General features: G+C 37.2%; 1 protein-coding gene and 1 pseudogene across 1 annotated transcript; both read left to right on the forward strand.

The window, feature by feature from the left end:
• The first annotated feature begins 35,087 nt into the window (after positions 1 to 35,087).
• On the forward strand, positions 35,088 to 35,708 carry LOC141371930 (lymphocyte function-associated antigen 3 pseudogene; annotated as a pseudogene).
• Positions 35,709 to 44,734: 9,026 nt separating this feature from the next.
• On the forward strand, positions 44,735 to 60,558 carry LOC112813404 (zinc finger X-linked protein ZXDB). Its single transcript, XM_073890153.1, has one exon. It carries the CDS (start codon positions 45,402 to 45,404, stop codon positions 47,829 to 47,831), a length of 2,430 nt encoding a protein of 809 aa, XP_073746254.1. The 5' UTR covers positions 44,735 to 45,401; the 3' UTR covers positions 47,832 to 60,558.
• Positions 60,559 to 72,089: the final 11,531 nt, after the last annotated feature.

Below are 72,089 nucleotides of genomic sequence, written 5' to 3' on the forward strand. Positions count from 1 at the left end.
CTGATGATCCTCTGCCCCCGTGGAGATCCAGACGTATAATCTTGCATCTCAGGCTGGTTTTGTGAGTGTTCAGAGTGGCTTGGTAGATATCTACCTGAATTCAGGGAACCAGTTGAAATGGAGCCCCCACTCTTCTGCCATCTTGCCCAATCTCCCAGAAACTTCTTTCAAGACATGTCTCCAAAGTCAAGGGAAACAAAAGCAAAAATGAACTTTTGGGACTTCATCAAGATAAAAAGCTTCTGCACAACAAAGGAAACAGTCAACTAAACTACAAGGCAACCTATAGAATGGGAGAAGATTTTTGCAAATGACACTACAGACAACGGGCTGATATCCAAGATCTATAAAGAACTTCTCAAACTCAACACCCAAAAAACAAATAACCAAGTCAAAAAATGGGCAGAAGACATGAACAGACACTTCTCCAAAGAAGACAGACAAATGGCTAACAGACACATGAAAGAATGCTCAACATCACTAACCATCAGGGAAATAAAAATCAAAAGCACAATAAGATACCACCTTACACCAGTTAGAATGGCAAAAATTAACAAAACAAGAAACAACAAATGTTGGCAAGGATGTGGAGAAAGGGGAACCATTTTACAGTGTTGGTGGGAATGCAAGCTGGTACAACCACTCTGGAAAACAGTATGGAGGTTCCTCAAGATGTTAAGAATAGAGCTACCCTATGCCCCAGCAATTGCACTACTAGGTATTTACCCCAAAAATACAGATGTAGTGAAAAGAAGGGGCTCATTGACATGGATGGAACTGGAAGGGATTATACTAAGTGAAGTAAGTCAAGCAGAGAAAGACAATTACCATATGGTTTCATTCATATGTGGAATATAAGCAATAGCATGGAGGACCGTAGGTAAAGGGAGGGAAATCCAAAGGGGGAGAAATCAAAGAGGGAGATGAACCAGGACAGACTATGGACCCCTGGAAACAAATTCAGATTTTCAGAGGGAAGAGGGTGGGGGGAGGGGGTAACATGGTGATGGGTATTAAGGAGGGCACATGCTGTGATGAGCATTGGGTATTATATGTAACAAATGAATCACTGAACACTACATCAAAAACTAATGATGTACTATACAGTGGCTAACTGAACATAATAAATAAATAAATAAACAAACAAACATAAAAACAAAGCGAGTACAATGCTATTTCAGTTAAATCACTTTTGCTTCTATACAATATAATTGTTATGTCAAAGTTATTGTATTATTATGGAAGTTAGTAAATATAAATAAAATGCATTTTCAAAATAAAAATAAAAAATAATTAAAAAAATGAATGAGTAGAGGGCTTTGGATAGTATAAACATTTTAACAATATTTGTTCTCCCACTCCATGAGCATGAAATACCTTTCCATTTCTTTTCTTTTTTTTTTAAAGATTTTTATTTTTGTATTTATATAATTGAAAAAGAGAGAGAGAGCATGGGCACGCATGTTCAGGGGATGGGGCAGAAGAGAAGTGAGAGGGACAAGCAGAGTCCATGCTGAGTGCAGAGCCCAACACAGAACTCAATCCCATAACCCTGATATCACGACCTATGCCAAAACCAAGAGTTGGACGCTCAACCAACTGAGCCACCCAGCCCAGGCACCACTACCTTTTTATTTCTTTAGTGTCATCTTCAATTTCAATCATCAGTGTTTTATAGTTTTCAGAGTACAGGTGTTCATCTCTTTGGTTTGGTTTATTACTAGATACCTTATGGGTTTTGGAACTTCTCTTTCTGCTGCTTCATTATTGGTGTATAGAAATGTAGCAGATTTTTGTACATTGATTTTGTTTCTTGTGACTACTGAATTTGTGTACCACTTCTAGCAGTTTTTGGTGGAAGCCTTTGGGTTTTCTATATAGAGTATCTTGTCATCTGCAAATAGTTAAAATCTGACTTCTTCCTTGCCAATTTGGATGCCTGTATATATTTTTGTTGTCTTACTGCTGTGGCTAGAATTTGTAGCAGATTTTATTTATTTTTTAATTTTATTTTATTATATTATGTTAATCACCATAAATTACATCATTAGTTTTTGATGTAGTGTTCCATGATTTATTGTTTGCATATAACACCCAGTGTTCCACTCAGTATGTGCCCTTTTTAATCCCCATCACCAGGCTAACCCACTCCCCACCCCCTCCCCTCTAGAACCCTCAGTTTGTTTCTCAGAATCAATAGTCTCTTACGGTTCATCTCCCCCTCTGATTTCCCCCCTTCATTTCTCCCTTCCTGCTATCTTCTTTTTTTTTTTTTAACATATAATGTATTATTTGTTTCAGAGGTACAGGTCTGTGATTCAACAGTCTTACACAATTCACAATGCTCACTATAGCACACACCCTCCACAATGTCTATCACCCAGCCACCCCATCCCTCCCACTCCCCACCACTCCAGCAACACTCAGTTTGTTTCCTGAGATTAAGAATTCCTCACATCAGTGAGATCATTTGATACATGTCTTTCTCTGATTCACTTATTTCGCTCTGCATAATACCCTCCACTTGATTGCAAATGGCAAGATTTCATTCCTTTTGATGGCTGCATAATATTCCATTGTATATATATACCCCATCTTCTTTAACCATTCGTCTGTCGATGGACATCTTGGCTCTCTCCATAGTTTGGCTATTGTGGAAATTGCTGTTATAAACATTGGGGTGCACGTATCACTTTGGATCCTTACATTTGTATCATTGGGGTAAATACCCAGTAGAGAAATTGCTGGGTCATAGGGTAGCTCTATTTTCAACTTTTTGAGGAACGTCCATATTGTTTTCCAGGGTGGCTACAGAAGCTTGCATTCCCACCAACAGTGTAGGAGGTTTCCCCTTTCTCTGCATCCCCACCAACATCAGTCATTTCCTGACTTGTTAATTTTAGCCATTCTGACTGGTGTGAGATAATATCTCATTGAGGTTTTGATTTGGATTTCCCTGATGCTGAGCAATGTTCAGTGCTGTTTCAATTGTCTGTTGGCCATTTGGATGTCTTCTCTGGAAAAATGTCCGTTCATGTCTTCTGCCCATTTCTTGATTGGATCTTTTGTTCTTTGGGTGTTGAGTGTGATAAGAATTTATAGATTTTTGATACTAGCCTTTTATCTGATATGTCTTTTGCAAATATCTTCTCCCATTCTATTGGTTGACTTTTGGTTTTGTTGACTGTTTCTTTGCTGCACAAAAGCTTTTTATCTTGATGAAGTCCCAACAGTTTATTTTTGCCTTTGCTTCCCTTGCCATTGGTGATGTTTCTAGGAAGAATTTGCTGTGACTGAGGTCGAAGAGGTTGCTCCCTGTGTTCTCCTTTAGGATTTTGATGGACTCCTCTCTCACATTTAGGTCTTTCAACCATATTGAGTCTATTTTTCGTGTGGTGTAAGGAAATGGTCCAGTTTCATTCTTCTGCATGTGGCTGTCCAATTTTCCCAACACCATTTGTTGTAGAGACTGTCTTTTTTCCATTGGACATTCCTGCTTTGTCGTAGCTGAGTTGACCATAGAGTTGAGAGTCCACTTCTGGGCCCTCTATTCTGTTCCATTGATCTATGTGTCTGTTTTTGTGCCAGTACCATACTGTCTTGATGATGACAACTTTGTAATAGATCTTGAAGTCCGGAATTGTGATGCCGCCAGCTTTGCTTTTCTTTTTCAATATTCCTCTGGCTGTTCGGGGTCTTTTCTGGTTCCTTATAAATTTTAGGAATATTTGTTCCATTTCTTTGAAAAAAGTGGGTGGTATTTTGATAGGGATTACATTAAATGTGTAGATTGCTCTAGGTAGAATTGACATCTTCACAATATTAGTTCTTCCAATCCATGAGCATGGAACGTTTTTCCATTTCTTTGTGTCTTCCTCAATTTCTTTCATGAGTATTTTATAGTTTCCTGAGTACAGATTCTTTGCCTCTTTGGTTAGATTTATTCCTAGGTATCTTATGGGTTTGGATGCAACTGTAAATGGGATCAACTCCTTAATTTCTCTTTCTTCTGTCTTGTTGTTGGTGATAGGAATGCCACTGATTTCTGTGCATTGATTTTATATCCTGCTACTTTACTGAATTCCTGTATGAGTTCAAGCAGTTTTAGGGTGGAGTCTTTTGTGTTTTCCACATAAAGTGTCATATCATCTGCAAATAGTGTGAGTTTGACTTCTTCTTTGCTGATTTGGATGCCTTTGATTTCTTTTTGTTGTCTGATTGCTGTGGCTAGGACTTCTAATACTATGTTGAATACCAGCGGTGATAGCGGACATCCTTGCCATGTCCCTGACCTTAGGGGGAAAGCTCTCAGTTTTTCATTGAGAATGATATTTGCTGTGGGTTTTTCATAGATGGCTTTTATGATATTGAGGTATGTACCCTCTATCCCTATACTCTGCAGAATTTTGATCAAGAAAGGAAGCTGTACTTTGTCAAATGCTTTTTCTGCATCTACTGAGAGGATCATATGGTTCTTGTTCTTTTTTATTAATGTATTGTATCACATTGAATGATTTGTGGATGTTGAACCAATCTTGCAGCTCAAGGATAAATCCCACTTGGTCATGGTGAATAATCCTTTTAATGTACTGTTGGATCCTATTGACAAGTATTTTGGTGAGAATTTTTACATCCATGTTCATTAGGGATTTTGGTCTGTAATTCTCTATTTTGATGGGGTCTTTGTCTCATTTTAGGATCAAGTTAATGGTGGCCTCCTAAGATGAATTTGGAAGTTTTCCTTCCATTTCTATTTTTTGGAATAGTTTCAGAAGAATAGTTATTAATTCTTCTTTCAATGTTTGGTAGAATTCCCCTGGGAAGCCATCTGGCCCTGGGCTTTTGTTTGTGGGGAGATTTTTGATGACTGCTTCAATTTCCTTACTGGTTATAGGTCTGTTCAGGTTTTCTCTTTCTTCCTGGTTCAGTTTTGTAGTTAATACATCTCTAGGAATGCGTCCATTTCTTCCAGATTGTCTAATTTGCTGGCATATAGTTGCTCCTAATATGTTCTTATAATTTTTTGTATTTCTTTGGTGTTCGTTGTGATCTCTCCTCTTTCATTCATGGTTTTATTTATTTAGGTCATTTCTCTTTTCTTTTTGATAAGTCTGGCCAGGGGATTATCAATCTTGTTAATTCTTTCAAAGAACAACCTCCTCATTTGTTTGATCTTTTCTACTGATCTTTTGGTTTCTATTTCATTGATTTCTGCTCTAATCTTTATTATTTCTCTTCTCCTGCTGGGTTTAGGCTTTATTTGCTGTTCTTTCTCCAGCTCCTATGGGTGTAGGGTTAGGTTGTGTATTTGAGACCTTTCTTGTTTCTTGAGAAAGGCTTGTATTGCTATATACTTTCCTCTTATGACTGCCTTTGCTGCATCCCAAAGTTTTTGAATGATTGTGTTTTCATTTTCATTGGTTTCCATGAATTTTTTAAATTCTTCTTTAATTTTCTGGTTGACCCATTCATTCTTTAGTAGGATATTCTTTAGCCTCCATGTATTTGAGTTCTCTCCGACTTTCCTCTTGTGATTGATTTCTAGTTTCAAAGCATTGTGGTCTGGAAACATGCAGGGAATGATCCCAATCTTTTGGTACTGGTTGAGACCTGATTTGTGATCTAGGATGTGATCTATTGTGGAGAATGTTCCATGGGCACTAGAGAAGAATGTGTATTCTGTTGCTTTGGGATGGAATGTTCTGAATATATATGTGAAGTCCATTTGGTCCAGTGTGTCATTTACAGACTTTATTTCCTTGTTGATCTTTTGCTTAGATGATCTGTCCATTTCAGTGGGGGGCTGTTAAAATCCCCCACTACTGTTGTATTGTTGTCGATGTGTTTCTTTGCTTTTATTATTAATGGCTTATATAATTGGCTGTTCCCATGTTAGGGGAATAGATATTTACAATTGTTAGATCTTCTTGTTGGATAGACCCTTTAAGTAAAATATAGTGTCCTTCCTCATCTCTTATTATAGTCTTTGGTTTAAAATCTAATTTGTCTGATATCAGGATTGCCACCCCGGCTTTCTTTTGGTGTCCATTAGCATGGTAAATAGTTTTCCACCCCTTCACTTTCAATCTGGAGGTGTCTTTGGGTCTAAATGACTGTCTTGCAGACAGCATATCGATGGGTCTTGTTTTTTAATCCAATCTGATACGCTGTGTCTTTTGATTGGGTATTTAGTCCATTTACATTCAGGGTAACTATTGAAAGATATGAATTTAGTGCCATTGTATTGCCTGTACAGTGACTGTTACTGTATATTGTCTGTGTTCCTTTCTGGTCTATGTTACTTTTAGGCTCTCTCTCCTTGCTTAGAGGAGCCCTTTCAGTATTTCTTGTAGGGCTGGTTTCATGTTTGCAAATTCCTTTAGTTTTTGTTTTTCCTGGAAGCTTTATATCTCTCCATTTTCAGTGTCAGCCTAGCTGGATATAGCATTCTTGGCTGCATATTTTTCTTGTTTAGTGCTCTGAATATATCATGCCAGTTCTTTTTGGCCTGCCAGCTGTCTGTGGATAGGTCTGTTACCAATCTAATGTTTTTACCATTGTAGGTTACAGATCTCTTGTCCCGAGCTGCTTTCAGGATTTTCTCTTTGTCTTTGAGACTTGTACGTTTTACTATTAGATGTCGGGGTATTGATCTATTTTTATTGATTTTGAGGGGGATTCTCTGTGCCTCTGGATTTTGATGCTTGTTTCATTTCCCAAATTAGGGAAGTTCTCTTCTATAATTTGCTCCAATATACCTTCTGCCCCCCTCTCCCTTTCTTCTTCTTCTTCTGGGATTCCAGTTATTCTAAATATTGTTTCGTCTTATGGTATTACCTGTCTCTCGAATTCTGCCCTCGTGATCCAGTAGTTGTTTATCTCTCTTTTTCTCAGCTTCTTTATTTTCCATCCTTTGGTCTTCTATATCACTAATTCTCTCTTCTGCCTCATTTATCCTAGCAGTTAGAGCTTCCATTTTTGATTGCACCTCATTAATAGCCTTTTTGATTTCGACTTGGTTAGATTTTAGTTCTTTTATTTCTCCAGAAAGGGTTTCTCTAATATCTTCCATGCTTTTTTAAGGCCCAGCTAGTATCTTTAAAATTGTCATTCTGAACTCCAGTTCTGACATCTTACTAATGTCTGAATTGAATAGGTCCCTGGCATTCGGTACTGCCTTTTGTTCTTTTTATTGAGGTGATTTTTTCAGTCTTTTCATTTTGTCCAGAGAAGAATAGATGAATGAGAGAACAAAGTGCTAACAGGGTAGCAATGACCTCAGGAAAATATACACTAAACAAATCAGAAGAGACCTGAAACCGGGGGAAAAGAAAGGAGAAAGAAAAGGATAAAAAATAAAGAAACAAAAAAAAAACAGAATATGATCACATATGATCAGGCTTGTGCATATATCAGTGCCACACACTAGATTTTGGGCATATTTTGGTCTGTTAGAAGAAAGTGTTTTCCAAAATTTTAAAGAAAGAAAAACTTATAAATGTACAAAAATAATGGTAAATTTGATGAAGCGTTGGAATATGAATGTAAAGATGAAAATTATAAAGGATTTTGTAAAAGGAATTGATAAGAATTTGGTTGAAAAAGGAAACAAGTTGATTTAAAAAAAAAAGGAAAAGAAGAGAATGTGATCAGGCAGGAGACTAAAACAAAGCCATACACTAGAGATTTAGGGTATATTTTGGTCTGGTAGAAGAAACTGTATCTCAAAATTTTAAAGAGAGAACAACATATATATATATATATATATATATATATATATATATATATATATATAACCAAAATATATAACCAATATATATATATATAACCAAAATATAACCAAAAATAAGGTTAACTACTGTGAAGGGATATAATATAACTCTAAAAATGAAAAATACAAAAGATTTTTTCTTAAAAAAGGGATTGATAAGATGTTGGTTAAAAAAAAAGGGAAAAGAAAAATTCAAAAAAAAGAAAAAAGAAAATTAAAAAAATTAACTTTGAAAGACTAAAGAATTGGGAAAAAAACCATGAATTCTATGTGCAGTATTCCCCTAGTGCTGGAGTTCTGCCGTTCTCATTCATCGGTAAACTTGGTCTTGGATGGCTGTTCTTGCTGTTCTTCTGGGGGAGGGGCCTGTTGCAGTGGTTCTCAAGTGTCTTTGCCGGAGTTGGAATTGCCCTGCCCTTGCTGGGGCTGAGCTAATTAATCTGCTCAGGTTTGCTCTCAGGAGCTTTTATTCTCTGCAAACTTTCTGTACAGCTTTGGAGGACGAGAGTGAAAATGGCGACCTCCCAATCTCTGCCCCAGAGGAGCCGAGAACTCGGGGCCCCACTCCACAGTGAGCACCCAGAGAAAAGCAGTCAATCACTCCCGTCTCCCCGGTCTCCAGCCACACTCTGTCCTCACCCGGCCTGTGACTGAACATTTCTATCTCTGGCACATGACCCCATGTGTAGTCTCCAAACCCAGCAGATTTCTGCAGTGCACTCCCACGCCTCTCCTCCCAGGGCAGGAAGGGAAGTCTCCCGAGATCTGCCACTTGTTGGGTCCCTGCCTGAGGAGCAGTAGCCTGACTGTACCACAGATCACGGTTTATGGCAACCCTGAGCTGAGAGCCCAGTCCTCGGCTCCGTCTTTGCAACCGGCTTCCCTGCTCGATACCTGGGAGCTCTGCCACACTGAGGCACCTCCAGTCTTTCTGTGACTGCGAGGGTCCTGAGACCACACTGTCCCTGCGAGGGTTCCACCCCCAGCTTAGCCACTGGGGCAATGTCCCTCAGACCCGGAGCAGATTTCTAAATTTCTGATTTTGTGCTCTGCTGCTCTATCACTTGCTGGTAGCTAACTGATGGAGGCCCCTCCCCTGCTCTCTATCTTCCCCAATATCGCCTCGGATTCACTTCTCTGCAGGTCCTACCTTCCAGAAAGTGGTCGCTTTTCTGTTCAGAGAGTTGGTGCTATTCTTTTCTTTGATCTCCTGTTGAGTTTGTAGGTGTTCAGAATGGTTTGTCCTTATCTAGCTGAATTCCTGGGACCAGGCGAAATGTAGGTCTTCTACTCCTCTGTTGTCTTGCTCCCTCTACCAATATTTTAAATAATAGTGGTAAGGGTGGCCATCCCTGAATTGCTCCTGACTACATACAGTTGAAGAGATCTCAGTGTTTCCCCATTGAGGATGATATTAGATGTGGGTGTTTCATATATGGCCTTTGTTACATTGAGGTCTGTTCCCTCTAACCCTACTTTTTTGAGGGTTTTTCTCATGAAATGTAGTTGTAGTTTGTCAAATGCTTTTTCTGCATCTATTGAAAGGATCATATGGTTATTTTTCTTAACTTTTTTATTGTTATGTTAATCACCATACATTACATCATTAGTTTTTAATGTAGTGTTCCATGATTCATTGTTTGTGCATAATACCCAGTGCTCCATGAAGAACATGCCCTCTTTAATACCGATCACCAGACTAACTCAACCCCTCAGACCCCTCCCCTCTAGAATCCTCCGTTTGTTTTTCAGAGTCCATCATCTCTCATGGTTCATCTCCGCCTCCGATTTCCCACCCTTCATTCTTCCCCTCCTGCTATCTTTTTCTTCTTTTTTTTTCTTAACATATATTGCATTATTTGTTTCAGAGGTACAGATCTGTGATTCAAGACTCTTGCACAATTCACAGTGCTCACTATAGCACATACACTCCCCATTGTCTATCACCCAGCCACCCCATCCCTCCCACCCCCCACCAGTCCAGCATCCCTCAGTTTGTTCCTGAGATTAAGAATTCCTCATATCAGCGAAGTCATATGATATATGTCTTTCTTTGATTGACTTATTTCACTCAACATAATACCCTCCAGTTCCATCCATGTTGTTGCAAATGGCAAGATCTCATTCCTTTTGATGGCTGTATAATATTCCATTGTGTATATATACCACTTCTTTATCCATTCATCTGTCGATGGACATCTTGGCTCTTTCCACAGTTTGGCAATTGTGGACATTGCTGCTATAAACATCGGGGTGCACATACCCCTTTGGATCCTTACATTTGTATCTTTGGGGTAAATACCCAGTACTGCAATTGCTGGATCGTATGGTACCTCTATTTTCAATTTTTTGAGGAACCTCCATACTGTTTTCCAGAGTGGTTGCACCAGCTTGCATTCCCACCAAAACTGTAGGAGGGTACCCCTTTCTCCACATCCCCGCCAACATCTGTCATTTCCTGACTTGTTAATTTTAGCCATTCTGACTGGTGTGAGATGGTATCTCATCGAGGTTTTGATTTGGATTTCCCTGATGCTGAGCGATGTTGAGCACTTTTTCATGTGTCTGTTGGCCATTTGGATGTCTTCTTTGGAAAAATGTCTGTTCATGTCTTCTGCCCATTTCTTGATTGGATTATTTGTTCTTTGGATGTTGAGTTTCCTAAGTTCTTTATAGATTTTGGATACTAGCCCTTTATCTGATATGTCATTTGCAAATATCTTCTCCCATTCTGTCAGTTGTCTTTTGGTTTTGTTGACTGTTTCTTTTGCTGTGCAAAAGCGTTTTGTCTTGATGAAATCCCAATAGTTCATTTTTGCCCTTGTTTCCCTTGCCTTTGGTGATGGTTTTAGGAAGAAGTTGTTGCAGATGAGGTCGAAGAGGTTGCTGCCTGTGTTCTCCTTTAGGATTTTGATGGAATCCTATCTTACATCTAGGTCTTTCAACAATTTGGAGTCTATTTTTGTGTGTGGTGTAAGGAAATGGTCCAGTTTCATTCTTCTGCATGTGGCTGTCCAATTTTCCCAACACCATTTGTTGAAGAGACTATCTTTTATCCATTGGACATTCTTTCTTGCTTTGTCAAAGATGAGTTGACCATAGAGTTGAGGGTCCATTTCTGGTCTCTCTATTCTGTTCCATTGATCTATGTGTCTGTTTTTGTGCCGGTACCATACTGTCTTGATGATGACAGCTTTGTAATAGTTCTGGAAGTCCGGAATTGTGATGCCACCAGCTTTGCTTTTCTTTTTCAACATTCCTCTGGCTATTCGGGTTCTTTCCTGGTTTCATACAAATTTTAGGATTATTTCTTCCATTTCTTTGAAAAAAGTGGATGGTATTTTGATGGGGATTGCATTGAATGGGTAGATTGCTCTAGGTAGCATTGACATCTTCACAATATTTGTTCTTCCAATCCATGAGCATGGAAAGTTTTTCCATTTCTTTGTGTGTTCCTCAATTTTTTTCATGAATATTTTATAGTTTTCTGAGTACAGATCCTTTGCCTCTTTGGTTAGATCTATTCCTAGGTATCTTATGGTTTTGGGTGCAATTGTAAATGGGATTGACTCCTTAATTTCTCTCTCTTCTGTCTTGTTGTTGGTGTATAGGAATGCCACGGATTTCTGTGCACTGATTTTATATCCTGCCACTTTATTGAATTCCTGTATGAATTCTAGGAGTTTTGGGGTGGAGTCTTTTGGATTTTCCACATAAAGTATCATATCATCTGCAAATAGTGTGAGTTTGACTTCTTCTTTGCTGATTTGGATGCCTTTGATTTCTGTTTTTGTCTGATTGCTGTGGCTAGGACCTCTAATACTATGTTGAATAGCAGTGGTGATTGTGGCCATCCCTGCTGCTTTCTTGACCTCAGGGGGAAAGCTCTCAGGTTTTCCCCATTGAGAATGATATTCGCTGTAAGTTTTTCATAGATGCTTTTATGATATTGAGGTAGGTACGCTCTATCCCTACACTCTGAAGAGTTTTGATCAAGAAAGGATGCTGTACTTTGTCAAATGCTTTCCCTGCATCTATTGAGAGGATCATATGATTCTTGTTCTTTCCTTTGTTAATATATTATATCACGTTGATTGATTTGCGGATGTTGAACCAACCTTGCAGCCCAGGAATAAATCCCACATGGTCATGGTGAATAATCCTTTTAATGTACTGTTGGATCCTATTGGCTAGTATTTTGGTGAGAATTTTTGCATCCATGTTCATCAAGGATATTGGTCTGTAATTCTCCTTTTTGATGGGGTCTTTGTACGGTTTAGGGATCAAGGTAATGTTGGCCTCATAAAACGAGTTTGGAATTTTTCCTTCCATTTCTATTTTTTGGAACAGTTTCAGGAGAATAGCTATTAATTCTTCTTGAAATGTTTGGTAGAATTCCCCTGGGAAGCCATCTGGCCTTGGGCTTTTGTTTTTGGGAGATTTTTGATGACTGCTTCAATTTCCTTAGTGGTTATAGGTCTGTTCAGTTTTTCTATTTCTTCCTGGTTCAATTTTGGTAGTTGATACATCTCTAGGAATGCCTCCATTTCTTCCAGGTTATCTAATTTGTTGGCATAGAGTTGCTCATAATATGTTATTATAATTGTTTGTATTTCTTTAGTGTTGGTTGTGATCTCTCCTCTTTCATTCATGATTTTGTTGATTTGGGTCATTTCTCTTTTCTTTTTGATAAGTCTGGCCAGCGGTTTATCAATCCTGTTAATTCTTTCAAAGAACAAGCACCTAGTTTTGTTGATCTGTTCTGCTGTTCTTTTGGTTTCTAGTTCATTGATTTCTGCTCTGATCTTTATTATTTCTCTTCTCCTGCTGGGTTTAGGCTTTATTTGCTGTTTTTTTCTCTAGCTCCTTTAGGTGTACTTTCAGGTTGTGTATTTGAGACCTTTCTTGTTTCTTGAGAAAGGCCTGTATTGCTATATACTTTCCTCTCAGGACTGCCTTTGCTGCATCCCAAAGATTTTGAACAGTTGTGTTTTCATTTTCATTGGTTTTCATGAATTTTTTTAATTCTTCTTTAATTTTCTGGTTGACCCATTCATTCTTTAGTAGGATGCTTTTTAGCCTCCATGTATTTGAGTTCTTTCCGACTTTCCTCTTGTGATTGAGTTCTAGTTTCAAAGCATTGTGGTTTGAAAATATGCAGGGAATAATCCCAATCTTTGATACCGTTTGAGACCTGATTTGTGACCTAGGATGTGATCTATTCTCGAGAATGTTCCATGGGCACTAGAGAAGAATGTGTATTCCGTTGCTTTGGGATGGAATGTTCCTAATATGTCTGTGAAATCCATTTGGTCCAGTGTGTCATTTAAAGTCTTTATTTCCTTGTTGATCTTTTTCTTAGATGATCTGTCCATTTCAGTAAGGGGGGTATTAAAGTCACCCACTATTATTGTATTGTTGTCAATGTGTTTGTTTGCTTTTGTTATTAATTGCCTTATATAATTGGCTGCTCCCATGTTAGGGGCATAGATATTTACAATTGTTAGATCTTCTTGTTGGATAGACCCTTTAAGTAGGATGTAGTGTCCTTCCTCATCTCTTATTACAGTCTTTGTTTTAAAATCTAATTTGTCTGATATAAGGATTGCCACCCCAGCTTTCTTTTGTTGTCCATTAGCATGGTAAATTGTTTTCCACCCCTTCACTTTCAATGTGGGGGTGTCTTTGGGTCTAAAATGAGTCTCTTGCAGACAGCATATTGATGGTTCTTGTTTTTTAATCCAATCTGATAGCCTGTGTCTTTTGATTGTGGCATTTGGCCCACTTACATTCCTGGTAACTATTGAAAGATATGAATTTAGTGCCATTGTATTGCCTGTAAAGTGACTGATACTGTATATTTTCTGTATTCCTTTCTGGTCCATGCTGCTTTTAGGCTCTCTCTTTGCTTAGAGGACCCCTTCAATTTTTCTTGTTGGGTTGGTTTCATGTTTGCAAATTCCTTTAGTTTTTGTTTGTCCTGAAAGATTTTTATCTCCTCTTCTATTTTCAGTGACAGCCTAGCTGGATATAGTATTCTTGGCTGCATATTTTTCTCGTTTAGTTCTCTGAAGATATCATGCCAGTCTTTTCTGGCCTGCCAGGTCTCTGTGGATAGGTCTGTTGCCAATCTAATATTTTTACCATTATAGGTTACATATCTCTTCTCCTGAGCTGCTTTAAGGATTTTCTCTTTGTCTCTGAGACTCGTAATTTTTACTATTAGATGTCGGGGTGTTGACCTATTTTTATTGATTTTGAGAGGGGTTCTCTGTGCCTCCTGGATTTTGATGCCTGTTTCCTTCCCCATATTAGGGAAGTTCTCTGCTATAATTTGCTCCAGTATACCTTCTGCCCCTCTCTCTCTTGTTCTTCTGGGATCCCAATTATTCTAATGTTGTTTCGTCTTATCATATCACTTATCTCTCGATTTCTGCTCTCGTGATCCAGTTGTTTTGCATCTTTCTTTTTCTCAGCTTCTTTATTTTCCATTATTTGGTCTTCTATATCGCTGATTCTCTCTTCTGCCTCATTTATCCTAGCAGTTAGTGCCCCCATTTTTTATTGCACCTCATTAATAGCCTTTTTGATTTCGACTTGGTTAGATTTTAGTTCTTTTATTTCTCCAGAAAGAGTTTCTCTAATAACTTTTATGCTTTTTTCAAGCCCAGCTAGTGTCTTTTAAGTCATGATTCTGAACTCTAGGCCCGACATTGCACTAATGTCCGTATTGCGTAGTTCCCTGGCAGATGGTACTACCTCTTGTTCTTTTTGTTGAGGTGATTTTTTTCGTCTTGTCATTTTGTCCAGAGGAGAATAGATGAATGGGAGAACAAAATGCTAACTGGTTAACAACGTCCCCAGAAAATATACTCTAATCAAATCAGAAAAGACCTGAAACCAGGGGAAAAGAAAGGGAAAGAAGGAAAAAAGAAAGAGAAAAAAAAGATAAAAACAAACAAACACAGAACAAAAGTAAGAAAACAGAATATGATCAAATATGATCATTTTGGGGCATAGATCAGTGACACACGCTAGATTTTGGGTGTATTTTAGTCTGTTAGAAGAAACTGCCTCCTAAAATTTTAAAGAAAGAAAGACTTATATATGTACAAATTAAGGGTTGATACCATGAAGGGATGGAATATGACTGTAAAGATGGAAATTATAAAATACTTTAAAAAAGGAATCGATAAGAAGATGTTTGAAAAAAGAAAGAAGAGGATTAAAAAAAGTGGGGGAGAGAATGTGATCAGGCAGGAGACTAGACCAAAGCCATACACTAGAGATTTAGGGTATGTTTTGATCTGTTAGAAGGAACTGTATCTCAAAATTTTTAAGAGAGAACAACTTATATATATATATATATATATATATATATATATATATATATATATATATCTGCCAAAAATAGGGGTAAGTACTATGAAGGGATAGAATATGACTAAAAATGAAAAATAAATATGTTTATTTTTAAATGGGATTGATAAGATGTTGGTTGAAAAAGGGAAAAAGAAAAATTCAAAAAAAAACAGTTAAAAAAATTAACTTTGAAAGACTAATGAATCATGGTAAATAAGCCATGAATTCTATATGCAGTATTCTCCTAGCACTGAAGTTCTGCCATTCTCATTGATCGGTAAACTTGGTCTTGGCTGGCTGTTCCTGCTGATCTGGTGGAGGGGCCTGTTGCCGTTCTTCCTAAATGTCTTTGCTGGAGGTGGAATTGCCCCACCCTTGTCGGTCTGGGCTAAGCAGTCTGCTCTGGTTTGCTCTCGGGCACTTTTGTTCCCTGGAATCTTTCCGTACAGCGTTGGAAGACGACAGTGAAGATGGCGGCCTCCCAATCTCTGCTCCGGAGGAGCCGAGAACTTGGGGCCCCGCTCCTCAGTGTGCCCCCAGAGAAAATCAGTCAGTCACTCCCGTTTCCCCAGTCTCTGGCTGCACCTCGTGCTCACACGGCCTGTGACCGAGTGTTTCTTTCTCTGGTACCCAACTCCGTGTGGAGTCTCCAATCCCAGCAGATCCCTGCAGTGCGCTCCTGCGCTGCTCCTCCTGGGGGAGGAAGGGGAGTCTCCCCAGATCTGCCGCTTTTTGGATCCCTGTGGGAGGAGCCGTGGCCTGACTGTTTCGCCGATCACAGTTTATGGCAACCCCAAGCCAAGAGCCCGTGCCTCGGCTCCGTCTCTGCAGCTGGCTTCCCCGCTCCGATACCTGGGAGCTCTGCCACACTCAGGCACCCCCGGTCTTTCTGTGACCCCAAGGGTCCTGAGACCACACTGTCCTGCGTGGGTTCCACCCCCAGCTTAGCCACTGGAGTGACGTCCCTCAGCGGAGCCGACTTCTAAAAGTTCTGATTTTGTGCTCCGTGGCTCTATCACTTGCCAGAAGTGGGCGATGGAGGCCCCCTCCTCCACCGTCTAACCTCCCGAATATCGCCATGGATTCACTTCTCTGCACGTCCTACCTTCCAGAAAGTGGTCGCTTTTCTGTTCAGAGAGTTGTTGCTATTCTTTTCTTCTATCTCCTGTTGAGTTCGTACATGTTCAGAATGGTTTGATCCCTTTCCAGCTGAATTCCTGAGACCAGATGAAATCCAGGTCTCCTACCAAGGATCATATGGTTCTTATCCTTTCTTTCATTAATGTGGTGTATCAAGCTGATTGATTTACAAATATTGAACCAACCTTGAAACCCAGGAATAAATCCCACTTATTACAGTGAATGATTCTTTTAAGGTACTGTTGCATTCAGTTTGCTAGTTTTGAGTTGAGAATTTTTGCATCCATGCTCCTTAGGGATATTGGCCCGTAGTTCTCTTTTTTAGTGGAGTGTTTATCTCATTTTGGTATCAGCTTAATGCTGGCCTCATGGAATGAACTTGGAAATTTTCCTTCCTTTTTTAGTTTTTGTAATAGTTTGAGAATTCTGTGAAATCATCTGGTCCTGGACACTTTTTGTTGGTAGTTTTTGATTACTGATTCAATTTTTTTGCTGGGTATCAGTCTATATAAGTTTTCTATTCCTTCCTCTTTCAGTTTTGATAGCTTATATGTTTCTAGTCATTTATCCGTTTCTTCAGGTTGTCCGTATATTTGACATATAGTTTTTTCATAATATTCTCTTATAATTATTTGTATTTTTGTGGTGTTGGTTGTTATTTCTCCTCTCTCATTTGTGATTTTATTTATTTGCTTCCGTTCTTTTTTCTTTTTGATAAGTCTGGCTAGTGGTTTATCACTTTTTTCAGTGAACTGCTCCAGGGTTCATTGATCTTTTCTTTTGTTCTTTTATTTTCTAATATCATTTCTTTCTGCTCTAATTTCCATTTTTCTGTTGGCTTTAGGCTTCATTTGTTGTTCTTTTTCGAGCTCTTTTTGGGTGTGAGTTTAGGTTGCTTATTTGAGAGTTTTCTTGCTTCTTAAGTTAGGCCTGTATTGCTCTATACTTCTCTCTTAGGGCTAATTTTGTTGTATCCCAGGGGTTTTGGATCATCCTATTTTCATTTTGGATTATTTCCATGTATTTTTTCAATTTTCAATTTTTTTCTTTGAAATCTTGGTTGACCCATTCATTGTTTAGTAGCATATTATTTAACCTCCATGTATTTGTGATCTTTCCAATTTTTTTCTTGTGGTTGACTTGAAGCTTATAGCATTTTGTTCAGAAATGTTGCATTGTATGCTTTCAGGCTTTTTATATTTGTTGAGGCCTGTTTTTTGACCTAATGTGATCTATTCTGGAGAATGTTCCATGTGCACCTTAAAAGAATATGCATTCCTTAATACACATGCTGTGATGAGCACTGGGTGTTATATGTAACTAATGAATCATTGAGCACTACATCAAAAACTAATAATGTACTATACAGTGGCTAACTGACCATAATAAAAAAAAGAATATCCATTCTGCTGGTTTAGGATGGAACGTTCTGATTACATCTGTTAGGTCCATCTTGTCCAGTGTGTCATTCAAAACCATTGGTTCCTTGTTTGTTTTCTATTTAGATGTTATGTCTATTGATGTAAGTGGAATATTAAAGTCCCCTACTTGTATTGTATAATTGTTTAGTTCATTTATTCTTGTTATTAATTGTTTTATATGGATCTCCCATGTTGGGTGCATAAAGATTTACAATCGTTTGATCTTCTTCTTGGATTGTCCCCTTTATTATGATATAGTGCCCTTATTTGTCTCTTGTTACAATCTTTGTTCTAAAGTTTAGTTTGTCTAATATACACATTGGTACCCTGGCTTTCTTTTGATGTCCATTTGCATGATAAATGGTTCTCCATCCCCTCACTTTCAATCTGCAGTTGTCCTTAGGTCTAAACTGAGTCTTTTGTAGGCAGCATATAAGTGAGTCTTGCTTTTTATCCAGTGTAACACCTTATGTCTTTTGATTGGAGCATTTAGTCCATTTACATTCATAGTAACTATTGATAGATGTGTATTTTTGCCATTTTATTACTTGTTTTTTCACTGTTTGTGGATATTTTCTCTGATCCTTTCTAATCTTTTTCACTTTTGGATTTTCCTTTCCTCTCAAATCATCCCCTTTAATATTTTTTTCAAGGCTGATTTAGTTGTCTCTAAATTCCTTTGTTTTTGTTCTTCTGTGAACTGTTTATCTCACTTTCTATTCTGAATTATAACCTTGCTGGATAAAGTATTCTTGGCTGCAGATTTTTTTTCCCATTCAGCACATTGAATATATCATGCCACTTCCTTCTGACTTGTTGTTTCTCTGGAGAAATCTCCAGCTAGCCTATGGGTTTCTTGTTATAAATTTTGGATTTCTTTTTTCTTGCCACTTTTAAGATTTTTTTTCTTTATCACTATATTTTGCAAAATTAATTACAATGTATCTTGGTGTTGACATGCTTTTGTCAATTTTTGTGGGAATTCTCTGTGCCTCCTGGATTTAATGTCTGTTTCCTTCCCTAGCTATTATTTCATCAAAATGTTTGCCTTGTTTTCTGTCTTCTTCTTCTAGGACTCCTATAATACAAATATTAATATGTTTAATGGAGTCACTGAGTTCCCCTAATCTATTGTGTTGCATAATTCTTGTTTCTCTCTTTTGTTCAGCTTCATTACTTACCATTACTTTGTCTTCTACATCACTCATTCCTGTGCTTCTTCAAGCCAGCTGTTGATTGCACGAAGCCTTTTTTCAATTTAATTTATTCAACCCCTCATCTCTGATTGATTCTTTTTTATCTCTTTTACCTTTGTGGTGAGGACCTTGGTTATATCTTCTGTTCTCAAGTCCAGTGAGTATCCTTATGACTTTTGCTTTAAATTCTCCAGCAGGCATGTTACATTATCTGTTTTGCTTATATCTCTGGCTGTGGCCTTATCTTGTTCTTTCATTTGAGATAAATTCCTCTGTCTTCACATTTGTCTAAGTCTCTACCTTCTTTGTTTAGAAAAGCCAGTTATGTGTCCTACTCCTTCTTTCATCTGGCCTCTTCTCTCCCTTTAGTTGTGGTGTTTGTTCTTCCAGTCTTCAGGACAATTTCTGGGGTATTTGGGATGATTTAATAGTAATCTATTTGTGTTTGTGGGACGATGTGTGCCTAGTGTCTTCCAAGTTCACTGTCATCTTCCTCCACCTGAAACTATACCCATATTTAATACTTTTGTCCTTTAACATTTATATTAGAGAATAAGTATACCATATAACTGTATTTGAATATGCTTAATTAACCGAATGTTGTATATTTGCATATATTTTTGCATAACTTATTAGTGTATTTTTGTTTCAATTGGGAGAAATCCTTTCAGCATTTCATGTAAGGCAGGTTTAATGGTGATGAGTTTCCTCAGCTTTTGCTTGTTAGAGAAAGTCTTTATCTCCTCTTCATTTCTGAAGTACAAGATGGCTGAGTAAATGATTCTTGTTTAGCCATTTCTTTCTTTGAACACTTTGATTGTATTATTCTATTCCCTTTTGGCCTGTAAGGTCTCTGTGGAGAAATCTACTGATACTCTTATGGATCTTTCCTTGTGTGAGAGAATTATTTTTCTGTGGCTTCTTTTTAAATTCTCTTTGCATTTGGAGGTTTATTTGAGGAAATTATAGCTGAAAACTTCCCTAGTCTGTGGAAGAAAACAGACATCCAGATCCAGGAGGTGCAGAGAACTCCCTTCAAAATCAAGAAAAAGCAGGCCAACACCAAGTTTTATTGTAGTTAAATTTGCAAAATGTGATAGAGACATAAAGAAAAAAATCACAAAAGCAGTAAGACAAAAGAAGTCCCTAACTTACCAGAGAGGACAAATAAGGGTATTTAGCAGATTTCTCTGCAGAAACTTTGCAGGCCAGAAAAAAGTGACAGAATGGGAATAATCTGCAGCCAAGAATAATCTATCCACAAAGTCTATCATTCAGAATAAAAGGAGAAATAAAGACTTCCCAAGACAAACAAAACCTAAAGGAGTTCATGACCAATAGACCAGCCCTGTAAGAAATATTAAAAGGGAAGATTTTAGTGGAAAACAAAATCCAAAAGTGACAAACACTAGAAAGGGACAGAGAAAATCTCCAGAAACAATGACAAACAAGTAATAAAGTGGCATTAAATTCATATCTATCAATAATTTCTCTGAATATAAATGGACAAAATGCCCCAATCAAAAGACATACAGTATCAGAATTAAAACAAAAACAAAAACAAGATCCATGTATATGTTGCCTACAAGAGACTCATTGTAGACCTAAGGATGACTACGGATTGACAGTAAGGGGATGGTGAACCAACCATTTATCATCCTAATGGACATCAAAAGAAAGGCAGTAGTAGCAATATGTATATCAGACAAACTAGATTTTAAAACAAGCCTGTAACAAGAGATGAAGAAGGCTACTATAAGGGTATATCTTACAAGTAGATCTAACAACTTAAATATTTATGCCCCCAACATGGGAGCACCAAAAATATAAAACAATTAAGAACAAAGATAAAGAAACTCATTAACAATAATATAATAATAGTAGGGATCTTTCACACACCACTTACATCAGTGGACAGATGACCTAAGCAGAAAATCAAAAGGAAACAATGGTTTTGAATAACACACTGGACCAGATGGACTTAACAGATATATTTAGAACATTTCATCCTAAAGCAGCAGAATACACATTCTTTTCAAGTGCATGTGGGATGTTTTCCAGACTGATCACATACTAGGTCATAAATCAGTACTCCACAAGTAAAAGACTGAGATCATACCATACATATTTTATGATCACAATGCTATGAAACTTGAAGTCAACCACAAGAAAAAAATTTGGAAATACCACAGTAAACATGGAGGCAAAAGAACATTGTACTAAAGTATGAATGGAAATCAAAGAAGATACCAAAAAATACATGGAAATAAATGAAAATGAAAACATAATGGTCCAAAACCTCTGAGATGTAGCAAAAGAGGTCATAAGAGGGAGTTATATAGCAATACAGGCCTACCGCAAGAAGGAAGAAAAATCTCAAATACCAAACATAACCTCACACCGAAAGGAGCTAGAAAAAGAACAGCAAATGAAGCCTAACCAGTAGAAGAAAGGAAATAATAAACATTAAAGCAGAAATAAATGATATAGACACTAAAAATAATAGAACAGATCAATGAAACCAGTTTGTTCTTTTAAAAAATTAATAAAATTGATAAACCCCTTGCCAGACTTATCAAAATGCAAACAGAAAGTACCCAAATAAATAAAATCACAAATGAAAGAGGAGCAATCCAAACCAACATCACAGAAATACAATTATAAAAGAATATTATGAAAAATTACATGCCAACAAGTTGGACAATCTGGAAGAAATGGATAAATTCCTAGAAATATATAAACTACCAAAACTGAAACAGGAAGAAAAAGAATATTTGAACAAACTGATAACCAGCAAGAAATTGAATCAGTAATCAAAAATCTCCCAAAAAACAAAAGTCCAGGGCCAGATGGCTTCCCAGGGGAATTCTCTCAGACATTTAAAGGTCACTTTGCAACAGTGGTGAGAGTAGGAATCCCTGTCATGTCCCTGAACTTAAGAACAAAGTTCCCAGGGTAACACAAATCAAAACCACAATGAGATGGTATCTTACACTAGTTAGAATGTCTAAAATTAACAAGACAGGAAACAACAAGTGTTGGTGAGCATGTGGACAAAGGGCATATGGAGAACCCTTTTACACTGTTGGTGGGAATGAAAGCTAGCACAGCCACTCTGAAAAATAGTATGGAGTTTCCTCAATAACTTAAAAATACAGCTACCTTATGACCCAGCAATTGCACTACTGGGTATTTACCCCAAAGATACAGATGGAGTAAAAGGAAGGGGCACCTGCACCCCAATGGTCATAGCAGCAATGTTCATGATATCCAAACTATGGAAGGAGCCAAGATGCCCTTCAACAGACAAATGGATAAAGAAGATGTGGTTTATATATACAATGGAATATTACTCAGCTACAGAAAGGATGAATTTACCATTTACACTGATATGGATGGAACTGGAGGGTAACTGGGAAACAAACTGAAAGTTGCAGAAGGGGAGGTAGGTGGGGGGATAGGATGACTGGGTGATGGGCATTAAGGAGGGCACATGATGTGGTGAGCACTGTGTGTTATACACAACTGACGAATCATTGAACACCGCATCTGAAACTAATGATGTGCTATAGCACATATAACATATATGTTGGCTAATTGAATTTAAATTAAAAAAGAAAGAGTGGAGATGTCCTTCAACAGATGAATGGATAAAGAAGATGTGGTTCATATATACAATGGAATATTACTCAGCCATCAGAAAAGATGAATATCTACCACTTACATCAACATGGATGGAACTGGAGGGTATTATGTTAAGTGAAATAAGTCAATCAGAGAAAGCCAATTATCATATGGTTTTACTCATATGTGGAACATGAGGAACAGTGCAGAGGACCACAGGGAAGGGAAGGAAAACTGAATGGTAAGAAATCAGAGAAGGAGACAAACCATATGAGACTCTTGACTCCAGGAAACAAACTGAGGGTTGCAGAGGGGAGGTGGGTGGGGGAATGGGGTAACTGGGTGATGGGCATTAAGGAGGGCACGTGATGTGATGAGCACTGGGGGTTATATGCAACTAATGAATCATTGAACATTATATCAAAAACTAATGATGTACTTACTATACGTTGGCTAATTGAATTTAAATTAAAAAAACAGAAGAGCTAAATTAGGAAATTTTAAAAATATATCATTGACTAAACATTGATGGAAGAAAAATACATCTGAATGTATTTTGATATGAATAAGAAAAATCAGGGACTTGAAAGAAAGAAAGGCTGTAAATACTTTCCAGGTGAGAGGAACTTTTTCTAGCTAGGAAGTTTCTTCTTGATGCTAAACAATACTTACTTGGGGGGGTGGCGATGATACAGGCAAAATGAAGTTGTCTTCCTTCTCTTCTTGTGTGGTTGTTGTCAGGATTTTGTTGTTGTTGTTGTTCTGCTGTATTGCTATACCTTCCTAACTGCATTTTAGAAGTCTCCTGAGGCTGTTTTGGTTAGTGGAGAGCTACCCAATTGTTGATTTTTGTTGGGAGATGGGTAGACTTGGTTCTACATCACTATTTCCCTCTTATCTATGTTTTGTTCCAATCATTTTATAGTTCCAGCACTAACAGGTCTTTGATCCATTTTAAGTTGATTTTTGTACATTATTGTAAGGAAAATGTTTAACTTCATTCTTTGTACGTATTCAATTTTCCAAGCATAATTTGTTGAAAAGACTTTGTTCCCATTAAACAATCTTGATACTCTTATAAAAATTTATTTGACTGCATATGTGAAGTTTTTTTTTTTCTGTTCTTTCTATTCCACTCTATTGGCCTGTCCTTATGCCAGTACCACAGGTTTTGATTATTGTGGCTTTGTAGTAAGTTTTTATATCTGGAAGCATGAATCCTCAAACTTTCTTTTCTTTTTGAAGTGTGTTTTGGCTATTTGGGATAGCTTGAAGATCCATGAATTTTAGAATGGATTTTTCTATTACACACACATGCACACACGCACACACATACACACACATCATTGGAATTTGTTAGGGATATCATTGAATCTTAAGATGGATTTGGGTTGAATTGACATCTTAACAATATTAAATCTTCCAATCCATGAACACAGGTTGTCTTTCCATTGATTTATGTCTTCTTTGTTTTCCTTCAGCAATGTTTTGTAGTTTTCAGTATTCAACTCTTCACCCAATTGGTTAAGTGTAATACCACCTCTTCTTTATCCATTCATCTGTTGATGGACATCTAGGCTCTTTCCATAGTTTGGATATTGTGGACATTGCTGCTATTAACTCTGGGGTACACGTGCCCCTTTGGATCACTACATTTGTATCTTTGGGGTAAATACCCAGTAGTACAAATGCTGGGTCATACAGTAGCTCTATTTTCAACTTTTTGAGGAACCTCCATACTGTTTTCCAGAGTGGCTGCAAAAGCTTCCATTCCCACCAACAGTGTAGGAGGGTTCCCTTTTCTCTGCATTCTCGCCAACATCTGTCATTTCCTGACTTGTTAATTTTAGCCGTTCTGACTGGTGTGAAGTGGTATCTCATTGAGGTTTTGATTTGGATTTCCCTGATGCCGAGCGATGTTGAGCACTTTTTCATGTGTCTATTGGCCATTTGGATTTCTTCTTTGCAGAAATATCTGTTCATGTCTTTTGCCCATTTCTTGATTGAATTATTTGTTTTTGGATGTTGAGTTTGATAAGTTCTGTATAGATTTTGGATACTAGCCTTTATCTGATATGTCATTTGCAAATATCTTTGCCCATTCTGTTGGGTGTCTTTTGGTTTTGTTGACTATTTCCTTTGCTGTGCAAAAGCTTTTTATCTTGATGAAGTCCCAATAGTTCATTTTTACCCTTGTTTTCCTTGCCTTTGGCAATGTTTCTAGGAAGAAGTTGCTGCAGCTGAGGTCGAAGAGGTTGCTCCCTGTGTTCTCCTTTAGGATTTTGATGGATTCCTGTCTCAATTGAGGTCTTTCATCCATTTTGAGACTATTTTTGTGTGTGGTGTAAGGAAATGGTCCAGTTTCATTCTTCTGCATGTGGCTGTCCAATTTTCCCAACACCATTTCTTGAAGAGACTGTCTTTTTTCCATTGGACATTCTTTCCTGCTTTGTCAAGGATTAGGTGACCATAGAGTTGAGGGTCCATTTCTGGGCTCTCTATTTTGTTCCATTGATCTATGTGTCTGTTTTTGTGCCAGTATCTCACTGTCTTGATGATTACAGCTTTGTAATAGAGCTTGAAGTCCAGAATTGTGATGCCACCAGCTTTGCTTTTCTTTCTCAAAATTTATCTGGCTATTTGGGGTCTTTTCTGGTTCCATACAAATTTTAGGATTATTTGTTCCATTTCTTTGAAAAAAAGTTGGTGATATTTTGATAGGGATTGCATTAAATGTGTAGATTGCCTTAGATAGCATAGACATTTTCGCAGTATTTGTTCTTCCAATCCATGAGCATGGAAAGTTTTCCATTTCTTTGTGTCTTCCTCAATTTCTTTCATGAGTATTCCTAGTTTTCTGAGTACAGATTATTTGCCTCTTTGGTTAGATTTATTCCTAGGTATCTTACGGTTTTGTGTGCAGTTGTATCACTAGTTTTTGATATAATGTGTAATGATTCATTAGTTGAATATAACATCCAATGCTTAACGTATCACGTGCCCTCCTTGATGCTGACCACCCAATTACCCCATCCCCCCACCCACATCCCTTTCCCCAACCCTCAGTTTGTTTCCTGGAGTCAAGAGTCTCATGGTTTGTTTCCCTCTCTGATATCTTTCCATTCAGTTTTCCCTCCCTTCCCCTATTGTCCCCTGCACTATTCCTTATGTTCCACATATGAGTGAAACCAGAAGAGAATTATCTTTCTATGATTGACTTATTTAACTTAGCATAATACCCTCCAGTCCCATCCATGTTGATGTAAATGGTAGATATTCATCTTTTCTGATGGCTGCGTAATATTCCATTGTATATATGAACCACATCTTCTTTATCCATTCATCTGTTGAAGGACTTCTTGGCTCCTTCCACAGTTTGCCTATTGTGGACATTGCTGCTATGAACATTGGAGTGAAGGTGCCCCTTCTTTTCACTACACCTCTATCTTTGGTGTAAATACCCAGTAATGCAGTTTCTGGGTCATAAGGTAGCTCTATTTTTAATATCCTGAGGAATCTCCACACTGTTTTCCAGGGTGGCTGTACTAGCTTGCATTCCCACCAACAGTGTAAGTGGGTTCCCCTGTCTCCACATCCTCACCAACTTTTGTTGTTCATATCTTGTTAATTTGGGCCATTCTAACTGGTGTAAGGTTGTATCTCATTATGGTTTTGATTTGTATTTCCCTGATGGGAAGTGATGTTGAGCATTTTTTCATGTGTCTATTGGCCATTTGTATGTCTTCTTTGGAGAAGTGTCTGTTCATGTCTTCTGCCCATTTCTTTTCTGGGTTATTTGTTCTTTGGGTGTTGTGTTTGATAAGTTCTTTATAGATTTGGATACCAACCCTTTATTTTATATGTCATTTGCAAATATCTTCTCCCATTCTGTGGGTTGGCCTTTTAGTTTTGTTGACTGTATCCTTTGCTGTGTAGAAGCTTTCTATCTTGATGAAGTCCCAAAAGTTCATTTTTGCTTTTGTTTCCTTTGCCTTTACAACGTGTCTTGCTAAAAGTTGCTTTGTCCAAGGTCGAAGAGATTGCTGCCTGTGTTCTCCTCTAAGATTTTGATGGTTTCCTGTCTCACATTTAGATCTTTCGTCCATTTTGAGTTTATCTTTGTGTATGGTGTAAGAGAATTGTCCAGTTTCATTCTTCTGCATGTGGCTTTCCAATTTCCCCAGCACCATTTATTGAAGAGACTGCCCTTTTTCTATTGGATATTCTTTCTTGCTTTGTTGAAGATTAGTTGACCATAGAGTTGAGGGTCTATTTCTGGTCTCTCTATTCTGTTCCATTGACCTATGTGTCTGTTTTTGTGCCACTACCATACTGTCTTGATGATCACAGCTTTATAATGTAGCTTGAATCAGGTATAGAATTCTCTTATAACTGTATTTGTTGGTGTTGGTTGTGATCTCTTTCATTCATGATTTTATCTACTTGGGTCCTTTCTCTTTTCTTTTTGATAAGTCTGGCTAGGGATTTATCAATTTTATTGTTTCAAAGATCCAGCTCTTAGTTTCATTCATCTGTTCTACTGGGCTTGTTTGTTTCTATATTGTTTCTTTCTTCTCAAATCTTTATTAATCCCCTTCTTCTACTGGCCTTAGGCTTTACTGTTCCATTTCTAGCTTTTTTAGGTGTTAGGTTGTATATTTGAGACTTCTTGCTTCTTGCGGTAGAACTGTATTGTAATTATGCTTCCTTCTTACATCTGCCTTTGCTGCATTCCAAAGATTTTGGACTTTTTTGGTTTCATTTTCATTTGATTCAGTATATTTGTTTCTATTTCTTCTTTAATTCCTGGTTAAACCATTCATTCTTTAATAAGATGGTCTTTAACCTCCATGTATTTTTATTCTTTCCAAATTTTTTCTCGTGTTTGACTTCAAGTTTCATAGCATTGTTATCTGAAATTATGCATAGTATGATCCTAATCTTTTTGTACTGCTTGAGCCCTGATTAGTGACACAGGATGTGGTCTATTCTGGGGAATCTTCCAAATGTACTGAAGAAGAATTTGTATTCTGCTGCTTTAGGATGAAATGTTCTGAATATATCTGTTAAGTCCATCTGGCCCATTGTGTCACACAAAGACATTGTTTCCTTGTTGATTTTCTGCTTAGATGATGGGTCCTTAATGTAAGCGGCATGTTAAAGTCCCCTACTATTACGATATTATGATCAATATGTTCTTTTAATATCATTATTAATCGATTTATACATTTGGGTGATCCCACACTAGGTGCCTAAATATTTACAATTGGTAGATCTTTTTAATGGAGAGACCCCTTAATTATGATATAATGCCCTTTTTCATCTCTTGTTACAATCTTTAATTTATTTTTATTTTTTTAATTTTTATTGTATTATATTATGTTAGTCACCATACAATACATCATTAGTTTTTGATGTAGTGTTCCATGATTCATTGTTTTCATATAACATCCAGTGCTCCATGCCATATGTGCCCTTCTTAATACCCATCACCAGGCTAACCCGTCCCCACAATCCCCTCCCCCTCAAACCCTCAGTGTGTTTCTCAGAGTCCATAGTCTCTCATGGTTCATCTCTCCCTCTGATTTTCCCCCTTCATTTTCCCCTTCTTTCTTCTAATGTCCTCCATGCTATTTCTTTATGTTCCATAAATAAGTGAAACCGTATGATAATTTACTTTCTCTGCTTGACTTATTTCACTTAGCATAATCTCCTCCAGTCCCATCCATGTTGATGTAAAAGTTGGGTATTCATCCTTTCTGATGGCTAAGTAATATTCCATGGTATATATGGACCACATCTTCTTTATCCATTCATCTGTTGAATATTATCATCAATGGGGATAAGCTGAGAGCCTTTCCCTTAAGATCAGGAACACTTCAAGAATGCCCACTCACACCACTATTGTTCAACATAGTACTAGAAATCCTAGCAACAGCAATCAGACAACAGAAATAAATAAATGGTATTCAAATTGGCAAAGAAGTCAAACTCTCTTTTCGCAGATGACATGATACTTTATGTGGAAAACCCAAAAGACTCCACCCCCAGATTTCTAGAACTCATACAGCAATTCAGTAATGTGGCAGGATACAAAATCAATGCACAGAAATCAGTTGCTTTCTTATACACTAACAATGTAACTGTAGAAAGAGAAATTAGAGAAACGATTCCATTTACAATAGCACCAAAAACCATAAGATACCTTGGAATAAACTTAACCAAAGAGGTAAAGGATCTATACTCTAGGAACTACAGAACAGTCATGAAAGAAATTGAAGAAGACACAAAAAGATGGAAAAACATTCCACACTCATGGATCAGAAGAATAAATATTGTGAAAATGTCTATGCTACCCAGAGCAATCTATACCTTCAATGCCATCCTGAACAGTCTTTGTTTTAAAATGTAGTTTGTCTGATATAAGTATGTGTACTCTGGCTTTCTTTTGACATCTATTAGCATAAGAGGTGGTTCTGCATCCTTTCACTTTTTATCTGCATGTATCTTTAGGTCTAAAATGAATCTTTTATAGGCAGTATGTAGATGCATCTTGGGGTTTTTTGCTATTCTGATACCCTATGTCCTTTGATTGGAGCATTTAGTTCATTTACATTTAGAGTGATTATTGGAGGATATGAATCTAGTGCCATTGTGTTACTTGTAGTTTTGGTGTTTCTGGTGATGTTCTCTGGTCCTTTCTAGTCTTTGTTGCTTTTGTTCATTTTTTCTCCACTCAAAGTGTCCTCCTTAAAATATCTTGCAGGGGTGGCTTAGTGTTTCACAAACACCTTTAGTTTTTGTTTGTCTGGAAAACTCTTTATCTCTCCTTATTTTCTGAATGGTATCCTTGCTAGATAAAGAAGTCGTGGCTGCATATTTTTTTTCATTTAATACATTGAATAAATCATGTTACTGTCTTCTGGCCCGCCAAGTTTCTGTGGAGAGCTCTGCTGCAAACTTGATTTGTCTTCCCTTTGTAGGTTAAGGACTTTCCCCCCTCCCCTTGCTGCTTTGGGATTCTTTCCTTGTCTTTGTATTTAGTGAGTTTGATTTTTATATGCTTTGTCAATGGTTGGCCTTTGTTAAATTTAATGGGAGTTCTCTGTATTTCTTGGATTTTGATGTCTGTGTCCTTCCCCAGATTAGGATTGTTTTCAGCTATAATTTGTTTGAATAAACCTTCGGCATCTTTTTCTCTCTCTTCATCTTCTGGGGCTCCTATGTTATGAATGTTATTCCATTTTAATAAGTGCTTAAGTTCCTTAAGTCGTCTTTCATGATCTATTACCTTTCTTTCACTCTTTAGCTTCATTATTTTCCATAATTTTATCTTCTGTATCACTGATTCACTCCTCTGCTTCGTCCATCCTCATTTTTATGGCATCCACATTGGATTGTATCTCAGTTATAGCCTTTTTAATTTTGGCCAGATATATTTTAGTTCTTTTATCTCTGTAGTAAGCGGTTCTCCCATTACCCAGTTACCCCATCCCCCCCACCTCTCTTCTGTAACCCTCAATCTGTTTCCTGGAGTCCAGAGTCTCCCATGGTTTTTCTCCCTCTTTGATTTCTTCCCAGTTTTCCCTTCCTTCCCCTGTGGTCCTCTGCACTATTCTTTCCATACCACTTATGAGTGAAAGCATATGATAATTGTCTTTCCCTGCTTGACTTATTTCACTTAGCATAATCTCCTCCAGTTCCATCCATGTTGAAGCAAATGGTGGGTATTCATCCTTTCTGATGGGTGAGTAATATTCAATTGTATATGTACCACATCTTCTTTTTTAAAAAGATTTTATTTATTTTACAGACAGAGAGACAGCGAGAGAAGGAACACAAGCAGGGGGATTAGGAGAGGGAGAAGCAGGCTTCCCACGGAGCAGAGAGCCTGGTGTGGGGCTCGATCCCAGGACACCAGGATCGTGACCTGAGCCAAAGGCAGACGCTTAACGACTGAGCCACCCAGGTGTCCCTGTACCACATCTTCTTTATCCATTTGTCTGTTGTAGGGCATCGTGTTTCCTTCCATAGTTTGGCTATTGTGGACATTGTTACTATGAACATTGGGGTGCATGTGCCCCTTCTTTTTACTCTATCTATATCTTTGCCTTATACGTTATGTTTACTAGAGAGATTATATAACAACCTCCTATTTTTTTTTAAAAAAGAAAAGAAAAACAGGGGCGCCTGAGTGGCTCAGTCGTTAAGTGTCTGCCTTTGGCTCAGGTCATGATCCCGGGGTCCTGGGATTGAGCCCTGCATTGGGCTCCCTGCTCCATGGGAAGCCTGCTTCTCCCTCTCCCACTCCCCCTGCTTGTGTTCCCTCTTTCGCTGTTTCTTTCTTTGTCAAATAAATAAATATAATCTTTAAAAAAAAGAAAGAAAAACATTCTATTTTTAATTAAGCCCAACTTAACTTCAGTTGCAAAACAAACCTCTACTACTTTATAGCTCAATCCTCCCCCACTTATACTATTAATATTTTATGACATTAGCATAGATTTATACTTTTTTTACGCATTTGTCTTTTAAATCTTGCAGATGATAAAAATTGGATATATATCAATTTCTTCCTCTTTCAGTATTGGGAGTTTATAGGTTTCTAGGAAGGCATTCATTTCATCAGGGTTGCTCAATTTATTGGCATATAGTTGTTGATAATAATTTCTAATAATTGTTTCTATTTCCTTGGTGTTAGTCGTGATCTTTCCCCTTTCATTCATAATTTTATTAATTTGGGTCTTTTCTCCTTTCTTTTGGATAAGTCTGGCCAGTGGTTTTTCCATCTTATCAATTCATTCAGAGAACTAGCTTCTAGTTTTCTTGATCTGATCTACTGGGTTTCTGGTTTCTAATTCATTGATCTCTGCTCTAATTTTAATTATTTCTCTTCTAATGCATGGCTTAGGAATCATTTGTTGCTTTTTCTCTAGTTCTTTAAGGTGGAAAGTTAGTTGGTGAATTCGGGATTTTTCTATTTTTTTGAGTGAGGCTTGGATGACTATGTATTTCCCCCTTACGACCACTTTTGCAGGATCCCATAGGTTTTGGACTGATGTGTTTCAGTTCTCATTGGTTTCCATGAATTGTTTAAGTTCTTTGATTTCCTGGTTGACCCAAACGTTCTTGAGCAGAGTGGTCTTTAACTTCAAGTGTTTGAATTTCTGCCAAATTTTTTCTTTTGCTTGAGTTCCAGTTGTAAAGCATTATGGTCTGAGAATATGCAGGAATAATCTCAATTTTTTGGTATCAGCTGAGACCTGATTTGTGACCCAGTATGTGGTCTATTCTAGAGAAAGTTCCATGTGCACTTGAAAAGAATTAGTATTCTGTTGTTTTAGGGTGGAATGTTCTTTTTATATCTATGAGGTCCATCTGGTCCAGTGTGTTATTCAAAGCTCTTGTTTCTTTGTTGATTTTCTGCTTAGATGATCTGTCTATTGCTGTGAGTGGAGTACTGAGGTCTCCTACAATTAATGTATTGTTATCAATATGACTCTTTGTTTTGGTAAACAATTGGCTTATGTAGATGGTTGCTCCCATGTTGGGGGTGTAGATATTTACAATTGTTAGATCTTCTTTTTGGATAGACACTTTAAGAATGATATAGTGTCCTTCTGTGTAGCCATCAGGGAAATCCAAATCAAAACCACATTGAGGTACCACCTACACCAGTTAGAATGGCAAAAATTGACAAGGCAAGAAACAACGAATGTTGGAGAGGTTGTGAAGAAAGTGGAACCCTCTTACACTGTTGATAAGAATGCAAGTTGTTATAGCCACTTTGGAAAACAGTGCGGAGGTACCTCAAAAAATTAAAAATAGAGCTACCCTATGACACAGCAATTGCACTCCTGGGTATTTACCCCAAAGACACAGATGTAGTGAAAAGAAGAGCCATATGCACCCCAATGTTCATAGCAGCAATGTCCACAATAGCTAAACTGTGGAAAGAGCTAAGATGCTCTTCAACAGATGAATGGATAAAGAATATGTGGTCCATATATAGAATAAAATATTACTCAGCCATCAGAAAGGATGAATACCCAACTTTTACATCAACATGGATGGGACTGGAGGAGATTATGCTAAGTGAAATAAGTCAAGCTGAGAAAGTCAATTATCATATTGTGTTACTTCTTTGTGGAACATAAGGAATAACATGGAGGATATTAGGAGAAGGAAGGGAAAAATGAAGGGGGGGGGGAATCAGTGGGAGAGATGAACCATGAGAGACTATGGACTCTGAGAAACACACTGAGGGTTTTGGAGGGGAGGGTGGTGGGGGGCTGGGTTAGCCTGGTGATGGGTATTAAGGAGGGCACATGCTGCATGGAGCACTGGGTGTTATACGAAAACAATGAATCGTGGATCACTACATCAAAAACTAATGATGTATTGCATGGTGACTAACATAACATAATAAAATAAAATAAAATTTAAAAAATTGGATATATAAACCAAAATTACAAATTACTGTGTTTTTTTCAACCTTTACCAGAGATCTTTTTATCTTCACATAGTCATGAGCTATTCTCTAAAATCCCTTGATTTCAATCTAAAGGACTCCATTTAGCATTATTATGGAGCAGTTCTAGTGGTAGTAAAATCCCTTAGGTTTTGGTTATTTGGGAGTATCTATTTCTCCCACATTTTTTTAAAAAAGCTTTTATTTATTTATTTTAGAGAGAGAGAGAGAGCATGTGGAGGGACAGAGGGAGGAAGAGACAATCTCACGCAGACTCTGCACAAATTGCCGAGCCCAATGCAGGCCTTGATCACATGACCTTGAAATCACAACCCCAGCCAAAACCAAGAGTTTGATGCTCAGCCAACTGAGACACCCTGGCACCCCTCTCCCACACTTTTGAAGGACGGTTTTACTGAATACAGTTGACATTTTTTTTACAGTATTTTAATATATCATTCTACTGCCTTCTGGCCACCAAGTTTTATGCTGAAAAAGACACTGGCATTTTGGGGGGCTCCTGGTTGATTCAGTCAGTTAGGCATCTGACTCTCGATTATGGCTCAGGTCATGATCTAAGGGTCGTGAGATGGAGCCCTGGATCAGGCTCCACACTCAGCTTGGAGTCTGCTTGAGATTCTCTCTCTCCATCTCCCTCTGCCTTTCCCCCTATGATCTCTCTCTTTCTTAAATAAATAAATAAATTTTAAATACACTGACATATTTTTATTAAAAATACCTCGTACATGATGAATTGCTTATGTATAGCTGTTTATGGGAATCTCTGCCTTTGGCTTTCAACAGTTTTTCAACATTTATTAATATTTCAACATTTATTATTATTACGAATACAGTTTATCTTACTTGGAATTCAATGGTCTTCTTGGTATGTAGATGTCTTTCACACAAATTTGGGAATCTTTCAGCTACCACCCAGAAGGGGAAGAGGGAAAGGCAACTCTTGGGAGAGAGGGAATAGAAGAGGGGTTTACATATTTAAGTCATATGGCTCAACAGCTAGAGTTGGAGTCTCTGGGTCAGACAGGTCTGAAGGCAAGCGCTTTTTCATAGCCCCAGGATTTGTCTTAATTATGGATAACATATGTTGGATATATCCATCACCTTGGGATGGGGCAATTAATTCCCTGAATGAGCTGGTATTTTTGATTTTTGTGTTATGTTGCAGTCAACATCAGTAGTGGGACAGTTTGGTTTAAAGGACCACAAATTATAGGCCCTATGCTCTGCTTTCAATGAACAAATGGCATCTTTCTTACACCATTTCACTTAGTATTTTGCGTATTTAATCTAAGAAATTAAAATTTCATAAAACATGGCAGCCCAGTTTTGGAGAATTTATTTTTTAGTGTAAATTGGTTTGTTTAAAGCAAACATTTATGCCTCTTAAATTTTCCTTAAGTTTTTAAATAAAATTGTTCTAGACTCTCTGAAAACTCCACTTCATTGTAGGTGTTTTAAATTTATTGTTGTTTAAGGATGGAACATGTGATGAGCACTGGGTGTTACACACAACTAATGAATCGTTGAACACTACATCAAAAACTAATGATGTATTATATGTTGGTTAACTGAACATAATAAAAAATAAAATAAAAATAAATAAAAAATAAATTTATTGTTATTATTGTAAAGACTAAATAAAGTCTTCATGACCATTATTTGTCAAAAAGCAGGACCATTATTTGTCAAAAAGTCCACCAGCATGTAGGAAAACTTTTTTTGAAGCATTTCTGAAATATAGAGATGACATCATGGGAGAGCTATTAGAAGTAATAGAAATGATGTTAAATGAAGCAATTGGCTTATAAAAATTAGTGGAAGTACATGTGAAAAATAATACAAGTTTATCTATGTTTATTGTGGATTCATATGTATTTGTTAGAACAACTCTGGTGTTCTGGTTCATATTTGAAGCTGTGTAGTATAACTATCTTAAGTATATTAATAAATACCTTCAAAACTACACATATTGAGAGACCAAGATAGGGAATTATTGAATGATGGTAAAACAATTTTTATCCAGTATAATAATTTGTCATTTGCCTTTCAAATTTGACTTACAGGGACCCTTTAAGAAGATTATGTGGGAAAAAAAAATAAAGGTGAACGTCATAGAATGGGAAGAAAATTCTAAGGCCAAAACTTTCCCATCTTTTGTAGATAAGGTTCATTTAGATGACATCAGGCAACCTTACCTTTTTCAATCTAACATCATCAGATGAAGACGAGTATGAAATAGAATCTCCAAGCACTAAAGATAATATCAAGTTCATTCTGTAGGTGAATGAGCCTCTTCCATATCCAACACTAAATTGCACATTGACTGTTGAAGACCTTACAGTCCATTGCAAGATCCTGGAATCTAACAACAGAAATATAGAACTTATAAAGTACTCGTGGAATTTTCCTCAGTACTTCGTAAAAATAGCTCTGATTCATCTGAAGCATATATTAAGAAGGAAAATGATCTCTCATGGGAAATACAATCATTAGCAATCCATTATCCAAACAGACATCATCACTTGTTTTAGCAACCTGTGTCCCAGATGGTAATTCAGGGCAGTTTTATGATTACATCAGCAGTAATACCAGCAGGAATAGTAATTTTATTTTTGCTGCTTAGAAAAGGTTCTCTGAAATGTGGCAGAGAAACAGAACCAACTCCAGTTGACTGGTACTACAAGATGAAATCAAATGTATAGTAACTAAGTAATTTAAATAATGAAATGAATGCCCTCTGGTTTACCATTCAAGTATTACATCATCTTTGAGGAAATTTTGGAATTCTAACCTAAAGTAGTCCTTCATCAGAAGGTATTTTTTGGAAGAAATATTAACTAACAACCAGCATTAATATCTGTTTTATCACTGTATATGACTAGCTGCTGTATATGACCAGTCTCTCAATTTTTATTATAAATTTTATATTAGAGAGATGTAAACTTTTAAATATATAAATAAATGTAAATATAGGCATTTTTAAAAAGGTTCTAAAAAGTTCAACAAATAGTTGTGTGTGACTGGTTACTTTAAAAAATATTTATTTATTTATTTTAGAGAGAGTGTGTGTGCAGGAGGAGGGGCAGAGGGAAAGAGAGAGAAAGAGAGAGAGAGAGAGAGAGAAACAGACTCCCCACCGAGCATGGAGACCAACGCCGGGCTCCATCTCACAACCCTGAGATCATGACCTAAGCTGAAATCAAGAGTTAGACAACCAACTGAGCCACCCAGGCACTCCATGACTGGTTACTTTCGTGTAAAAACAAAATGAAAACAAAAATAAGAAAGCTCTTTTGTGGGCTCTTGGGCCCCAAAATAGCATATAAGCCAGTTAAAAGGAAATAATGTTTGAAGGAGTATATGTGTTTATCAGGAGCATGAAAGAGACAAACACTCTAACAAATACTGGTTTTCCTGATGAATCAAAAAATCATCCATGTCACACAAGAGCAATATACCCAGGTTGGCTGGTAACTCTCTGAGAACAGGTTATCTAAACATGCATTGGTTGTGTCTATCCACTACAGTTAGGATTTGGAGATGTTGTTAGCATTTACTTTGGACAATACCTTTTTTGGCAACTGTGTGTCAAGAACTATGAAAGGTGTAAGTTTTTACCCTACTTGTAAGCTAACAATTTGATCTGGCAGTTTTATAGATGCTAGAAGAAGATACAAGACACCTGAGTCAGATATAAAAAGGATGGTTTATTACTCATGCCACAGCAGGCAGCATGAACTTCTTTGCAGTGGTTACCCTCAGTCCCCAAGTCCCATGCTAGTGATAAGAAGCACTGCAGATGTATGATATGCAGACGATAGGTTTGCATTACAATGTAGGAAACTCCATTATTTTAAATGGGCTTTTTAAATGGACTTTTAGCTCTATTCTTTATGTTCCACATATGAGTGAAACCATATAATAATTGTCTTCCTCTACCTGACTCATTTCACTTAGCATAATCCCCTCCAGTTCCATCCATGTTGATGCAAATGGTGGGTATTCATCCTTTCTGATGATTGAGTAATATTCCACCGGGTGATGGGTATTAAGGAGGGCATGTGTTGGGATGAGCACTTGGGTGTTATATGCAGCTAATGAATCGTTGAACACTACAACAAAAACTTATGATGTACTGTATGCTGGCTAACTGAACATAATATAAATAAATAAATAAACAAATAAACAAACATTTAGCAAACATCCTCAGAGTACTATCTTTATGTTCCTGAATAGCACATAAATATACCCTCTGTCCCAGAGGGAAATACTATTATTTCTACTTTCTTCCAAGGCTGTTTTTTGTACAATTAGCATTGAAAAATAGTTTGGAAAAAAAGCCGTTAATGTCTCTAATCAGAATTCAAGTAGAAATATGAGACCCATAAAGAATTGTCTCTGAACAATGAGAAGCTATTTCTAAGATTTATATGGAAATGCATAGGATTTATAACATCCAAAAGTATTTTGAAAAAGAATAACCATGCTGAAGGCCTTATACTGCTAGTTTCTAAGACTTATTATAAAGCAATAGCATTGAAAAAAGTATAGCATTGGCATAAAGGTAGGCATATAGATCAATTTAGCAGAAGAGGGAATCCAGAAATAAACCCATAAGGATATAGTCAACTGATTGTCAACAAAGGTGCAAAGCTAATTCAGTGGAGGAAATACAGTGTTATCAGGGATAACCAATGGACAGCCATAAGTTAAAATAAATAATTATCAATCCTTACTTTACACAATATACAGAATTAAGTATTAATTGATATTAGACTTAAATGTAAGAGCTAAGATTACAATATTTTTAGAAGAAAAAAATAGGACAAAATTTAAGTGAATGTGGATTTGGTAAAAGTATCTTAAATAGGTTGCTAAAAATATGAAGTATAATAGACAAAATCAATAAATTGGACTTCATCCAAATTAAAATACTTTGTTCTACTAAGGACACTATTAGAAAAATAAAAATTAAAACACAGAGCAGGTGAAAATATCTGTGGAACATGTAACCATCACAGGGCTTGTAATTTGAATATATAAAGAACCCTTAAAAATCAATATGTGGTGGGCGCCTGGGTGGCTCAGTTGGTTGGGCGACTGCCTTTGGCTCAGGTCATGATCCTGGAGTCCCAGGATCGAGTCCCGCATCGGGCTCCCTGCTCGGCGGGGAGTCTGCTTCTCCCTCTGACCCTATCCCCTCTCATGGGCTCTATCTCTCTCTCAATCTCTCTCTCAAATAAATAAATAAAATCTTAAAAAAAATCAATATGTGGTAAGCAAACAACACAATTATAATGGGCAAATATTAGAACAGACTCAAATAAGATAAATGGATGGCAATTAAGCACATGAAAAGATGCTCAACATTATACTTAGGAAAATGCTAGTTAAAACTAAAATGATATGCCACAAACACCTATTAGATTGGCTCAGATTAAAAAGACTGACAATACTAGGGCTCCATGACTACATGATGTGAATACATGGGGTTATGGATATTTGGAAACAGTTGTGCAATTTCTTAAAATGATAAACATATACTTACCATATCACTGCTCTTAAGCTTTTATCTAAAAGAAATGAAAACATATGTCCATACAAAGTCTTGCACATGACTATTCATAGCAGCTTTATTTGTAACAGTCAAAAACTGGAAACATCTAGTAGACAGTAAAAGCATTAATTTTTCTGACATCAACCATAGCAACATTTTTCTAGATATGTCTCCTGAGGCAAGAGAAACAAAAACAAAAATAAACTATTGGGACTACATCAAAATAAAAGGCACAGCAAAGGAAACAACAAAATGAAAGACAACCTAATGAATGGGAGAAGATATTTGCAAATGATATATCTGATAAAGGGTTAGTATCAAAAATATACAAAGAATTTATATAACTGAACACCAAAAAAATCAAATAATCCAATTAAAAATGAGCAGAAGACATAAACAGACATTTCTCTAAAGAAGATATCCAGATGGCAAATAGATGCATGAAAAGATGCTCAACATCAGTGTGGAAAATGGTATGAAGGATTGTCTCAAAGTTAAAAATATAACTACCTGATGATCCAGCAATCACACTACTGGGTATTTACCCCAAGAACACAAAAACACTAATTCAAAGGGATACATGCATCCCTATGTTTACAGCAACATTATTTAAAATAGCCAAATTATGGAAGCAGCCCAAAGTGTCCTTCAAATGATGAATGGATAAATAAGATGTGATATATATATATATAATGGAATATTATTCAGCCATAAAAAAGAATGAAATCTTGCCATTTGTAACAGCATGGATGGAGCTAGAGCGTATAATGCTAAGTGAAATAAGTCAGACAAAGACAAATACCTATGATTTCATTCATATGTAGAATTTAAGAAACAAAACAAAGGAGCAAAGGGGAAAAACAGAGAGAGAAAGACTTATCAAGAAAGAGACTTTAATTATAGAGGACAAACTGATGGTTACCACTGAGAAGGCTCTATGGGGATGGGTTAAATAAGTGATGGGGATTAAAGAGTGCACTTGTCCTAATGAGCACCAGGTAATATATGGAATTGTTGAATCACTATACTTTATATCTGAAACTTATCTAACCCTGTATATTAAATAACTAAAAACTTTTTTAAAAGTTTCAGATTTACATTTGTATCTCACCATTGCCAGAGTGGCAGTTAAGAGAGCTGGACCAGGCAGCAGTTCCAACCAGCATTTACAGGACAAACTCCCTGTTCATACACAGGTCCTCATGAACAAGGTCTCAGGGTGCCTGGAATAAGAAGTGAATTCAGTCATATGTGTGAAAAGAAAGCTGTGGGCTGATTTGTCTTGTGTGATTTCTGAGCCCAAGAGGTGAATATGCTTAACACACTGGTAGTATTAGGAAGAGAGTACAAGAGTACAGGAATGAGCAACATTTAAAGTATTTTTTTCCTGATTTAGTGTTATCTAATTCTATTAAATATAGGCACACAGAAAGAAAAAGCTTTTTTAAAAAATTAAAATGTCTCTCCTCAATGTAAGTTACAAGTCAATCACTACAGAATGGATTGCTTACCACTTAAGAATGGTAAAAATATGTGCCATTTTCTCCCATCTATTTTGTCCACTTTAGAGCCTAAAACCAGTTGAGATAAGTACAATGAAACCACACATTATGAACAATGGTAAATATATGCACTTTGTAAGTCTAACACAGGAATCTTCTGTCCTGCTTCTCCATGGACAGGGCTCTGTTGGGCATGATTTTAAAGATTTTATTTACTTGACAAAGAGAGAGAGTGAGAGCAAGCACAAGCATGGGGAGCAGCAAGCAGAGGGAGAGGGAGAAACAGATTCCTGGCTGAGCAAGGGCTCGATGTGGAACTCGATTCCAGGACCCTGGGATCATGACCTGAGGTAAAGGCAGACCTTTAACGACTGAGCCACCCAGGCGCCCGTGGGTATGATTTTAAATGAAATCCAAGCACCTTCTCTCCTTGTTTAGTTTAAGTGCAGCTACCAGAAATGCAGAGCAGCATTTAAGGTATAAAGTACTCTATTCTCAAGGCAATCTCACTATACACCAAGGTTCTCCTTACAGGTGAAGCAGACAAGCCCGGGGTAGGACTAGAATGCAGGATTCACAGGCTCTCTGCCCTAGCCCCATGACAACCCCTTGTGCCAAAGCCTGGGTTTTGCAGCAAAGCTCACTTCAGGCCAGGGAAGCCTGGGTCCACCAAGAATCCTAAGCAATATATTAGACCTCCTGAAATGGAGAGTCCTGCTGCTTTAATCATTAATTTACCAGAGAAATAACAGAATGATACTATTCCTTGGGTGAGCTAACAATAACTGTGGCAGGTAAGTTGCCTGCTATTCACACACACTAAGAATAGAAGTGAATCCCTTAAACTGATAAAGGACATGAAGCCAATTATTTTTTTTAATTTTTAAAAGATTTTATTTATTTGAGATAGGGAGAATGAGACAGAGAGAGTGAGTATGAGCAGGGGGAGGGGCAGAGGGTGAAGGAGAAGCAGACTCCCCACTGAGCAGGGAGCCAGATGTAGGGCTTGATCTCAGGACCCTGAGATCATGACCTGAGCCAAAGGCAGACACTTAACAGACTGAGCCAGCCAGGCGCCCCTGAAGCCAATTATTAAAGTATTGCCTCTCTACTCTAAATTCACCCATCAAAACATGCTTTCTGATAATAGACACAATTTTTAAGTCTCTCTCCTTCAAAGTGACACAATGTTATATTTTCTCAGGAGAAGACACTGGAGGGACATTGAAGAAAGTGGCTCTCTTGTTATTTCTGGTTCTCAGAGGTGTGTGTGTGAGGATATCCTCAGTGCTCTGCCCCAAGCATGAGCCAAGAACAACTCCTCATTGAATGTACAATCCTGGTATGGCCTGCTGATTGGCTTTCTATGACTTTCTTCACAGAGACATCTTGTGCTCCAAACCACCTGCCCACTGATTCTCTCTGCTTGCTTTCTTTACTGCTCCGCACCAGCCCCCTGCCCAACAGGTTTATCATCTGTAGTTCTGCCAGTGCTGTAGCCCTCCCAACACCAAAGCCCTTCTAATCCTGCGTGCAGGACATTTTTGGCTCCAGGCCTCCAACTCCACCAGCATCCTTATTCCTACTACATGCCCACACACTAACCACTAGTTGTCGCTTGTCTACACTGATGTGTTCCAAAGTGTTACTTCCTGCTCACCCTGCAACTGTAGCCCAGCTCTGGTTCTGCAAACCAGCTTTGTGCCCACAAACCAGCAAATTTCTCTGCCATCCAATAGGTTCTCCTATACTTTCTCCAGTGAGGTGTGAACTCCAGGCTTTGAGAGGGCCACCCCCACTCCAAATTTTTCTATCTTTGAGTACTCTCTCTCAGCCCCAGAATAACATACACGGTTTTCTCATATACTATATATTATACAGTTGTCATAGTTTAACTTGATGTTAAACTTCCCCTGTCCACTGTACACTTTCTATCTCTTGACTGGACCAGTGTGCAATAGAACACAACATCTACATGAAATGCCACTCTTAGAATTACTGAAACCTTTCTCTTTCAGAGCTGCATCAAATAAAGACGTCCACTATCACCTAGAGAGAGCAGGAAGGGGAGGGGGGGGAGGATAAAAAAATCATTTGAAAGGAAAAAAAATAAAACTGGCATTATTTGCAGATGTTACGATTCTGTACATTAGATCGTTATAGGTATTTACAGACAAGTTACTAGAATCAACAAAAGAGTTTAGATGTTTATAGCATAAATAAATCAACATACAAACACCAACCATATTCTACTTACCAGGAAAAAAAATTAGAAAATGAAAAGTTCAAAGATGGTATTTGCAAAATATGAAGTATCAGGATAAAAATGTCCTCTTGTGGAAAACATACAAAATGTTATTGGAATATTAAATAAGTTATCTTATTAAAAAGAGAGAACAAAAAACAAACACTCAATATTGAAAAGACGTCAAATCTAAAAGTTTAACACAATCTTAATTAAAATCTCAAACAAGCTTTTGGTTGAAATTCTAATGAACTGATCATCTAAATGGAGTCAAAACAGGCTAAAAATAACAAAACATCTTCAAAGAACAAAGTAGAATGGACTGGTTATCCAAATAACAGGATTGACTTCATATCTGTAGCAATTAATACTGATATGTGGTATGTCAAATAAATAAAAAGAGCCATGGTATTTACTAGAGTGTATAGAAACTAGCCCATATATACATAGACACTTGATTTATGACATGTGTTGCTGTAAATAAGTTGGAAAAGAGCAGACTTATCAAGTGTGGTTTACTGAGACAATCAGATATCCAAAGGGGGGGCAGGAAACCAGAACCCTACTCAACACCATACACAAACATCACTTACAGGTGGACTAAGACCCGTGAAAGGCAAAACCATAAATATTTTAGAAGACAATATAGGAAATAGAAAATATTTTCATGACCTTAATGCAGGGACAGATTTCATAAAACAGGAAATCACTAACCATAGGAAAAGAATGGTAAATTTGACTGCATTATAATTAAGATCTGTTCACAAAGCACAGCATAAAGCACGTGAAAATACAAGCAACAGAGCAAGGGACTTTTTGGCCACACGTATAATGACCAATGCACTGGTATTTAAAACATATGAAGAACTCATTAAATCAGTAAGTACAACACTGAAAATAGAATAGAAAAATGGGCAAAAGATTTGAATTTGAACAGTCCTTTCACAGAAGAGAAAATCCAAAAGGCTCATAAATATGAGAATATGCAAAAGCTTAATAGTAAGAGTAAAAAAAAGTAAATTCTGACAATTCTTGGTGTAGGTGAAGAAGTGTAGCAGCAGGAACTCTCTGTGCTACTGGTGAGACTGTAAATTGGCACAACTACTACAGAAATCAATTTGGCATCATCTAGAAAAGTTGAGGGTATTCATACCCCAGTGATTCTATTTTTGGAGGTGGACCCAAGAGACTTTTACACATGTATTCCATGGGAAATGTCCAAGAATGTTCACTGCAGCATTGTTAATACTAATAGTCCCAAACTAGAAACAACCATAGTGTCCATCCACTGTAGAATTGGATGTTCAATCAATTCATGATTGCTTCACTAAAATTATACACTGGAATGCTAGTGAACAATGGAGACAAAGAATCTATAGCTACTCTGAAAAACATGGATGAATCTCTCAAATAAGTGATACAAGTGAGAGAAGCAAGCCATCAGAGGAAGCATGCGGTATGATTTATTTATATTAATTCATATAAATGGTATTATTTAGGGATGTGTACACAAGTGGTAAAGCTATAAAGAAAAACTCTGAAATACTCACAATGTCAGGATAATGACTATATCTCTAAGAAAGGGTGTGGGTTGTGATTGGGAGGAACACAGTGTCTGTATTCTGGAAAGCTGGCAATGGTCTATTTCTTGACCTGGGTCCTAGTTACATGGGTGTTTGTTTTTACAAATTATCTAAACCTGGCAGATATGTTTTATGCACTCCTCTATACCTCAGATTTTTAAATATGGCTTCCTGCAAAAAAATGTAATGGAAGGAAAATATGTGAAGTAAAAATTTTGATAAGGTTTAGAGTATTAGGGATGAAAAACTTTTTCTTTCTATCAAGTGTTCTGCAAGTATACATTATCACTAAAAAGGGGGGAGTGGGGATTATTTAAACTATATGCGCCCCATAATCTAGTCATTACCCTAAACCTTTTCCTTGCTAGATATTTCACCCTCTATTTATATCATTTCCCAAATCACAGATGACAGACAAGTCGGAAGATCATCATCATCATCATTAACACAATCATTAGGCATCACAGGCCAAATCCATTACAGTGAGATTGGGTCACCACACTGAAATGCAAGCCGGCACACCAGGACTATTGAACACGGTCATATGTGTATTTTTCTCAGCAGAGTCCATAACAGTGACTTAGGGCTTAATCTTATCACACTTAACTGGTACTCCTGTCCAGAGACCTCCATGTGCTGGAGAATCTAGAGTTAGCTAAGGAATGCTGTGGGACTGGACATGAAATTTACCATGGTGTAATGGCAAAGAGCTGGTTTAGGTTGTGCACCCTCTTAGAAGAACCCAGGGGTGGGGTGGGTTTTCCAGGATTCAATATAAATTGTTTCATCTTCCAGGCTTTGCACTTCTAGGCTGAACAGTGGTAATCTGTTTTGGCCCCACCTCTTACTCATTCTAATTTCTGTATCAGCAGGCAATAAATAAATAAATAAATAAAATTTTCCTGAGGACCTTGCTCAAGACAGTTCTGGATATGGAACTTGCCCAGGAAAAGAAAATCATTTTCAGCATAATTTGCTAGCATTATGGTAGTTTAATGTTGACACATAGTGTATTGTCCCAGGAATTTTCTCTCACTGGATTGATAAATCCAGCCAGGCAGCCATCCAGTAAACAATTTTTTACAAAAATCACCATGCTTACCACTGGGAGGGGGTGAGGGTGTTTATTTTGGTATATACAGTGATGTACAGATTTAAGTTGCATTTAGCAGATAGATTGCTAGGTATTCCAGCACCATTTACCAAGTGAACTTTCATTTCCCCATTATCTGGGAAGACGTCCTTGATTTCCTACAAATATTGAATGTAGAACTTATTTGTGCATACCAGGCTCTGCCTTTGGGCTTTCTATTCTGTCCCAGAGACCCAGTACCAGAATATTTAAATCACTGTGTCGTTAAACACGTTTTAATATCTGATAGGGCCAGTTTCTGCGCATTGCACATTTTTTTTTTTTCCCTTTCAGGAACGTGTTCAGGCCCGCGGCAGGGGGCGGGGTCGCGCCTCCTCCGTGGCTCTGGTTCCAGTGGAGCCTCACCGACGCGGAGATGGAAAGCCCGAGGCTGCTCCCGCCTCGAGGGACACGACAGAGCGGCGGTGCTGGCAGCCCCGCGGGCGCCAGCCGGTTCCACGGCGGCCCTGACCCGCGGGCTGGCCAGGTCCCCGCGCGCCGCCTCCTGCTGCTCCGGGGCCCCCAAGATGGCGGGCCCGGGAGGCGGCACGAGGAGGCCCGAGCGGCCTCACGGGGCCCGGGCCCGAGCCCGTTGGCGCCGAGGTCGGATCACGCTGGCGGCGGCGGCGGCGGCGACAGCGATGACTTCTTCCTGGTGTTGCTGGACCCGGCGGGTGGCGATGTGGAGACCACGGGCGCCGGCCAGGCCGCAGGGCCTGTATGGAGGGAGGAGGCCGAGTCGGTCCCACAGCTCCAGCAGGGTGAGAATGGCGCGAATCCCGCGGGCCGCCAGGCGCTAGGCCCCCGCTGCCTGTCCGCAGTCCCCGCCCCATCCCCGGCTGAAAACCCGATCCCCGCCCCAGGCCTGGGACCCGCCGCGGCCTTCACGGGCACCGTCACCATCCACAACCAAAACCTGCTGTTGCGCTTCGAGAACGGTGTCCTCACCCTGGCCACGCCCCCGCCGCCAGCCTGGGAGCCTGGGGTCGCGCCTGCCCCTCAGCCTGGGGGTCTGATGGCTCCGCAAGCGGGGGTCCCGCACGCCGCGCAGCCCAGCGACTGCCCGGAGCTGCCGCCCGACCTCCTGCTGGCGGAGCCGGCGGAACCGGCGCCCGCCCCCGCGCCTGAGGAGGAGGCAGAGGGCCGAGCCGCAGCCGAGAGTCCCCGCAGGCCGCTGGGCCCAGGCCCGGGCGTGGTGCTGTACCTGTGTCCCGAGGCGCAGTGCGGACAAACCTTCGCCAAGAAGCACCAGCTGAAGGTGCACCTGCTGACTCACAGCAGCAGCCAGGGCCAGCGGCCCTTCAAGTGCCCCCTGGGCGGCTGTGGCTGGACTTTCACCACCTCCTACAAGCTCAAGAGGCACCTGCAGTCGCACGACAAACTGCGGCCCTTTGGCTGCCCTGCGGAGGGCTGTGGCAAGAGCTTCACCACGGTGTATAACCTCAAGGCGCACATGAAGGGCCATGAGCAGGAGAACTCGTTCAAATGCGAGGTGTGCGAGGAGAGCTTCCCCACTCAGGCCAAACTCAGCGCCCACCAGCGCAGCCATTTCGAGCCTGAGAGGCCGTACCAGTGCGCGTTTTCTGGCTGCAAGAAGACGTTTATCACAGTGAGTGCCCTGTTTTCCCATAACCGTGCCCATTTCAGGGAACAGGAACTCTTTTCCTGCTCTTTTCCTGGCTGCAGCAAACAGTACGACAAGGCTTGTCGCCTGAAAATTCACCTGCGGAGCCACACCGGTGAGAGACCTTTCCTTTGTGACTTTGACGGCTGTGGCTGGAACTTCACCAGCATGTCCAAACTCTTAAGGCACAAAAGGAAGCACGAGGATGACCGGAGGTTCATGTGCCCTGTGGAAGGCTGTGGGAAATCTTTCACAAGGGCTGAGCATCTGAAAGGCCACAGCATAACCCACCTGGGCACAAAGCCTTTTGTGTGCCCTGTGGAAGGCTGCTGTGCCAGGTTCTCTGCTCGCAGTAGTCTCTACATTCACTCCAAGAAACACTTGCAGGACGTGGACACTTGGAAAAGCCGTTGCCCAGTCTCTACTTGTAATAAACTCTTCACATCCAAGCACAGCATGAAGACCCACATGACCAAAAGGCACAACCTCGGCCAGGATCTCTTAGCTCAGCTGGAAGCTGCGAATTCTCTTACGCCCAGCAGTGAACTTACCAGCCAGGGACAGAGTGATCTCAGTGATGCAGAGCTAGTGTCTCTCTTCTCTGATGTGCCTGGCAGTAGTTCTGCTGCAGTGTTGGACACAGCATTGGTGAACTCTGGAATCTTGACTATTGATGTGGCTTCTGTGAGTTCAACTCTGGCAGGGAGCCTCCCTGCTAATAATAATAATTCCTTAGGGCAGGCTGTGGACCCTCGGGCCTTGATGGCCACCAGTGACCTTCCTCAAAGTCTGGATACCTCTCTCTTTTTTGGAACGACAGCCTCTGGTTTTCAGCAGAGTCCCTTAGATATGGATGATGTCCCAAGTCTAAGTGTGGGGCCATTGGCATCTCTGGGCTCTTTGACTATGAAAAACTCAAGTCAAGAGCCCCAAGCTTTGACCCCCAGCAGTAAGCTAACAGTGGACACGGATGCTCTGACTCCTTCAAGCACCCTTTGTGAAAACAGTGTCTCAGAACTACTGCCGCCAACCAAAGCAGAATGGAATGTACATCCTGACTCTGACTTCTTTGGACAGGAGGAAGAAACCCAGTTTGGATTCTCCTCCAATCCAGCAGGAAACCATGGTTCTCAGAAAGAAACAGATCTTATCACAGTGACTGGCAGCTCATTTTTGGTATGAACTAACTATTAATTCCTTGCCACGTGGCTTATTCTTATGAATTACACTCAATTTTTAGGCTAGTCTGGACTAAATGTTTAATTTATAATCTTGACTCTGGAACTGTCAAGTTGTGTGACCCTGAGGAAGTCACTTAACCTATCTGAGCCTTAATTTCTTTATTTATAAAATGAGGTGGTTTCAGTAGATTATTTCTAAGGTCTTTTAACTCTGTATTTAATGATTTTGTGCTCTTTCTTGAAAATTTTAGGAAATCTTACCATGATTAACTATTGCATGTGCTTCTAATGTAATGAAAATGCATTGAGAGTTAATGATCAGAGAATGTGGAACTGGTGTTTAACTCTAAAATTTTAATGGAAATTTTACAGAATGTCAAAATATTTCTGAAATCTAGTGTTAGAGCTTAAAAAAAGAAAGCTAAAAATATGGGTTAGTTCTGCTTACCTCCTTATCTTTCTAGCTGCTGCTGCTGCTGCTGCTTCTGCTGCTGCTGCTGCTGCTGCTGCTGCTTCTTCTTTTTCTTCTTCTTCTTCTTCTTCTTCTTCTTCTTCTTCTTCTTCTTCTTCTTCTTCTTCTTCTTCTTCTTCTTCTTTTCATGGAAGGCTGTGTTGTGGAACGTGCCAGAGCTTTGATATGACTCAGACCCAGAAATACTGATTTGGTGGTGAATAAGTGGCCTTATATAAGTCATTTAGCATCAGTAAGCCTCAGTTTACTTGGTGCATTGTAGACTTATTTTTCTATCCTAGGAGTTAGTTTTGGGCATAGAATGTTATGTGTTTTGGCATGTTTTAGTGAATTTTTATCACCTCTCCTGCTCCTCTCATTCCTTCCTCAAAGAGGAGAAATCAGTATAATTAAATATGACATTTGTGCAGGCAAAAAGGTTTATGAACGTTAAGAAGCAGGAAGGGAATATCTTTCTTCCACAAATTAAGAAGGATTTTTCTCCATACAATTCGTCTGTAACATTGCCCCCAGATCCATCAGTCCGAATTATATTGTCTTTGCTCTGCATTCAAAGCCAGCCCATAGAGTGAATATATAGAGCCTGTGATTCCAAGAAAATCTGAGAACGGATCAGAGTGACATTTTCACCCTCTGTGTCCCAGAGAGCTCATTACTTGCCTTCTCCCTGAGTTGGAATGAGAGGTTTCATTTGCATTTTGAGTAAATATTGTTTGTCTTACATGAATATAGCATTTTATAGTTTATGTAGCACTTTCACAACTTATATTTGAGCCTCACAGTATTGTGAGATAGTTGTGGCAAAGTTTTAACTATAACTTATATTAAAAACTAAAATTTACCTAACTCACATTATAAATGAATTTTATATTTATTATATATATACATATATATATCAATTTCCATTTTATTCTTCTGAGTTTCATGATTGCTTTTGTTTATAACCACTTTTTCTGTTCCACTGTAATTGATGTTTTTTCCCTTCTGCCTGCTCTGCTCTTTCTCCAACCAGTTCTCTAACTTGTGCGTATCAATGTCATGATCTCTTCTTTTTAAATTTTAATTAGGTCATTTTCATGGTCACCATCTCTCAGCCATTCCCATCATGGCCCATTTTTTAGTCACAGTATTTACTGCAAGTCTGAGTATGCAGTACAAAATTATTTTCTGGATTTAGATGTCAGTGTGTTTCCATATAAATAAAATGATAATGGGGATATTTTTATGTAAGGTTTTCATAAGACATGTTCTTTTACTTTTCTAATTTTTTTCACCATGTTGTTCTGCTAGCAAACACTCTTAGTTGCTCTGAAACATTCTAACCCATTACTGCTTGCATGTAGATGTTTGTGGATGACAGAGCACTTTAGTAGTGCACTTTATAATTTGCCACTTTGAAATGCAACTGTACTATCTGGTTTTTAAATTGGTTGTGCTCATTCAGTGAAAAAGCAAGAGGTATATACATAAATTTGTAACTCAAAAGAGTGGTCAGAGTATGATTGTTTCTAACCATTTAACAGTTCTCTCTCAGCACTTTGGAAAAATTTTAAGCCCATTTTGGAAATGTGTTGTCATTAGTTAAGTCCTCTTAAATAGATTTTTTTTTCTTTTCCTACAGATAGGAATATGAGGCCTGAGGTAAACATGCAGGTTATAGGCATCTGTTAATATATATAACCATAAATTATTTCACTTTGTTTCTTTAATCCCTCAATCTTCTGCCCTACCATTAGAGCTATTATATTCTGTGGAATTTTCCTTTTTTTAAAAGATTTTATTTATTTGAGAGAGAACAAGTAGTGGGGAGGGGCAGAGGGAGAGAGAGAGAAAAAAACAAGAGAGAGAGAGGGAGAGGAGCAGACTTCCTGCTGAGCAGGAAGCCCAACACCAGGCTCCATCCCAGGACCTGGAGATCATGACCTGAGCTGAAGGCAGATGCTTAACCCACTGAGCCACCAGGAGCCCCTATGTGGAATTTTCAATGGACAAATTTTACTTCTTGAAGCTAAAATATCTTGTAATTTTTTGTGGTCTCACAGTTTCTTTCAATCAATTTGTTCAAAAAATTTCTTTTTCAATACCATTTTCCCAGTATGATGGTGGAAATGGCGTGACATTATAGTCAGAAGTGACTACAAACATAATGGCTACATTTCTGTTAGTGTTGGCTTAAATATGCCATTTTAAAAAAAATAATGGGACATGACTCAATGTTTTCTCATTTGCCTCACAATGCCTCTTAAATCCTTGGTTTATGAAGATTTTGCCAATTGTAAACAGTAACAAAATGCTTTGCAGAAAGGTTTGCATCCAGGGAACTCTGTTGAACATATTCATCATGAGTTAAAATGTTAATCTTTTTTTTACCATTATTTCATTATAGTATTGCATAATTCAAAGTCTTTAGTAGAAGTGAAACTTGATAGAATATGAGGATCACTTTTCTTTGTGGATTAAAAGAAGACTTGGTATAACAGGGTATTCATGACTATTCTTTGATTCCAGATAAAACATTGATTAACTCCCTTTTTGGGAATACTCATAATCCCTTAGTAATTATTGATACCAAACAGATACACTTGATGATAATCTAGATGTAATTCACTCAAAATATGTGCTAATTAAAATATAAGGCTGAACTGAAATTTGTGTATATATTGCTTTTGAACAAAAGATTTTCTTGGCAATTAAAAAAAAATGTGTTGGGGACTTAGAGAACAGATTATCTAAACTCTTTGTCAGAACACAACGACATCTAAGAGCAAAACACATACTACAAATGAATTTTTATATTTGTCAGATCTGGGCCTTTGGTAACAGTTAAGCTATGAACCTCACAGTATATTTCAAGTTAATTTACTGACTACATAAAAAATACAAGGTAGAGTACTAGGAATATAGATAAGAGTAGTAAAATGTAAGCCATATCTCAATTTTGGAAAGGACATAGGAATTCACATATTAAATATTTCACAACTAAACAATACCAGGACACATGATTTCAGACACCAAGTTAATGGCTTGGAGGAAAAGGAGGGGCAGTATCTATGCTTTAATGGATGGTTAGATTTAGTTATGTTGAAAAGAGAGTAGATGAATTCTAGCCAGGGAGAAAAGCACAAGAAAGATTTGAAATGGAATAGGCCACACAACACTGGGAAAGACAATCTAGTTCAGGGCTCATGTTTGGTAAGTTCTGGGTGTTAGGGTTAGACTGCCAGTATGGAGCCTAACTCTAAAGAGCTATGAAGATCAGTCATAGTGGATAGGACTTTATTATGGGCATGGTTAAGACCCAGTGAAGATATTTAAGAAAGGAAATCAAGTGATAAATAAATAGAAAGTTTAATATAGTAGAAATATATAATGTAGATTTGATGGGGGGGAGATAAAATCATTTAGGAGTCTATTGTAAAATAATTTCAGGGTGCTGTGATGAGGACCTGAAGAGAAATCATGACAGGAAGTGAGATTAATTACAGATATTCCCAAATTGAGGAAAAAATATAACTTGGTGACTCATTGAATATATGAGACACCCATCAGAAAAAGAAAGCAAGATGGGGTGCTTGGGTGTCTCAGTTGGTTAACTGACTGACTCTTGATTTTGTTCAGGTCATGATCTCAGTGTCATGAGATGGAGCCCCACGTCAGGTTCCATGTGCTCAGCAGGGAGTCTGCTGGAGATTTTCTCTCTCCCTCTCCATCTACCCTCCTCCCTGCTTGCACTCTCTCACTCTCTAAAATAAATAAATCTTAGAAAGCAAGATCAGAAATGACTAGGGATTTCTTGGAGACTGTAAAAAATTACATTTCATTATCATGAACAAGAAGGGTATTGAAATCTTTTCAGGAGTATCTATGGAAAGATGATTAAGGCATGTTTAATTCATTAGGAAGTGATAAATTATAGTTACCTACTCTACTGTAAACTATACATATTGTGGATTATACCATAATCTCTTCCCTACTTTGGATATTCCACAGATGCTTTATGGTATTTAGTAATATAATAAATCATTTCTCTATAATTTGGGAGATGCTGTTTAGTCATCCATATCAATATTTCCTCAATATAAACCTTGTTAGATTAAGTTTTACCTGCATTTTTCTCAGACTGGAAGAGACAGGACTAGGATTGTCTAAAACTAACTTCCATGTGATCTTTGGGGCTCTTTCCTAATAACCCCCTATGTCATTGACTCATACGGTATGAGAACTCAGTCACAGGATAACATCCTCTATTATCCCAAAATATTTTGTCCTTTTTATTGTTACCCTTACCACTATTGGTGATAACTCAGAAGGAATGGAGTCCAAAGAAAAAGTGATATTAAGTAAGTTATATTTTAAAATATTTCCATCATAAAATAGTTTCCTATCACATTGTTCGCATTTTGTTGGATTTCTTTCTTCCATGTTTTTTGTTTTCAACATAAGCAAATATTAATAAAGGTGAATAAGGAGAGAATGAATAAGACATTTAAAAACTAGTTGAAATAATCCTAACCGTGGAGGGTAGTCAGTGATTCTTAAGACCACTAGTAAGATGTGAATCCCTTGGGAATATCTCTTGTTACTACCTTATTAAGCAGCTGACAATTACTGAGTCCTTACTCTGTGTGAAACACTATAAATTATAACACAAAAGTATATTTAATCAGTTCACTTAAACAAGTACTTTTGAGCACATATTTGAAAGTTCTGTCTTTGTGCTCATACACATTAAGATATAGACAAAGAAATCATTAGGTAATCAAAATAATATATAATCAAGTTCTAAATGTTTACATTTTGGAATAATACAGATTTAAATAGAATAGCAGTTGCCATTCTCAGAATGTGAATTATAGCAATGAGGAAAAACTCAAAGCACATATCATCAAAAAGTGTTTCAAAAAATTTGAAGAATCTAAAATTTAATCTGGGATGCAGCAATTAGGGTAAACTATCCTAAATTAAAATTTGCACAGAACTTTGAATGGTAGTTTAAATAATCACAGCAAAATCCTTTGGGAAATAAATTTTAAATTTTGCTTATGTTATTCTAGATTAGAATTCTGGATATAGTCAGTGTTCATCAATGTACACATACACATATCTGAAAGTGATATCTTGAAATTGTATATTTTCAAATGAATTAGCATGCAAATAAATGGCATTAAGCTAAATAAAATTTCCTCATATTAGACGCAAAAGAAAACTTAATTTTCTGAAAAAAAACACAGACTTTAATTAGAAAGTAATTATTTCATGCAAGTACACTAGTTGAAAAGAAGGGTATTTAAATTTAATGTGATATTTAGGACTGAGAACTGGAATTCTGCATGGAGAATCCTGAGAATTCACCAATCATGTGGTAAGTGCCAGGGTAATCATCAAGCAAGCATTTAAGATTCTGAATTAAATATAGGTAGCTTAATACATTTGGAAAGGGGAACAAAGTGCACCATGGCAAAATAAAACTCTAGTGACAAGCAACAGTTTTCAAGATGCAAAATAACTACAAATGGTAGCAAAAACAAAGACATTTCAACTCTTCAAGCATTCTAATTTTGGGATAAAACCAAGAAATTATTAATCTTTATCAGGACCTATTTCCCTTTCCTGTTTATGTTGCAGTCAGTGTGAGACTACATTACACTGGATGTGGAAGAAAGTAGCTGGTCACATGTCTGTTTATGAGGAAATCAGCCAAAATAGAGAGCTGAAATGGAAATTCCACAGGCAATGACTCAGTTAATAGAGCAGCAGTTTATTCTAGGCTAGTTCCAATTTTAGATTATGTGCTACTGGACGGAGTGAGTACTTTTTTCCTCTCAATTCATGTTGGCATTCTAGTTAATACTATATTTAGCACTTGGTGTTTCTAAGAAATTTAATATTTTTCCCTGTAAAATTACCTTATGTTCCTGTACTTCTTAGAGCTAATTATTATTTTATTTTTAATTATCAATAGTATCAATAAAAATTGTATCAGATGCCATGACATAAGAGAAAAAGATGTCATAGATTTTTTTATTGTCTCACTTTTCAAAGTGTTGATTAAGTAAAACTTATTTTTCTCTTTTTGTTATTAGAGGACTCACTTTCCCACTTGGGTATGTCACTGTTGTTTATGTAATCTTGCTGATTAATCTTACGTATTTTAGAGCATGTTATAGTCCATTTTTAGAAGACTGTCTACAACACTGAGTTTTTAGATGAGACCCTAAAAATTTGGTTGACTTATATTTTATTCAATTTTTATAGTAGGCATTGGATAGTCCTTTTCACTGCTTAAATCTACTGAGTATTGTAAAAACTCACTGCTCACAGGATTTTTTTGCAAAGTGACCCTGATTGTCCTTCAAGACTTCAGATCTCTTTGGGGACAAAAAGTCCTCAAAGATAAAGTGGTACCTGGATTTACAAAAAATCATTGAGGATTCTTCCAAAAAATGGAAATAAAATAAAATTGAAACAACAGAGAAAGAAGTTAATTTTGTTTTATAGCCAAGTGTTTGGTTTTTCCTAAGTGTCTTTGGTTGACAACATCTGGATAAAAGCACAATGGCAATTTTGAAACACGCCTAGTATTTTCCAATTACAGTTAGTAATATAAAAATTTCAAATAGATGTTATTACAACATTGGTCATCTATCTAATACCATCTGGCTTTCAGAAGTTTCATGAAGATAGTAAAAAGTAAAAAGTTTTCCAAATTTAGGCCTATGAAATGCCAAAATGTGCTCAAAATAGATGTCATTGATCATTTAAAATGGCAGATAATTTGGTAGTTGGTGTTTTTAACTATTTCTACTTCAAATATCCTTTAAAGTAGATTCTTAGTTTTTAGGGTGTTCAGTTTTGTAAATTTTTCTTATATATTTTGAATACTAACCCTTTATCAGATACATCATTTGCAAATATCTTCTCCCATGCCGTAGGTTGCATTTTAGTTTTGTTATTTCCTTTGCTGTGCAGAAGCTTTTAATTTTGATGAAGTCCCACTAGTTTATATTTACTTTTGCTTCCCTTGCCTTAGGGAAACCTAGAAAGAAGTTGCTATTGACTATGTTAAAGAAGTTATTGCCTGTGTTCTCTTCTAAGATTTTTATGGTTTAAGGTCTCACATTTAGATTTTAATCGATTTTTAGTTTATCTTTGTGATGGTGTAAGAAAGTGGCCCAGTTTCATTCTTTTGTATGTTGCTGTCCAGGTTTCCCAACACCAAATATTTGAGGAAACTTTTTCCCACTGGATATTCTTCGCTGATTTGTTGAAGATTAATTGACCATGCAGTTGTGGGTTCATTTCTGGATTTTCTATTCTATTCCATTGATATATATGTCTGTTTTTGTGCCAGTACCATACAATTTTGAGTACTGTGGCTTTGTAGTATAATTTGAAGTCCAGAATTGTGATGCCTCCAGCTTTTCTTTTTCTTTTTCAAGGTTGCTTTGGCTACTTGAGGTCTTTTGTGGTTTCATACAAATTTGGGATGGTTTGTTATAGGTCTGTGAAAAATGCTGTTGGTATTTTGATAGGGATTACATTAAATGTGTAGATTGCCTTGGATAGTATAGACATTTTAACAAAGTTTGTTCTTCCAATCCATGAGCATGGAATGTCTTTCCATTTCTATCCTTCATCTTCAGTTTCTTTCATCAGTGTTTTATAATTTTTCCCTCACTGGAAAATAATTTTCAGAGTACAGGTCTTCCACCTCTTTGGTTAGGTTTATTCTTAGGTATCTTATTGTTTTTGGTGTGATTGTAAATGGGATTGATTCCTTAATTTCTCTTTCTGCTGCTTCATTATTGGTATATAGAAGTGCAACAGATTTCTGTATGTTGATTTTGCATCCTGCAACCTTACTGAATTTGTTTATCAGTTCTACCAGTTGTTTTTTTTTGTTTTGTTTTGTTTTTTGTTTTTTTTTGTTGTTGTTGGAATCTTTCAGGTTTTCTATATAGAGTGTCATGTCATTTGCAAATAGGAAAAGTTTTACTTCTTCCTTGCCAACTTGGATGCCTTTTATTTCTTTTTGTTGTCTGATTGCTGAGGCTAGGCCTTACAGTACTATGTTAAATAAAAGTAGTGAGGGTGGACATCCTTATCTTGTTCCTGACTATAGGGGAAACACTCAGTTTTTCCCCACTGAGGATGATATTAGCCATGGGTTTTCCATGGCTCTTATTATGTTGAGGTATGTGCCCTCTAATCCCACTGTGATGAGGGTTTTTAACATGAATGGATGTTAAACTTTGTCAAATACTTTTTCTGCATCTATTGAAATGATCATATGGTTCTTATCCTTTCCTTTATTAATGTATGTATCATGTTGATTGATTTGTGAATATTGAATTTGCAGACCAGGAATAAATCCCACTTCATTGTGATGAATGATTTTTTTAATGTGTTGTTGGATTCAGTTTGCTAGTATGTTATTGATAATTTTTGCATCTATGTTCATCTGGGATATTGGCCTGTTCTTTTTTTAGTGTTGTGTTTATCTAGTTTTGGTTTCAGGGTAATGCTGGCCTCATAGAATGAATTTGTAAGTTTCCCTTCCTTTTCAGTTTTTTGGAATAGTTTGAGAAGAATAGGTATTAACTCTTCTTTAAATGTTTGGTATAATTCACCTGTGAAGCCATCTGGCCCTGGACTTTTGTTTGTTGCAAGGTTTTTTGTTTTGTTTTGTTTTTATTACAGATACAATTTTGTTGCCAGTTATAGGTCTGTTCAAGTTTTCTATTTCTTTCTGTTTCAGTTTTGGTAGTTTATATGTTTCTAGGAATTTATCAATTTCTTCCAGGTAGTCCAGTTTGTTATCATAATATTCTCTTATAATTGTTTGTATTTCTGTGGTGTTGGTTATTTCTCATCTCTCATTTGTGATTTTATCTGAATCCTTTCTCTTTTCTTTTTGATAAATCTGGGTAGAGGCTTATCAATTTTATTAATTTTTTCAAAAAACTAGCTCCTAGTTCCATTGATCTGTTCTGTTAGTTTTTTTTCTTGTCTATGTCATTTATTTCTGCTTTAATCTTTATTTTTTACTTCCTTCTGCTGGTTTTAGCTTTTGTTTGTTGTTCTTTTTCCAATTCCCTTAGGTGTAAGTGTAGGTTGTTCATTTGAGATTTTTCTTGTATCTTAAGTTAGGCCTGTATTACTATATACTTCCCTCTTAGGACCACCTTTGCTGCATCCCAAAGGTTTTGGGCCATTGTATTTTCATTTTCATTTGTTTCTTTGTACTTTTTTTTATTACTTCTTTGACTTTCTGGTTGACCCATTCATTGTTGAGTAGCATGTTCTTTAACCTCCATATATTTGTGCTCTTTCCAATCTTTTTCTTGTGGTTGACTTCTAGTTTCATAGCTTTATGGTTAGAAGAGATGTGTGGTATGATTTTCTTGAATTTGTTGAGGCTTGTTTTGTAGGCTACTATGTGACCTATTCTGGAGAATGTTCCATGTGCACTTGAAAAGAATGTGTATTCTGCTGCTTTAGGATGGCATGTTCTGAATATATCTGCTAAATCCATCTGGTCCAGTGTGCCATTCAAAGCTATTGTTTCCTTCTTGATTTTCTGTTTAAATGATCTGTCCATTGATGTAAGTGGGGTGTTAAAGTCCCCTGTTATCATTGTATAATTATCAATTAGATACTTTATGTTTGTTATAACTGTTTTATGTATTTTGGTGCTCCTATGTAGGGTGCGTAAATATTTACAATTGTTATATCTTCTTGTTGGAATATCCCCTTTATTATTATATAGTGTTCTTTTTTGTCTCTTCTCACAATCTTTGTTTTAAGATCTACTTTCTTTGACCCAAGAAGATGGTGGTGGAATAGAATCCTAGACTCACCTGGTCCCAATAATACAACTAGATTACTATCAGTCATCCTAAATACCCTAGAAATCAATCTGAAGCCTAACAGAACAACCACAGGGAGAGAAGAGGCCATATCAAAGAAGGTAGAAAGTTTGGAGACATGGTTTAGTTGAGAAAAGGATTGTGGATGCTGCAAAGAGGAGGGAGCTGTGGTCACAATGAAGCGTGAGAGAATGAGGAGGGAGCACACAGGGGAATGCACAAGGAGAACATTTCCCCATAGCCATTGGCTGGGAAAATGAGAGGGGCTGAATTTTGTGAGTTCTTGCACCCAGTGAGGCTTAAATCCCGGAAACAGTCCTATAGAATGCAGAAAGATATTTGCAAATGACAAATCCAAGAAAGGACTAGTCTCTACAACATATAAAGAATTTAGAAAACTCAACACCCAAAACAACAAATAACCCAATTAAGAAATGGGCAGAAGACATCAACAGATATTTCTCCAAAGACGACATACAGATGGCCAACAGACACAAGAAAAGATGCTCAATGCCCCTTATCATCAGGGAAATGCAAATCAAAACTGCAAGAACATATCACCTCACACCTGCCAAAATGGCTAAAATCAACAGCACAAGAAACAACCAATGTTGGTGAGGAAGTGGAGAAAGGGAAACCCTCTTGCAATGTTGGTGGGAATGCAAACTGGTGTAGCCACTGTGGTAAATAGTATGGAGGTTCCTCAAAAAGTTAACAATAGAACTACCCTATAATCCAGTAACTGCACTGCTTGGAATTTTCCTCAAAGAATACAAAAATACTAATTCAAAGGGATATATGCACCCCAATATTTATAGCAACATTATCTCCAATAGCCAAATTATGGGAACAGCCCAAGTGTCCATGGAATGATGAATGGATAAAGATGTGGTATATATATATATGATGGAATATTACTCGGCCATATAAAAAATGAAATTTTGCCATTTGCAAGTACATGATGAAGCTAGAAATTGTTATGCTAAGTGAAATAAGTCAGTCAGAGAAAGACAAATACCATATGATTTCACTGATATGTGGCAATTAAGAAACAAAACAAATGAGCAAAGGGACAAAAAGAGAGAGACAAACAAAGAAACATACTCTTAACCTTAGAAAGCAAATTGATGGTGACCAGATGGGAGGTGGGTGGGGAGATAGGTTCAATAGGTGATCAGGATTAAAGAGTGCACTTGTGATGATCACAGAATGTTGTATGGAAGTGTTGAATCTCTATATTGTACACCTGAAACTAATATTACATTGTATGTTAACTAACTGGAATTCAAATAAAAACTTAAAAAATAAAGTCTACTTTGTTTGATATAAGTTTGCTACTCAGCTTTCTTTTAACATCCATTTGCATGACAGGTGTTTCTCCATCCCCTCACTTTCAATCTGCAGGTGTCTTTAGGTCTGAAACGAGTTGTAGGCAGCATAGAGATGAGTCTTTTTTTTTTTTAATCCATTCTGTCACCCTATTTTCTTTTTTAAAAAAAGATTTTACTTATTTATTTGACTGAGAGAGTACATAGGCAGGGAGAGTGGCAGGCAGAGGCAGAGAGAGAAGCAGGCTCCCCGCAGAGCAGGGGAGCCCGATGCGGGACTGGATCCCAAGATCCCGGGATCATGACCCGAGCTGAAGGCAGTTGCCTAACCAACTGGAGCCACCCAGGCGCCCTCATCCTATATTCTTTGACTGGAGCATTTAATCCATTTACATTCAAAGTAATTATTGAAAAATATGTATTTATTTTATCATTTTAGTTTTTTGTGCTCGTTTCTGAAGATTTTTTCTGATCCTTTCTTATTTTTCTTTCACTGCTGATTTTCTTTAGTGATGTATTTGGATTTCTTTCTCTCTTTTCTTTGCACATTTATTAGTGGGTTGTGATATATTGTTACCATTAGGTTTGTATATAACCTCTTCTGCATATAGCAGTCTACACTAAGTTGCTGATCTTTTAAATTTGCTGGTTCATGTGATTTATGTAAATCTTCGGCAAAAAAAAAGACTGATAATGTTGTTTTATAAAAATATCCATGTCTTCTGGGTTATCAAGTTTAAGTATAATACAGTAATGCAATTTTATTCTACTTGAGTGTGTTCTTCTTGAGCTTATGTAGATTTACTGATTAGATAAGCTGGCATCATATCTATTAGATGTTTAATATTATTTATGTAACTGTGCATTTATACAAAATTGTCTCATTATTCTGAAAACTTTATTCAACAGTAATTATGCTTTATAATATGTTAACTTATTTTTAAACATAAGCCTCACCTGTATATATATTTATATACCACATCTTTTTACCCACTTATCTATTGATGAATACTAGGATTTCTTCCAAATTTGGGCTATTGTAAATAATACTGCAATAAACATAAGAGTACATATATCTTTTTGAATTTGTGTTTTTATTGTCTTTGGGTAAATACCCAGTACTGGATATGCGGTAGTTCTATTTTTAATTTTTTGAAGAACTTCCAATCTGTTTTCCACAATTATTGCACTAATTTGCATTCCCACCAACAGTGCACAAGGCTTCTTTTCTCAACACATCCTCATCAACATTTAGTTCTTGCATTTCTTATTTTAGCCATTCTGACAGGTGTCAAATGATATCTCATTGTGGTTTTGATTTGCATTTCCTCATTAGTGATGGTGAGTATCTTTTCATGTGTCTGATGGGCATTTGTATGTCCATCTTCGAAAACTGTCTATTCAGGTTCCCTGCCCATTTTAATTGGATTATTTGATTGCTTGAGGTGTGTGTGTGTGTGTGTGTGTGTGTGTGTGTGTGTGTGTGTGTTGAATTGTATAAGTTCTCTAAATATTTAGGACATTAACCCCTTACTAGATATATCATTTGCAAATAACTTCTCCCATTCAGTAGGTTGCCCTTTTGTTTTGTTGATGGATTCCTTTGCTATGCAAAAGCTTTTTATTTTGGTGTCCCAGTAGTTTAATTTTCCTTTTGTTTCCCTTTGCCTGAGGAAACATATCTAGAAAAATATTTTTACAGCTGATGGCTAAGAGCTTACTTCATGTTTTCTTCTAAGAATTTAATGGTTTCAGGTTTCACATTTAAGTCTGTAATCCGTTTTGAGTTTATTTTTGTGTATTGTGTTAAAAGGTGGTCTAGTTTCATCATTTGAAATGTAGCTATTCAGTTTTCTAAGCACCATTTATTGAAGGTGGTGTCTTAGCTCCATTGTATATTCTTGCAATTTTTGTCATAATTGGCCCTATAAGTGTGAGTTTACTTCTGGGCTCTCTATTCTGTTTCATTGATCTTTGTGTCTATTTTTGTGCCAGTACCATACTGATTTTTTTATGTTTTTATTTAAATTCCAGTTAGTTAACATACAGTGCAATATTAGTTTCTGGTATGTGTTAGAGTGATTCAACACTCCATACAACACCTGGTGCTCATCACAACAAGTGCACTCCGTAATCCCCATCATCTACTTAACCCATCCCCCACCCACCTCTCTTCTGGTAACCATCAGTTTGTTTTCTATAGTTAAGAGTCTGTTTCTTGGTTTTCCTCTCCGTTTTGATTACTACAGCTTTGTGGTATGTCTTGAAATCTGGGCTTGTGATACTCAGCCATAAAAAAAAAAAGAATGAGATCTTATCATTTACAACAACATGGATGAGCCTAGAGGGTATAATGTTAAGTGAAATAAGTCAGTCAGAGAAAGACAAATACCATATGATTTCATTCATGTGGAATTTAAGAAACAAACAAATGAACATATAAAAAGGACAAACAAAAGACAGAGACTTTTAAATATAGAGAATAAACTGTTTTTTTGCCAGAGAGGAGGTGGGTGGAGGGATGGGTGAAATAGAATGGATTAAGAGTACTTTTATCTAAAATTTAAAAAAGGGTACATTTATCTTGATGACCTGAGTAATACATAGTATTGTTGATTCATTAGTTGAAACTAATATAACAGTGTATGTCAATTATACCTCAATAAAATATAAAAATAATCTTCACCTATTCTTCCTTTATTTCTTACACATTTTTTTTCTGATCTTTACTATATTTGGTATAGTAAAGAGGTACAATTGACCAATTAGAAAAATATATATATAAGCTTAAGGACAGTTTCCAAGATATTTCTGGTAACTTAAACCTTAGTCTTATGCTAATTTAAGTATGTAGGTTATACAAGATGTGATTTAAAAGGATTTATTTATTTATTTTAGAGAGAGAGCGCAAGCAGGGGTGGGGCAAAGGGAGAGGGAGGGAAAGAATCTCAAACAGACTGCCCCTGAGTGTGGATCCTGATGCAGGGCTGGATCCCAGGACCCCGAGATCATGACCTGAGTCAAAACCAAGAGTATGATGCTTAACTGACTGAGCCACCGAGGCGCCCAAAAGATGTGCTTTTATTAAAGAAAAGGAGAGTAATTTTGTCCTAAAGTAAAATGACTTATTGTTCCACAACAAGAAGGAGGAAAATGAGGAACAGAAACTGAATGGTATGGAAAGTAGAAGTTTCATAAAAAAGTAATTTTAATACTCATGGTTCAAACTGTATATAATTTGATGGGGTTTGTTTATAAGATTAAAAGCAAAAAAAAAGTAACTTTTATTATCAAATAGTATACTATTCCAAAGCCAAAATTTGGTTTTCTGTCTGTTAAAATTATACATTTTTCTTGGATTATTGTTTGCTTGTTTGATTGTTTGAAGCCAGGAACTTAATCCTTTATTTGGAAAGCCCTTTGGTAATGCAGTCTTCAAATTCTTTTTTTTTAAATTATTACTATGTTCAGTTAGCCAACATATAGATTATTAGTTTATTTTTAATAAGATGTTATAAAAGTTTTTCTTTTACCTTCTGAGTGATCTGCTTAGAGGGCAACAATTCTGTGTCCTATCAGAATAATTTTCTGTGCTTTATGTTAACTTTATCAGGTCCTTGATTCTTTAAGAGAACCAAGTCTTTGCACTTTTAAAAGCTAAGGATTTTGTGTTCTTTTGTGTTTTTATTGTTATGTTAATCACCACACATCATTAGTTTTTGATGTAGTGTTCCACGATTCATTGTGCATAACACCCAGTGCTGCATGCAGAACATGCCCTCTTTAATACTTATCACCAGGCTAACCCATCCCCCCAACCCCCTCCCTTCTAGAAACCTCAGTTTGTTTTTGTCTTTTGTGTTTTTTTACAATTATATTACCTGACATACTTACTTATAAAATATTTTGTCACTTTGTTTAATTAGGTAGCCAAATATTTTTTCTCATAGTGACCTATGATCTTATTTAAATCTCTGTTCCCACCTCCTAACAAATTTTGATATATTGTCTTCCCAAAATCAAATCCTGAATGATGTATTTTTTTTTTTTAGAGAGAGAGAGTGTGCATGTGATTGGGGGGAGCAGCAGAGAGAGTGGGAGAGAGAGAATCTTAAGCAGGCTCCATGCCCAGCTCAGTCTTACAACACTGAGATCATGACCTGAGTCATGAGAGATCTGATCAAGAGTCAGATGCACAATCAACTGAGCCACACAGGTGCCCCCTAAATGATGTATTTTAATCTCAATTTGTCATTGGAGTTTCTCAGACAACCTTTAGAAAATTATAAAGTATTTGCTTTTTCATCTTGTAAAAATAAAAGTACTAAAAATAATTAAATTTATTTTATATCATGTAAGTTGCATGAGGAACTTTGCTTAACCTTTCCCAGATTAAATTTGTATGGGTAGAATGTTAACATGAATATTTTTAAAAATATGTAGACTTCCTAAAAAGTTTTCAATGTTCATGACATGTTTCTATTCATACCAGTCATGGTGATGTTTTTGACTTATGTTAGACAACAATGTTATGAGTCATAATGTCAATTACTTTTTAAAATTGTTACTTGGTCACAACTGTATTTCTTTAATTTAAATCCAATATATTCTGGGGCAGTGGTTTTCAACTGAAGATTCACAACATGTACCTATGGAGTCTTAATATAGATGTTTGAGAGCCTTTCTTCATTCGCAATCAGATTATATATACACTCCCTAAATCTCATAGTTATAATATGTTCTTATATGTTTTCTCACTGGCTTGAAATTTTGTCTTATAAAAGTGCCATGGCCACAATTGTTGCTAAAGGTTTATCAGAACATGTGTTCTCCACATGAAAAATTCCCTTGGCTCTTTTGAGTAACCAAGGGACTCATCTCAAAGGGAAACTCATCCAAGAAATTCAGTAAGTCATTTATTTTAATTTTTATTTTTTAAATTTAAATTCAATTGAGTAACATATTAAGCACATCATTAGTTTCAGATGTAGAGTTCAATAATTCATCAGTTGTGTATAATGCCCAGTGTTCATCACATCACATGCTCTCCTTAATGTCCATCACCAAAATATTCCATCCCCCCACCCACCTCCCCTCCAGCAACCCTCAGTTTATTCCCAATGGTTGAGTCTTTCACGGTTTTTCTCCCTCTCTGATGACTTCCCATTCAATTTTTCCTCCCCTCCCCTGTGATCCTTTGCACCGTTGCTTATATTCTACATATGAGTGAAACCATATGATAATTGTCTTTCTCTGAATGACTTATTTCGTTCAACATAATACCCTCCAGTTCCATCCACAGGGATGTAAATGTTAAGTATTCATCCTTTCTGATGGCTGAGTAAAATTCCACACACACACACATATATATATATAGATCACATATTTTATATACATATAAAATATATATTTAAATTTTAAATATATATATATCTGTCACATATTTTATATACCACATCTTCTTATCCATTCATCTGTTGATGGACATCTGGGCTCTTCCCATAGTTTGGCTATTGTGGACATTGATGCAATAAACATTGGGGTGCAGGTGCCCCTTCAAACCAAAACATCTGTATCTTTGGGGTAAATACCCAGCAGTGCAATTTCTGGGTCCTAGGGTAGCTCTATTTTTAAATTTTGAGGAAACTCCATACTGTTTTCCAGAGTGGCTGTACCAGTTTGCATTCCCACCAACAGTGTAGAAGAGTTCCCCTTTCTCCACTTCCTCACCAACATTTGTTGTTCCCTGCCTTGTTAATTTTACCCATTCTGACTGGTGTGAAGTGTTATCTCATTGTGGTTTTGGTTTGTGTTTCCCTGAAGCCAAGTGATGTGGCACATTTTTTCACGTGTCTGTTGGCCATTTGTATGTCATCCTGGAGAAATGTCTGTTCATGTCTTCTGCACATTTCTTGATGGGATTCTTTGTTTTTTAGGTGTTGAGTTTGATAAGTTCTTTTTGGATCAGATACCAGCCTTTTATCTGATAGGTCATTTTCAAATATCTTCTGCCATTCCATAGGTTGCCTTTTAGTTTTATTGATTATTTCCTTTGAAGTGCAGAAGGTCTTATCTTGAAGTCCCAGCAGTTCATTTCTGTTTTTATTTCTCCTGCCTTTTGAGAGGTGTCTAACAAGAAGTTACTGTGGCCGAGGTTGAAGAGGTTGCTGTCTGTGTTCTCTAGGATTTTGATTGATTCCTGCCTCACCTTTAGGTTTTTCATCCATTTTGTATTTACATTTCTGTATGGTGTGAGAAAATGGCCCACTCTCATTCTTCTACATGTGGTTGTCCAATCTTTCCAAAACCATATGTTGAAGAGACTGCCCTTTATCCATTGAATATACTTTGTTTCTTTGTCTAAGATTAGTTGACTATAGAGTTGAGGGTCCATTCCTGGGTTTTCTATTCTGTTCCATTGATCTGTGTGTCGGTTTTTGTGCCAGTACCATACTGTCTTGATGATGACAGCTTTGTAATACAGCTTCAAGTCAGGCACTGTTGTCAGATTTGGTTTTCTTTTTCAGCATTCTCCTGGCGATTTGGGGTCTTTTCTGGTTCCATACAAATTTTAGGATTGTTCCAGCTCTGTGAAAAATGTCGATGGTATTTTGATAAGGATTGCACTGAATATGTAGATTGCTCTGGAGAGCATAGACATTTTCACAATGTTTATTCTTCCAATCCATCAGCATGGAATGTTTTTCCATCTCTTGTGTCTTCCTCAATTTCTTACATAAGTATTCTGTAGTTTCTAGAGTACAGATCCTTTAACTCTTTGGTTAGGTTTATTCCTAGGTATCTTATGGTTTTTGGTGCAGTTGTGAATGAGATTAATTCCTTAATTTCTCTTTCTTCAGTCATATTGTTAATGTATAGAATTGCAACTGACTTCTGTGTGTTGATTTTGTATCCTGCCATGTTGCTGAATTGCTGTATGAGTTCGAGTAATTTTGGGGTGGAGTCTTTTGAGTTTTCCACATAAAGTATCATGTCATCTGCAGAGAGTGATAATTTGACTTCTTTTTTACTAATTTGAATTCCTTTTAATTATTTTTGTTGTCTGATTGCTAAGGCTAGGACTTCTAGTACTATGCTGAACAATAGTGGTGAGACTGGGCATCCCTGTCATGTTCCTGACCTTAGGGGAAAAGCTCTCAGTTTCTCCCCTTTGAGAATGATGTTCACTGTAGGCTTTATGTAGATGGCTTTTATGATATTGAGGTGTGTTTCCTTTATCCCTACACTTTGAAGAGTTTTAATCAAAGAGGTTGCTGGATTTTGTCAAATGCTTTTTTCTGCATCAATTGAGAGGATCATATGGTTTTTGTCTTTTCTTTCTTTCTTTCTTTCTTTCTTTCTTTCTTTCTTTCTTTCTTTCTTTCTTTCTTTCTTTCTTTTTTCAGGCTTTATTTCTTTATTTTGAGAGAGTGAGAATGAGAGAGAGAGAGTACATGGGAGCGGGGAGGGTTAGAGGGAGAAGCAGCCCCTCGCTGAGCAGGGAGCCTGATGCGGAACTCGATCCCGGGACTCCAGGATCATGACCTGAGCTGAAGGCAGTTGCTTAACCAACTGAGCCACCCAGGCGCCCCTGTCTTTTCTTTTTTTAATGCGATCTATCACATTAATTGATTTGCAAATATTGAATCACCCATGAAGCAGAGGAATAAATCCCACCTGGTCATGGTGAATAATCCATTTAATGTACTGTTGGATCCTATTGGCTAGGATCTCCTTGAGTATTTTAGCATCCATGTCCATCAGGGATACTGGTGTGTAATTCTCCTTTTTGGTGGGGTCTTAGTCTGGTTTTGGGATCAAGGTAATGCTGACTTCATAGAGAGTTTGGAAGTTTTCCTTTCATTTCTATTTTTTTGAAACAGCTTCAGTAGAATAGGTATTAGTCCTTCTTTAAATATTTGGTAGAATTCCCCTGGGAGCTATCCGGCCCTGGACTCTAGTTTGCTGGGAGATTTTTGATTACTGCTTCAATCTCCTTACTGTTTATTGATCTGTTCAGGTTTTCTATTTCTTCCTGTTCCAGTTTTGGTATTTTATGTTTCCAGGAATGCATCCATTTCTTCCAGATTGTCTATTTTGCTGGCATACACTTGTTCCTAATATATTCTTAGTTTGTATTTCCTTGGTGTTGGTCATGATCTCTCTTCTTTCATTAATGATTTTATTAATTTGGGTCCTTTCTCTTTTCTTTTTGATAAGGATGGATAGGGGTATATCAATTTTATTAATTCTTTTAAGGAACCAGCTTCTAATTTCATTGATCTGTACTTTTGTTCTTTTGGTTTCTGTTTCCTTAATTTCTGCTCTAATCTTTATTATTTCTCTTCTCCTATTTTGTTTGGGTTTCATTTGCTGTTCTTTCTCCATCGCCTTTTGGTTTAAGGTTAGCTTTTGTATTTGAGACTTCTTGTTTCTTGAGAAAGACATATTGCTATGTGACTCCACTCTTAGGGCCACCTTTGCTACATCCCAACAATTTTGTACTGTTGTGTTTTCATTTCGATTTGTTTCCATGATTTTTTAAAGTTTTTCTTTTTTTTATGGTTGACCCATTCATTCTTTAGTTGGACACTCTTTAACCTCCAAATATTTTAGTTCCTTCCAAATGTCCTCTTGTGATTGAGTTAAAGTTTCAATTCATTGCAGTCTCAAAATATGCAAGGAATAATCCCTATATTTTGGTACCAGTCGAGACCTGGTTTGTGCCCCAGCCTGTGATCTATTATGGAGAATGTTCCATGTGCACTCAAGAAGAATGTGTTTTCTATTGCTTTAGGATGGAATGTTCTGTATATATCTGTGAAGTCCATCCGGTCTGTTTTGTCTGTCAAAGCCCTTGTTTCCTGGTTGATTTTTTGCTTAAATGATCTGTCCATTGCCATGAGTGGGGTGTGAAAGTCCCCTACTATTATTGTATTATTATCAGTGTGTTTCTTTTATTTGCTTATTAATTGGTTTATATAATTGGCTGCTCCCAAGTTAGGAGCATAAATATTTATAATTGTTAGCTCTTCTTGTGGGACAGACCCTTTAACTATGATATAGTGTCCCTCTTCATCCCTTACTACTGTCTTTGGTTTAAAATCTAATTTGTCTGATATAAGGATTGCTACCCAAACTTTGTTTTGATGTCCATTAGCCTGATAAATTGTTCTCAACCCCTTCACTTTCAATGTGGATGTTTCTTTGGATCTAAAATGAGCCTCTTGTAGACAGCATATCGATGGGTCTTGCTTTTTTATCTAATCTGTTACCCTGTGTCTTTTGGTTGTAGCATTTAGCCCAGTTACATTCAGAGTAACTATTTAAAGATATGAATTTAGTGCCATTGTATTATGTATAAAGTCCCTGTTTCTATATATTGTGTCTGTTTTTTTCTGGTCTATGTTACTTTTGGGCTCTCTCTTTGCTTACAGTATTCCTTTTAATATTTCTTGCAGGACTGGTTTAGTGATCACAAATTCTTTTAGTTTCCTTTTGTCCTGGAAGCTCTTTATCTCTCCTTCCATTCTGAATGACACCCTTGCTGGATAAAAAGTATTCTTGCAGTATGTTTTTCTCATTTAGTACCCTGAATATATCATGCCAGCCCTTTCTGCCCTGCCAGGTCTCTGTGGATAGGTCTCCTGCCAGTCTAATGTTCCTACCCCTGTAGTTTAAGGACCTCTTGTCTCGAGCTGCTTTCAGGATTTTCTCTTCATCTATGAAATTTGAAAGCTTCTTTATTATGTGTTATGATGTTGTTCTATATTCATTGATTTTGAAGGGTGTTCTCTACCTCTTGTACTTGAATGCCCATTTCCTTCCCCAGATTAGGGAAGTTCTCAGCTATGATTTGCTCAAATATACCTCTGTCCCTCTCTCTCTTTCTTCTTCTGACCCCAGTAATTCTACTAGTGTTTTGCTTTTTGGAATCCCTGATTTCTTGAAGCCTCCCCTCATTGTCCATTAGTTGTTTTTCTCTCTTTTCCTCAGCTTTCTTCTTTTCCATCATTTTGTCTTCTATGTCAGTGACTCTCCCTTCTGCCTCACTTACCATAGCTATTCGAGCATCCATTTTAGACTGCATCTCAGTTAAAGCATTTTTAATCTCTGCCTGATTAGATTTCATTTCTGCACTAAGATATTCTCTAGTGTCTTTTATGCTTTATTCAAGCCCAGCTAGTAACTTTATCATCATTATCTTGAATTCCAGCTCCAACATTTTACTTATATACATATTAATTAGATCTATGGAAGAGAGTATTACCTCTGGTTCTTTCTTTTGTTCTGAATTTCTCCTTCTAGTCGTTTTGTCCAGTGAAGAATAGATGAATGAGAGAACAAAACAAAAATATCAACAATGACTCCAGCAAAATACACACGAGACTAATCTCAAGAGATCAGAAACCAAAAAAGAAAAGAAAAAGAAAAGGGAAAAAAAGAGGACGTAATCTCACTGGTGGACAAAATAGGGTGATCCACTTTTTCCTGGGTATATTTTGGTCTGTTTGTTAGAAGACATTAAATCCCAAAATTGTAAAGAAAAAAACTTCTATGTATTAAAAAATAAAATTGAATACAGTGAAAGGAAGCAGAAAATGAAGAGTATGTTTAGAAAATGTAAATATAAAAATGAAAATTAAAAAAAGACTTAAAAATAAAGGGTTGATAAAATAAGAAACTAGTTGAAAAGGAAAAAGAAAAAGAAAATTTTAAACTGAAAGACTAAAGACTCCTGAGAATCAACCTCAAATTCTATATACTATTTTCACCTAGCACAGATGTTTTTCAGTTCTGAGTGATCCATAAACTTGGTATTCGATTGATTTTCTTGCTGGTCTTCTGGACCACTGATTCTCAGGCTCTTTGCCTGGGCGGAGTAGTTGCATCACCCCTTGCCAGGGTTCCTGACTCAGTGTAAGCTGCTGCAGATTGCTCTTTGTGGTTTTTGTTCCCTGAAGGATTTTTGTGCCACTTGCAAGAAGTGGTCACTTTTCTGTTTGTAGAATTGCAACAAATATTTTCTTAGATATCAGGTTGAATTCACAGGTGCTCAGAATGTTTTGATAGACAACTTCCTGAATTCTTGGGACTAGATGAAACACAAGTCCTCTCTTCTTCCGCCATCTTCCCTGGAATCCAGTTCTTTCTTTATACCCAAATTATGTTGTCCTTTTTATACAAAGTAACCTTAAACAACAGAGAAAACTATTAAAACTAAGATTTGCTAAACCAAAACAAAAATAATACCTCAATCTCTCATGGCCCAGGAATTTAGCATTAGTCCTCTTCTATCGTAACATACTAACCATCCCATATGATATAATGATTAAGAATGGCATATTTTTTTTCCTGGACTCTTGAAGATTATGACCTAGCCAATTAATTAATTTTAAAATACTTTAAGGGACTCATTAATTATACCCACACTTATCAACAAACTGAAGCTGCTTTTCCTCAAGGCATAATTCTCAGGAAATTACATCACCAGAGAACTAATCTTGAACCCCATTGAAAGTGCCTCACATCATCCCACCTACCACTGACATTGCTACCAAACCTCAAAGGATTCAATGGTGGATTCATGTCTCTCAACTAAAAAAAGTAAAAAAGCTACTCTGAATGAAAGTCCCCCTAAATTGAACACATTAAACTGTGGTTCTTGCAAAAGCCCTCAGAAGAAGAAGTCACCATGAGGTAGACAGTTTTCTGAAGAACTTCAGGTAAGCAGATGGCATGGTGAGATAGTTTCTCCCCAAGACATTGGAGCACTACTTCCATCCTCACCATTTATATTATCTTCCTTTGCTGTATACTTCTCCTCAGTTTTCCCCAGCATCAACTCTGCTATCCACAGAACTTACCCTATTGCAACTGTAGACATCTGTGATAAGACTTATTTCATATTAGATATTTTTCACTCCAAGCTGTTCTCCATTTAATGATTTATTTCTCCCTGCAAGAATCTCAAAATCTATGTCATTCCTTCACTCAACTCATAAAACAATCTCACAGCCTTACTTTTGATTGCTGGTTATATACTCCTTCTCTTTTGCTTTTTAATTTTTTATTACAGTATAATTAATACACAGTATTATATTAGTTTCAGTTGTAAAATATAGTGATTTGACAATTCCATACATCACCCAGTGCACTCACAAGTTCTCTCCTTAATCCCTATCAACTATTTAACACATGCACCTTCCCATACTGTTTCCCATAGTGAATGCAACAGTTTGCATTCCCACCAACACTGCAAGAAGGTTCCCCTTTCTTCCCATCCTCAACAACAACTGTTTCCTCTGTTGTTAATTTTAGCCATTCTGACTGGTGTAACATGATATCTCATTGTAGTTTCAATTTTCACATCCCTGATGATAGGTGATGTTGAGCATTTTTTCATGTGTGTGTTGGCCATCTGTATGTCTTCTTTGGAGAAATGTCTGTTCATCTCTTCTGCCCATTATGAATTGGATTATTTATCAGTAGTTGAATTTTATAAGTTCTTTATACTTTAGATAGTAACCTCTATCAGATATATCATTTACAATATCTTCTCACATTCTAGAAGTTGCCTTTTAGTTTTG

This window comes from Callorhinus ursinus, unplaced genomic scaffold (assembly GCF_003265705.2).
Source record: "Callorhinus ursinus isolate GAN/ISIS: 27379988/994484 unplaced genomic scaffold, GSC_fseal_2.0 scaffold130, whole genome shotgun sequence".
NCBI lineage: Eukaryota > Metazoa > Chordata > Mammalia > Carnivora > Otariidae > Callorhinus > Callorhinus ursinus.

Excerpts from the sequence above, each read along its gene's own strand:
- LOC112813404 (XM_073890153.1), top strand. The coding sequence starts at position 45,402 with ATGGAAAGCCCGAGGCTGCTCCCGCCTCGAGGGACACGACAGAGCGGC.